This window comes from Pelodiscus sinensis, chromosome 6, assembly GCF_052426305.1.
Source record: "Pelodiscus sinensis isolate ZL-2025 chromosome 6, ASM5242630v1, whole genome shotgun sequence".
NCBI classification, from domain to species: domain Eukaryota; kingdom Metazoa; phylum Chordata; order Testudines; family Trionychidae; genus Pelodiscus; species Pelodiscus sinensis.
In genome coordinates this window covers 47,360,854-47,421,801 of record NC_143057.1, presented here as the reverse complement: position 1 = coordinate 47,421,801, position 60,948 = coordinate 47,360,854, and the positions used below count along the sequence as shown (strand labels likewise).

Sequence of the window (60,948 nt, the reverse complement as noted above, 5' to 3'; positions counted from 1 at the left end):
GTGAGGTGCGAGGGGGTGAGCATGGCGGGGGGAAGGGGGGCTGGGGCAGTCCGGGAGCGGTGGGGGGAGGGCGCCCTGCCTGGCTGGAAGCCCCGGGATCCCGGCTAGCAGCGCGCCGCCCTCCCACTGCAGCCGAGTGCCCCGGGGGGGGGGGCAGCAGCAGCAGCAGCAGCTGCTTCTTGCCGGAGCGGCGCACCGGCCTACTTTGCCCAAAGAGCGGCAAAGGCACCCGCAGCAGGTGGAATGGGTCGGTGCTAGGACCCAGCGAGTCCCCGTGCCGCCCTCCCTGGCCGCAGCCCGGAAGCGCTGCGGGGAGGGGGGGGGCGGTGACGTAGCTTCCGGTGGGTGTTCGGAGCGAGAGAGCGGCAGGGGGATCACGTGTCCGCGGCGGCCACTGTGGCTGCGGCGCGCGGCGGTGGCAGATGAAGGTGCTGCTGAGAGGGCGCCGAAGTCCCGCCCCGCCGCTCTGCAGTCCCGGCTGCCCCGGGACGATGGGAGCGAAATGAGCCCCGAGCCGGAGCCGCCGCCAGCCCCGGCCGGGGAGGCGGAGGCGGCCGCAGCAGCGGCGGGGGAAGGCGGCGAGAAGCGGGGCAGCTGCGTCATGCTGGTGAAGCGGATCGGCCTGAAAGCGGGGGGCGGCGGCAGCGCGGTGAGTGCGGGGTGGGGGCTGCCGGGGCCCTTTCGCGCTGGCGGCGGGGCGGGCTGTGCCCCTGGCGGGGGCGGGTGGGTCCCGGTGCCCGCCCGCGCTCGGGTGAGGGCCGGTGCTCGCACCCCATCTCCCGTACCAGGGGCGCCGCACTGGCCGGGCGCTGAGCGTGTGTGCGTGGGGGGGGGAGACATTCCCTAATGCCACTGACGGGTCTGCGGGACGGGGCTGTGCGCGGAGGCTCCCAGGTGTGCCTGGCGATTGCACTGTCCGCGGCCTTGGGGGACTAAAGAGCCGGCACAGTAGCCTCTTCTGCTTTCTCTTCGTGAAAACAGCAAGTTTTCAGTCGGGGCATCTTTTTCTTTGTTACTCTTAAAAGGTGACCTCGGGAGGGACGCAAAGGCGCTAACTAGAAATCATTTGAATTTAATTTGTTTCCGATGTCCAAGGTAGTAGCCTTGATCACTGGGGAGGATGTATGTGAAAAGAAACTCTTTTGAAGTAGGGCGTGTCTTAACAGGCCCTTTATAGTAGTTTCACTTCATTGTGAATGAATTACCACGTATTAAAATTAGGTTAACATGTTTGGTGTAAAAAATCCCCGCTTAACTTGAATTGCAGTGAGTTTTGCTCTTTCGTCAAGTGGGCCATGATGTTGTCAATTGTTGGTGCTGAGTGAATTAGGTTTCAGATCTAAACTATTGTACTGGCGAAGAAGTTGTACTGAAGGTTTCTGCACTTGTTCTGCTGCTCTGAGTCACACACAGTTAATGTGAGTTTCTATTTGCTGTGTTCCAGTTGAAGGAAGTGGCAATTTTGTGTGTGAGCCCTCTTTTGGTTAAGTATTTATATTCTATCCTTAAAATCCCTTTCTATGTTTGTTCTCCTATTCTTGGTATTTCTGATTTGTGAGAATGTGGTAAATTTTCTGGCTGACATCTCCAGCAAGCTGACATAGAGCTATTATTTACTTTTACATACTGCCAACTTGAAATCCAGTCTGTTCAGCTAATAGATGGCCTCCTGAATCTTCCTGCCCATCTTTGTTTCAGTACTTTCCTGTCCTATCTTTCTCTGTTTCTTTGTGATTCTAGTGCAGCCTATGGCTCTGACTAACCTAGAAACTTTGTGTAGTTGCTACAGTGGTGGAAACATTCTTCTGTTGCCATCACCTCTAAGATGTCATAGAAGAGTTCTTTCATTGATTTGTATCAGAGGGGTAGCCCTGTTAGTCTGAATCTGCAAAAGTGGTGAGGAGTCCTGTGGCACCTTATAGACTAACTGAAGTGTCTATAAGTGTCTACCACTTCAGTTAGTCTATAAGGTACCACAGGACTCCTCGCCGCTTTCATTGATCTGGTGGAGCTCAGTTTAACTACATTTACATAGCCTGTAAACTTTTTCACAGTTCTAAACAGTGTATTTAAGCCAACTTAATATTGTTATGTAGACCAGCCTAAGAAGGTTGCTGATTTAAACAGAAACTAATTTATAGCTTATCAAAGGAAGATCACTTGCAGAGCTTGTGTTGCATGATACTGAGGCAAATAATTCCCCAAAATCAAAGAATTAGATGCTCTTAAATATGAACACCTCCAGTTTAAATTGCTGTATTTGTACACACGAGCCACACTTTTAGTTTACAAACAAATCTTTTTGGTTTAGGGGCAAGAACTTGTGTGTGTGTTATATGGCATTTTAGGGAGCTTCAGGGGGTAGCTGAGTTAGTCTGTTACAGGAAAAAAACAGCAAGCAAATGGTCTGGTAGCACTTTATAGACTAACAAAACATGTAGATGGTATCATGAGCTTTTGTGGGCACAGCCCACTTCTGTGCCCACGAAAGTTCATGATACTATCTACATGTTTTGTTAGTCTATAAAGTGCTACCAGACCATTTGCTTGATGGCATTTTATGGGAGACTTCTGCCTTCATAGCATCTACCAGAGGCTACACAAAGAAAATAAGATACAGGACCACATCTTCGGTTTTTTCAAATTGGGATAATTCTGTTTAAATCATATATACACTATTTGAAGATGTGGCCATAGTTCAAGGTTCTGTGTAAGCCACTATCTACCATAGAACCTCAGAGTCAAGAACACTAGAGTTTACAAGCTGACCAGTCAACCATACAGCTCATTTAGAAATAGAAGTATGCAATCAGGCAGCAGCAGCGACAAATAAATCAAACTTATTAAATGTAAACTACTTAACTTAAATGGAATTCTTGATTTTTAAAAAAGATTTGACCAAGTAAGAAAACTGTTTTTGTGCTTGTTAAATTTAAATTAGGATGATTACTGTGCAGAAGAAAATACTACTTTTAAAGTTTGTGTTTAGTTTGCAAACTTTTTGGAAGAACAACCAAAATGTTTTGTTCATAATTACTAGAGTTTATTACAAGCATCCTCCACTCTCAAGGCATTTCAGATCTCTGAGGTTCTACTGTATTTTGTTATATCAGTTTGTCATCTTAGCTGAAACCCATGTGATGGTCATATTGCTAGACTTCTAAGTGGTGAGTTTATTGAATGGGATTATTCAAACTAAAATAATAAGAATCAAGTCTTGTCTTTATGAGTGTTTTTTAAGAAGCTCCCTTTGGAGATTATGCCAGGATTGCAGTGTTGTGATCTGAATTCAGACATTTGCCTTTTGGCAGTTGATAAAACAAGAAATGCTATTAAATAAATTTTTGGTCATCTACTTGATCTGGCTTTTTATTTGGCCTCTACAATAGATGCCATATTTAGTAAAACAGAAGAATTATGATGAGAGGTTTTAAACTGATTTGTTTTGACAGAGTATTTAGAAGTAAGCCTGTCTAGTTGTGCAAGTTTTTTCAGCTCGGCACAATAGACTTTTATTTTAATGTCAGGAATTAATTTCCCTGTTAAAGACTTGTTTTGTTAAAATTTCTTTTCATTGATCTTTTGCATTGTATAAATAAGATATAAAGAAGTTTTCAGTGAATGTGACTTCTTTATAAAATCAACTAGCAGACATACCCAGTGTTGCCTGAGACCTTCAGTGCAGAGCCTTGGGGATGTGAGGGTGGTGGGTTGGTGCAGGGGATTGGGGCCACAGGACATTTCTCTTTCTCCTGTCCCTTGGCTCAGGCTACCCCTCCTAGCCACTTGGGGCCTGTTTTCTATCCTCTCCTCTTGCACTGCAGCTGCGGGCAGGGGGCTGCTTGACTTGGCATAAGTAAACCCTTCTCTTGCTTTAAGTTAGAAGAGGAAGTTCATACCAAATGTAGTGGCCTATAAGTGTGTTATCAGTTTTTACCAACTGATTTTCCATGGTGATACATTTTTGAATGTGATTATCAAAGCATAGCCATAATGATCAGTTAAATACTTGTTTCAGATATTTCAACTGTTCTTTATCCTTGGCTTTGTTCAGGCACTCAGTTGCTTTCAACTACTGATTTTTGCTGAGGAGGGAGCTAAGACTTGAATAAAGGTATCACTTTTTTATGAAAACATTACCTTCAGCAGAGCTGGGCAAGAGGCTTTTTGCGAGGCAGATCCGGCCCACCTAGCACTTTAATCTGGCCCCCTAATGTGTTGCCTGGGAGCCTCTGCTATTTAGAGAGCTTGCACCCTCCTGGTGGCTGACTGGAAACACATGAGCACCTGCGGGGAAGGGGTGAGCCCCTTAAATAGTAGGAGCTGAGAGGGCTCATGCCTCCCTGATGGCTCCCAGGCAACACTGTTAGTGGCAGGGTTGGAAGATTTGAGCCCTTCTATTTAAAGGGCTTCCCCACAGCTGCTAAGGTGCAAGCCCTTAAATAAAAGCAGTTGAAAGAGCTCCCAGCCCTCCTGCTAATGCATTGCTTAAGAGGTGTGAGCCCTTTCACTTCTATTTAAAGGGCTTGTGCCTGCCAGGCAGTTACCTGGCAATGTGGTAGCCCTTTAAATAACAGCAATTGAAAGGGCTCCTGGTCCAGGGCAGCCCCTGCCTCTCTCCTCCCCTCAGGCTAATGGAGACCTGGGGCTGAGGAGAGTGTGCAAAGTCTCCTCCCCATGCCAGAAGGAGCTGCCAGCTGTTCAAAACAGCTGGTGGTTCTCTCTAGGGCTGTGCACTCATGGCAGGACAGAGGTGGGGTGAGGCCTAAGACTTCGCATGCTCCCCCACCCCCAGACCAGTTGGGGTCGGTGGGCAGCAGAGCCTGGCTCCACTCCTTCTGCCTCAGGACCCTTCTGGGGTGGCCTGCAACCACTTCAGCAATTCCCAGTGTGGCCCCCCTTCAAAAATTATTGCTCACCCCAACCTTCAGTGTAGTGCAAAATGGAGCAATGTTACAGAAATCCTTGGTGCAATTTGCCCTGAATTTATTCTTCCAGAGATTTACTCTTGCAGAGCCATCTGGTAGATTCATTCCTGCATGTAAACATGTAACTGCTGAAAATTTCAGTGGTTAAACATGTACATGAATAAATGGCATTTCAACATCCCTAAAATCAGCACCAACAACACTTAGGCATGAGAGGCTACCTGATAGTGATTACAAATGTACATGAAGGAAAAAATGTTTGTGTGATGTTATTGATTGTCAGAAAAGAAAATTGAAGAATATTTTGTCCAATATTCAAAGTGAAATCAGTGCCTTCTTTAGATAGAACAACTGACCATCCTCCCTGGAAGAAGGCACTACAGGTTGAACCTCTCTAATCTGGCACTCTTGGGACCTGACAGGTGCTAAACCAGAGAATTTGCTGAACCAAGCAAGGTCAATATTGTAGCGAGTAATTCTCTTTTTATTTTAACAGTGCTTGCAATGCTGCTTAATTATGTATGACTGTACTGTTACACCCTTTATAAGCCTACACCTTGCCAAGGCTTCAGCTCTCTTCATAACAAAGTGTTAGTATTACACAATTTTACTGTATTGTCAGAAGGAAATCAGCATTAAAAACATGCTTAGGCTTAGCAGCATTACCATTACCTACTCGCTGAGCTCTTAGAAGACATTTAGAGGTAAATTAGCACTAAATAACAGCACAGAACATTGAAAGCCAGGACTGGCAGCTGTGAACAAACTAAACAGGACCACAGAAAACTTGGACATACCCACAATAAGTAGACATCTGGCTAACTAAGACCATGGATATTGCCGAACCAGAGTGCTAGACTAGAGAAGTTTCTGAGTCCTGAAGAAATCAATATGCAGTACCAACAGCCTCTTCAGTTTCCTTTACTAGCAAAAATCATAGCTTGACATCCTCTGTATCAGAAGCAGTAGCATGGGGAAGGGCATATGGAAACTGGTGCTAGCAGGGGGCAGGCGGCTTCACAGGAGCTGGTTTTAAAGCAGACTTCCTGCGTGCATCAGCTGTAATGGAGCCACTTGGCCCTCATATCATGGTTATATGTTTTCAATACACTGTAACATCTGTAGTTTCCCATTGTCCTGTATAGCCACCAGTCTTGGCTCTGTGTTCTGTGCTGTTTAGCTTTAATTTACCCCTAAATGTCTCCTAAGAGTCCAGTAAACAGTGGTAATGCTGCTAGACAATTCTGCTAGACAATGCTGACCTCCCGTGATCCAGCAAATTCTCTGGTTCATCGCCAGTGAGGTCCCAAGAGTGCCAGACGAGAGAGGTTCAGCCTGTACTGGCATTTGAATTGGTCAAGAAAGCGAAAGGAGAATATGGACAACTGGTGTGATGTGTGCTCTCTGGCTGGCTCTATCTCAGACAAACTGCCACATGGTGTATAAGCTGGAGTTTTTGTGCTGGCTGACCACTCTATTGAATAGAACAAGGGCATAAAGCAGCACTGTGAGACTGTACCAGTGTGCACCAAGGTTAGTCACCCTGTGCCTTTTTCTACACCCCAACACACACTCACCCAGCAGGTACAAGAGTCCGACCCACGATAAGTCCTTTCCGTATTAGTCTTTTTTGTCCAATTGCGCTTCGTGGACCGGTCTGGCCCAAATGTGCCCAGGACTACTCACGCCACCGTGGTGAGAGGGGGGTCCGGGCCCGCCCTCACTCAGGGACCCCAGCCTAGGGCCCTAAGGATGCAAACTTGCTTCGGTCTGGTCCGGTCCGGCTAGCGGGGCTTACTGCAGTAACACACCAGCACATGGGCTTCCATGAATGCCCTACCCTGGGCTGCTTCCTCTCCCTTGACCTAGTTCCGAATTTTGTCAGCACTCAGCTGTCTGCCCACCACCATCGGTCCTCCATCTCCCTCCTGTTCCCCTTCTGGGTCTCATCCGGTGTGGTTCGGGGGTCCCCTGGCAGTGCACCCCAGTTGTGCCTACTCCCTGTCACTGTTCCTCCTCTCCCTCCGAAACAGACTCCAGCTTCTTTTAAAACCCGGCGCCGTGGCATCCCATCACGCCCAGGCACCTTCCCTCCCAGCTGTTTCACGGCCTGTGAACACGCCACACACGCTCCCTCCGTGTTCCGCTGCGCTCTGTCCATGGCTGGCCCCGGGGGGTTTAAAGTGCAGAGCTGCTGCACCCCGTCGCTGAGACCATCTTTGTTTTGCTTTGCAATTCTGTCCAAGTTTCTTATGTTGTGCATATTACCTTAGTATTCAAGTTACTTTAAATTGCTTTCTGTCCAGTGAGTATGGATTATCTATGTGCCATTTAATTTGTAGTAAAGTACCTCACTAGTGTTTGTGAAAATAAACAGAGCATTTAATATCTGAAAATTTAGACTTCACTTGCCACCTACCTGCAGTGCTTGAGGTGTACTGCCTAGGAACTATTGATGCTGAACATCAATAGCATCAGCGTCGTTTGCAACCTAACTTGCTTTGAAATATAGTATCTTCTGTTTTGTTGAATGTAAACTAATTAACAATGTTAAAATGTGATTATCTGGCTAATCGTACAGTTGATACATGTTTAGTTGATCAGCGCCTCTACGGTGCCGACTTTAGCCTGTACTGAGCAGTCCTGGCTTGTGCTGGCTCCAGAGCCACCCATGCTGTGGCATTTTAAATGTAATAAGAGCTGCTGGACTCTTGATATGTTTAAAATGTAGAGGCTCAGGGATCAGTGTGAGCTGGGACTGCTTGATCCTGGGTAATGCTGAATCCAGCAGCCCCTGCCTGTGGCCAGCTTTGCCTGCCCTGAACAGGGGTTGCTTGGCGGCAACAGCCCCTGCAGAGAGGGGCTGCTTTGCACTAGCGTTCCCTACCCCCTTTCTGCCTCTGCTAGAGGCAGCACAGGGGGGCAAGTGGCACCCCGGACACAGTGCTGGGAGGAACCAGCTATTAAGCTGGCTCCTGTCTCCCTCTCCCCGCCCCCTCTTTGCTGCCTCTCATAAAGGCAGCAAGGTGAGAGGCACTGCAGAGAGCATGGAGAGAACGGGGATTGCTTGAGTCCCTGCTCGCCCATGCTCCTTGCGGGAAGTCTACTTTTGAAATATACAAGAACCCGCAGGGCTCTTGTACATTTCAAAAGCAGAAGCACCTGCAGTGGGAACCAGAGCAAAGCAGTCGCCACTTGTACCATTTCCTGTTGTGCCTTCCTTGCCCCCTGCAGAGATGGTGCTAGGGAAACCAGCTTTCTCAGTTCCTCCTGGCACCAGCTCCTGCTCACCCCCCTCTTGCTGCCTCTCTTTGATAGCAGCAGCAGCAGCAGGGTGGGAAGGGGGGGGGGGAGCAGGGCTGCAGCTAGTTGAGTTGACTGTCTGATAAGCATTTATGTTCATTTGCTTATCAGATAGTCAATTAGTCAACTAGTCACTTACATCCCTAAAACCAATGTTGTGTGTGCTGTGAAGCAGGAAGTGTAACATGGTAGTTGGCATGAGAATTCTTGACTTACAGGATTTTGTAAATGTTGCCTTAATTCTAGTATCATTTCTGTTTAAAGCAACTGCACAGATAATTATACAGAATCTAGTGGTTGGTTCTGTACCAAAATAGGTACATGAAGTATTAATAAAGCTTAATTAACAGAATAAATTAGATAAAAGGCACATAAAATAATTTTTTTAAAATGGCAAGATTTAGTGACACAAGCACAAGCTGTGGCATGTTTATTAAAAAAAAATGACTGTGTTCTTTTGAAAGACCAAATAAACAGTGCATCAATATAACATGTCAGGGGAAATATGGAACTACTTTCGTACCAAATATCTTAGTATCTCTTCTTATTGTCTGGGAAAGAATTCTTAGCATGAGGAGAGAAAAAAATTAAGTTATTGTAAATGTCAATTAAAAATTTTGTAGACTAAATTCAGTTTGGTAAATGCCCACAATTTGGGCGGCCAGTGTGAGACAAAGTGCTTCTGGTTGAGCTAAAAGTATCAGGTCAGATGATGCTGTACATGGCAAAGGTGCACTTAACACTTTGGGGCCATGATACTGATGGAGCTCTTTGGCTCTAACATAATGCAAATGAAGTAACTTTGGAGAGGGGCATCTGGAGCTTTTAGCATGGGGACCACATGAAAGGAAGTTCTGTTTTATGGGATACGCACATTAGCTAGATAACTCAATTGAGAGAATTAAAATGGTTAACAATATTGACGCTGAAATTTGTATTGTACTGCAAAGTTAAAATGTAAAGTGTGAAAATTGGTTGGAAATGCGTAAGTGGTTGCTGTGAAGCTGTTTGAGGAACAAATACTGCCAAAAGGGGAACCTGGCATTAGGGTGTAACTTTGATCAGAGGAGTTAAGGGAAAGGAAGCAGGTTATCAAACTTATCCTGATATAACTTAAACAACGAATAGTCTAGCAGCATCTTAGAGAGTAACAAAACATGTAGATGGTATCATGAGCTTTCATGGCACAACCCATTTTCGTGGGTTTTGACCAGGAAAGCTCATGGTACCATCTACGCTTTTTGTTACTTTAAGATGCTGCTAGAGTATTGGTTGTTTTTTTAGTTTTTCCAGTTACAGTCTAATGTGACTATCCCTCTGAAGCTTTTATCCCGATATAGTGTTTATTAAGGAAACACTAAAAATTTAACTCCTTAAAAAAGCTAAGTATGGTATTTGGACAGCTAATAAAACAAACTTTACATTTTTTCCTCTTACCCCTTCTTGTATTTATAAGTTATGCTCTTCCTCTTATTTTGTAGACGTCTCTACTAGCTAGATTTAGCTAAGAAGTCATTGATGCTAGAGAACAGGTTTGTTCATGTTGAAAAGCTAAGTTTTGGTGAAGATGTTTCTGATAGCATACTTAGAATGCAGTACTCAAACCACAGGCAGCACATTGAAATGAATGTTTTGTGAATTACTGTCCTGTCTTTCACAGATAGAAATTACACTTTGGGGAGAAGAAAGGAAATAGAATGTAGAGAGGAAGAGAGTGCAATGGAATGGAACGTTGCTTTCGTTTCTGATGTTTTTAACATCCTTTAATTAGGTTAGAAATTTTAAATTTTGCCCAACACTGGCCTAATAATGTTGATCATTGATTCATTGTTAGGTATTAATGAGAGGAGAATTCTGTGTGATGTATATCAGTGGTCTCCAACCTTTTCAACAACAAGATTACATTTTTCAATATAAGTGCACCACTGTAAGATCTACTTCAAACCCAAATACTCTTGCCCCATTTCCTTCCTGCCCCTTCTTTGAAGTCCTGCCTCTGTTTCACCCCTTCTCTAAAGCCTTACTTTTCTCATTCCATTCCCCTTCCTCACCCATCTTCACTCACTTTCACCAGGCTGGGATAGGGGTGTTGGGGTGCATGCTCTGGTCTTGGGCCAAGGGGTTTTTTGTGTGTGGGAAGGGCTGTGGACTTAGCCTAGGGTGGGGTCCAGGAGAAGTTTCAGGGTCGAACTCTCGGGAAGGAGTTTGGATGCAGAGGGACTTATGTCTGGGGTAGGAGGTTGGGTGTAGGAGGAGGTTTGGGGCTGGGACAGGGGTTCAGAAAACAGGCTGGGCACCATTTAACTGAGACAGCTTCCAGGTGGTGGAGCAGTGGCGTTAAAGAAGGCTTATCCATGCCCTGGCCCTGCACCACTCCTGAAAGCAGCTGGTATGTATAGCAATGGCACCATGTGCTGCCCTGATCTACAGGCACTGAGCCCATGGCTTCTACTGGCCTTGGTTCCCCGTTATTGAGCAATGGGAGCTGCAGGAGGGGTGCCTGCAGTCAAGGTCTGCATGTGGAGACCCCCCTGCTCTTCCTTTCTTAGGGGCTGCAGGGACATGCCAGACACTTCCAGGAGCAGTAATTACTATAGGGATAATTACTCCAGCCATGATGGCTTAGTCATTTTAGAACTCACTTCCCAAATAATTAAATTGAAGCATAAGAGAGAAATGAAAATTATGAAAAGACCAGTCAAAAACCAAAAATAAAACACTTTGCAAGCAGTAGAAGTAGTAATGACCTCCACGTATGTGTTGGGTTGGGAGATGAGAGTGAAGGACAGTGTGTTTGTGAGAATGACAGACACACAGTGTGTGTGTGAGACAGAGGTTTGCATTGCCAAGCTTCCTCCAGCAATCAGGAAGCTCCCAGAGGGACAGCTCCAAGGCAGTGGGCGGGGGCTTCCCAGCCAAACCAGTCAGGATCACCTGTCAGAGGGGTCAAGATCTACCTGTAGATCCCATTGGTGACTGCTGATGTACATGCACTTGTTGACTGATATTTTTCGGCTGTGTTTTGACTAATGCACTTTGTTGAAAGATGATTTGGTTTATCTTTATCATAGCAGTTGCCCCATGCTTTTTTAGTGTATAAATTCGAGTTCCTGTAAATTATCAATCATGATCTGACAGAAAACATTTTTATCTGAAATTCTTCATGTCACTAGGATGATTAAACTTTTATCATGTTAATTGTTTTCCTTGTCTCCAATTATCAATCTGCTCTGTGGTTTGGGTGATTATCAAGCTCACTTTTGCTTCTAGTGCCCCACTTCAGTTCTCCCTATCTGTTGCTATACTACCATGTTCTGATTTTCCTTTAAGATTTGGAGTCAAGGAGCCTGTCCATCTTGTAGTTTCAAGAATCCTGAAGCTCTGATACAAACGGATATGAGCTTTAAAATGTATTGCCTTCATTTATCGCAAGTATACACAAAAGTTACAAGATACTAGAGCCATACTATTTTGAGTACTTCTAGAGTACTTCTCCTTTCAGGGTGAGTTCTCCTTTTAGAGGTCTTGTTAAACACAATGTTCAGGGGCAGTTCCTGCAAAATGTTGCAATTCTGAGTCGGGTAGAGACTTTACAAAGCACACTGCTGGGAAGAATCTTGGTTGTGGCAAGAAAGAGCCGAAAACCTTCACTTTGTGTAATGGTACTGGTTTGTGGTGTGGTATATGTATTTTATCACTTGTAAAGTACTTAATGCAGGCAATTACTGTATAAATGTCAATATAACTACTTAAAGATGCCAGAGCTCATGCCCAGCCAGAAACGGTGGGGCTGCAGACACGAGATCAGCAAGAGGAGGAGCACCCCTGTTCCAGAGGTGCCCCAGGCGTTCTCACAGTTTGCCTCTATCAAAGGCCAACTCTGCAAGGGGAGTGATCATCTGGTGTGTGGAGCAGGGGTGGTCACCTGGAGAGATGTGCTGAGAGCAAATGGGAAGAGGATTTTCAAAATTCTAATCCATGTAAAGCAGTGGTTCCCAAACTTTTTTGGCATTACACCCCCTTTTTGATTTTTGAGAAACCCTCACCCCCCCCCCAAAAGCAGCAAAACTTGGGGTGGGGTTGATGGGGTGTGTGTGTGTAGCTGGGTCGCCTCGTGCCCCCTTGGAATTTCTTCACGCCCTCCCAGTTTGGGAACCCATGATGTAAAGGGTGGGTCAGAGGGTTGGTCACTTGAGAGGGCAGTAGAGATCAAGCTGATGGGCAGAGGGACAAGAACAGACATTGCGAGACAAGTACCAGAGGCCAGCCACAACACATTACTTCACCACAGTATCCATGCTGGCACCTCAGCACTGTAGCCACTGTGCAGCAAGTTCTATGCTTTTCACTGAGGTGATTTACTTAGTGTGCACTAGATGCCTTGCCAGTGTGGCCTCCTTGGGAGTTACAGTGCTGGGAACTGATTGACTGCTCTGTAACTTGCTGTGTAGACTTGGCCTAAGTGTATACTCTAAGGCGGGGGACCTTTATAAACTAAAGACCCAAACTACATGTGGCAGTCTAAGAGCAGGGGGCTGTTGAGGCCTGATGGAAGGCAGATACATGGGGTGCTGGGTATGTGGTTTTATATTCTCTGAGTAGGCTGCCAAAGACTGGGGCCCAGCCAGCCACACCTGAAGCCCATCTGGCATCAGCCTGAAGGGAAGGCTAATTGGAACATCTGCAGCCAATTAAGGTGGATGAGCATACTATAAAACCCCTCCCTCAGGCAAGGCTATGGGGGAAGAAGAAAAGGGATGGACTAGAGGAGAGGTGAAGGAGAAGAGAGGGGCCCAGAGCAAGGGTACAGACCCAAGATAGCCATCAAGGACCTATCTGCCTTCCATCAGGGAGGAGGTACCGCAGGAAGGATTGGGGAAGTTGCCCAGAGAGGGGCTGCTGCTCAGGGGGGCAAGGGCCAAGCTACCCAACCCACTCAGGGCTGCCTCCACCCATAGGGCCCTGGACCGGAACCTGGAGCAAGTGGGAGGGACTGGGTTCCCAACCATCCCCCTGGCTGGAAGGGCCAGTAGGGAATGGAAAAAGGACACTGGGCTGGCCAGTGATGAAAAGGGCTCTGGTAAGTGGGTACCCTCACCTTCGTGGCAGTATTAGGGACACGGAGTCGCTGAGGTGCACAGAAAGACCTGCCAGGAAGCATGGGACCTATGTGGCATAGCCCAGACTTGCCACAACTGGTATCAGGAGTGGGGTAATTTCACAGGGCAATGGGGATGACCAAAAGAGACACATTTGGTGTCCTACTGAGCCATATTTGTCTTTCAAACGATAGGTTGCCTACCCCTGTTCTAGGGAATTCTTTTAAAATCCCAGCCAGGACTAGGTTCATCTGTGCAGCATGTTTAAGTGAACTGTCATGGTAATAAAAATGCCTTGTTAAAGACCCTAATGGTAAATATGCAATCAGACAGTTCCCATTGATATATCAAAGCCATAGAGCAGAGGAGGACCAGTAAGCTTATAACTATTATGTGTTTTCATTATCACTGCTTTATAAACATAAGTTGAAGTCTTCAAACACTTCCTTTGTGGTAGGCACTTGAACTGCTTAACAGATGGTGAAGTTAAGTCAGAGGAACCATAGAGAGGAGAGAGTCTGTTTGATCAGAGCCAGTAGAGCAATGAGTTCCTGGGTCTTTAATACTTAGGGACTGTTTTTCTCCAATTTTACTCATATGGTCAAAAAAAGTTGATTCTGCTTTAGAGTTTATTTAAAGAAATGAGGTATATTGCAAGTTGATAAATATAATGCAACCAAGAGTCAGGAAAAAACTCATCACATGTTTAAATCTGTAGAGATTGAGGACTTCAGTGCAATTATTCAAGATGAACTATATCAGTCTTGGAGTCTGTGGCACCTTATAGACTAACCGAAGTGTTGGAGCATAAGCTTTCATGGGCAAAGACCCATTTCATCAGATGCACAACAAATGCTCCAACACTTCAGTTAGCTTATAAGGTGCCACAGGACTCCTCGCCGCTTTTGCAGATTTGGACTAACACGGCTACCCCTCTGATATTAGTCTTGCTAATATGTAGCAAAGCACAGGTTATAATATTAATGCCTTCAATACTCTGGAGCTAAATGTACCAAAAGGAGAACAATATGAGACACATTTAAAGGTCTACAGATGCCATGTCATGTTGCTGTTTATAATGAAACTAGATGATAAAAATCCATGTTGCTCATTTCTGTGTACACATGCAGGACTAGAAAATCACCTGCTTGCTACTTGTGGATGGGCAGCTCTGGATTTAGGATGCCGAAGCTTCAACTTTTGAAATTTAAGCTTTCATTTATTTTGTCATGATTCTATCCATTAGGCATGTGATGTTCTTCAGTATTGTCTTTCGGATTCTGAAGATAGACTACTGTAGTGCCTCTGCTGCTACACTTTCCCAAGTAGTTTGCAAGAATGATTAGTTCCCCTTGAGCTGAGCAAAAACCTGTGGACAGTGGTGAAACTGAAGAGGAAAAAATAAATTTATTCTGCTGCTGCTTGGTAACGTACAAATAGCAGAAGAGTTGGGAGGTGGAGTTATTCACAGTGAAAGATCCTCCAAAAAAGGAAAAGAGGTGGGAAAGAGTAGTAGAAACTTGGCTCCTGGCACAGAGGAAGGCTAGGAGTAGGGAAGATGTTTCTTTCTCCTGATCAGTTGAAGGGTGGAGAAATGGGTGTTGAGATTTGCAAGAGCAACTCCTGAGGAAGGTTCTTGGGTACTACCTTGGACCAGTTAACACATTGCAGGCCACATATGTGGCCCACAGTGGTAAACTGGTGAAGTTGGCCACATCCAATACTACCTTTGTGGCCCTGAGGATGTCACCTGGGCTCAGCTGCTGGCTGACTGGGATGCCAGCAGCCCATGGGCCACCGGTTGAGAGTCACTGTCTTACATGAATTGAAAAAAGCCCAGAAACTTGGCTTCTTACCAGGACATTGCTCCTAACTCTCATTGTTGGATCTCCTCCACAGATCATTCCTACTTCCTAAACTTATCACGTGGGGAATGGCTGCAGGTTAGGGCTTTTGGGGTCCTTTCGAGTGAATATAAGGGAAGGTTTTTTAATGCTGACTTGATCAATTACTTTTACCCTGATCACCTTGAAAGTGTTTGGGGTTTTTTTTGTTTTTTTTTAAATTGTAGATCATTTTGAAAGCTTATTACTATTTGAAAATGTTATGTTGTTTGGGAAATGGCTTCAAAGGAATGCACTGTACTAATGAAATATTTTTCTTCTTTTTTTAGCAACAAGGTATTGGTCGGCCAAGTGTGTACCATGCAGTGGTGGTCATATTCTTGGAATTCTTTGCCTGGGGACTATTGACAACTCCCATGCTAAAAGTAAGTGTTGCCAGTCTTTTTCTCTTTCACTACAATAATGTCAGGGCTCAGTTGGTTTCCTTTGGAGATCCTGTTCATACTCTCTGGGACTCCTGGTTTTAAATGAGTTTTATTTTATTCCCTAGTGTCTTAATAAAGCAGTTTGAGTTCTCAGACTTTTTTTGTTTGTTTATATCAAGCCAACATTACATGTACACTTGGTGTTCTACTAAATAGGATCATACCTGAACTGTCAGAGGGGCTGCAAATCTGATCTGAAATACACTGGTAGATCTTAAGTGTTGTCAAAGGCTCATTTTTATTGGAATGAAAAGTACTTAAAATTAATTGCAGAGATTTCAATTTCTAATATAAAGACTAAGTACAGGCAGTCCCCGACTTACGTCGGATCCGCACTTACGAACGGGGCTTTTCTCGCCCGGAGCTCACGGGCGGTGGGTCACCCGTGTCCTCTGGGGCGAGAAAAGCTTCTCCCGGTCTTCCTGGTCTGCTGGGGGGGTCCAGCAAAGCCGCTGGACCCCCCCCCCCAGCAGACCAGAGACACCCGAGCAAAGCCGCCCAGGCGGCGGGAGTCCCACTGCCTGGGCGGCTTTGCTCGTTTGCCACGGAGCAAAGCTGCCCAGGCAGCGGGACTCCCGCCACCTGGGTGGCTTTGCTCCTGTCCCCCTGGTCTGCTGGGAGGGTCCAGCAAAGCCGCTGGACCCCCCCAGCAGACCAGGGACACCCGAGCAAAGCCGCTGCCTGGGCGGCTTTGCTCCCGGACAAACGAGCAAAGCCGCCCAGGCGGCGGCTTTGCTCTGGTGTCCCTGGTCTGCGGGGGAGGGGGGGGCCACTAGCTGCACCCCCCCCCCCCCCCCAGCAGACCAGGGGGACAGGAGCAAAGCCGCAGAGCACGCCCGCAGCAGGACAGCCCAGGCGCGCTTGGGCTGTCCCTCTGCGGACGTGCTCCGCGGCTTTGCTCCTGTCCCCCTGGTCTGCTGGGGGGGGAGGGGGTGCAGCTAGTGGCCCCCCCCCTCTCCCTGCAGACCAGGCTTTTCTTGCCTACCCCTGGGGTAGAGCAGCTGGGGGCTGCCGGGTTGGTCCCGCAGCGCCACTCCGGATCAACTCGGTGGGGCAGAGCAGCTGGGGTGCTGCCGGGTTGCTCCAGTAGCGCCGAGGAGCCGTGCTACTGGAGCAACCCAGCAGCACCCCAGCTGCTCTGCCCCAGGCGTCCCCAAGTCAGCCGCTGCTGAAACTGACCAGCGGCTGACTACAGGAAGCCGGAGGCAGAGTTGCTCTGCCCCAGGCTTCCTGGAATCAGCTCCTGATCAGTTTCAGCAGCAGCTGACTTGGGGATGCCTGGGTTTCTTAAGTTGAATCTGTATGTAAGTCAGAACTGGCATCCAGATTCAGCCACGGTTGAAACTGATCAGATTACATACAGATTCAACTTAAGAACAAACCTACAGTCCCTATCTTGTACATAACCCGGGGACTGCCTGTATATGCTTTATTTGCAAGTAATAGCAATTATAGGCAGTGACTATTATAATTTGTAATGCAATGTTGTTTGTTGGTTATATCTGCGTAACATTTGTAGTATAATTTAAAGATCTTAATGTTAAAAACAGATTGTATGGCTGCTTAAACCCTTATAGAAGGCAGCTTGCTCTCCAAATGACTAGATCATTTAAAGGATTGGTAGTAGGATGTGGCCTTTATCTTCAGGTTAATGATGTAAAGGCTTTTCAAATGGACACTGCCCAAGCGCTGGTCTACACTGAGGATTTTTATTGGTATAACTGTGTCTGAGGGGTCTGAAAAATACATGTGCTAAGATAGGGCTTAAGGATGTTAAAATGGGCATAATCTGCTACTTAAGTAGTCGAATTTCCATAGACTACTTGATCAGTCGATGGGGGAAGGGGCGTATCCCCGCTGCAGCTCTGCAGTTTAATTGTAGTAGGAGCCAGATTGCTGCCTGGCTCCTACTACATTTAAACTGAAGAGCCACAGCAGGGGTTAGCTCCCTGGGGGCGGTGCAAACCAGGACTAAGCAGTCTCAGCTCACTCCACCCCAGGAGGGAACCCCTGCTGTGGCTCTTCAGTTTAAATGTAGTAGGAGCCAGGCAGCAATCTGGCTCCTACTACAATTAAACTGCAGAGCTGCAGCGGGGATACGCTCCTTCCCCCATCGACTGATCAAGTAGTCTATGGAAATTCGACTACTTAAGTAGCGGATTATGCCCATTTTAACATCCTTAAGCCCTATCTTAGCGCACATATTTTTCAGACCCCTCAGACACAGTTATACCAATAAAAATCCTCAGTGTAGTCCTTTTAAATGCAGATCTAAGTATTTACAAGCTGGGAACCAGCTGATTAAACCTAGTGTTTAACTGATTAACAGATTAAAGGGGAGGCATGGTGAGGGAGAGGGAAGTAGCCTGGGCCAGGCCTGCTGTGGACAGTTGCTGCTCCAGCCGACTGGAGTGCCCCTGCCCATAGCAAGCCTCCGGGGCTGATGCAGCCCCCTGCCTGCAGCAGGCGGGAGCTTCTTCAGCACTCACTGGTTAAGAGGGAAGTGGTCAGTTATTATCTATATGTACAGAAAGTAGGACAAAAAGTAAAAGGATTATCCACCTCCCAGAGAGGGAGAAACTAGGTCACCAGAAAGTAAATTCTATTGACCTACCTCTGCCTACAGCAGATGTTGAATCACGAGCCATACTAGGGATGTAAGTGACTAGTTAACTACCCAATAAGCCTAGGCATATCAGACAGCTGAATCAATACTTGACTAGTTGCTTCCCTCCTCTCCTTCTTCCTCTCCCACCACCCCGGTCTCCTGCTGTGTCTCTGCCTTTTAAATGTGGTCTCTTACTACATTTAAACATCGGAGGCTCAGCCTTTGGGACCCAGTGTGAGCTGACAGTCAGTTGATTCCCAATGTCTAAATCAGCTCGTGCTAGGTCTCCTGCAGCTTCTCTGCCTCCCCTGCCCCCCTTGCTCCTCCCACGAGATGGTGATAGGGAAGGAACCGGCTTTTAAGATGGCTCCCTTCTGCAATGGCTCCTGCTTCTCTCTCCCCTCCCTTGCTGACTGATTCCTGACAGTAATCAATAAAACTTTTATATGGACTTTTATTCTTCTAAAAGGCCTAAGTTAAAGTTCTCAAATTAGACTAAAAATGGTGTTTATCTAATATGGCAGTGTTGGGGCCATTTATTTGGGTGTAGTTGTTCTTGAGTATTTTGATTTAACTATATTAGTATGAGCACATTGTTTTTTCCAGAATAAGTGAGACATTTTTTTCTAGTTCAGTTTAAACCCCCTTCCCATACAGTATAAGCTAAATAGAAGAAAAACATTTATCCTGGAATAGGTGTCCACTGAAGGATTATCTCAGTATAGATACACTAGCTCAAACTGATATCTTATTTTACATGAGTATAATTTACTTCTGTAGACCAAGCCCAAAATTCTACTGAGTCTGATAGATACACTTTCAATAAGGTTTAGTGAAGTTGTATTTGTGCCTCCTGATTAGCAAGAGTGGGTTACATTTTTGTCAAGATTTCTCTTTTCACTTCTTTTGTTTAATTCACATGCAACCTAAATTTTAACATTTTCCTTCTCCTTAGGTCTTACATGAAACATTTCCTCAGCATACATTTCTAATGAATGGTCTTATTCAGGGTGTTAAGGTAAGACTCCCATAGACATTTGAACATAATATTTTGTGTGTGTTTGAGTTACAGTGATCTCAAACACAAATGTTTATCACTGTTATCCCTTCATTTGTTATAGTAATGTCTTGAATACTTGGATTTGAAATGTCAAAATCAGTTTTTTCCTCATCCCTAAGCTTATTCATCAGTTTGAAGGTGTTGGGGGTTTGTTTTCAATTAACGTTTGAAGCATTTTCTGGAAATATAAAACACCTTTTTTTTGCAAGCAAGTCTTATTTTGAGCAGCCTTGACAGTCCCTTAGCTCTGTTATTCAGCACTTAATTAACTGGCATTTCTGATATCTCCCAAAACAATCTTTAATCTAGTAACTGGGACTAGTGCACTGCCCAGCATGTTATACAGTTGCACATTTTGGACTTAACTTTTATGCACAAGAGGCAGAAGACAAGCTGCTATCTGGGATTTTTTTTAAAAAGCAGCTTTCAGAGTGTGTCATAGGGTCTTTACAGATTCATCTCGATCTCCTACACTGTCTGTATTTACCATAATAATTGATGTTAATAATAATGACCCCGAGGCACTGTAAGATTCTGAATAATCACAAAAGATTAAATGATGTTGATTATAGTTTTAGTGTTAAGTGCATTTTTAGAGATCCGGTGTATGCCCTTCTCTGTCCATAGTGTTATGTAGTGTCATAAGATGACCTATAATATAGAAAACTCTATTTACACATAAGTGCTTCAACAAATCAATCACTCTGCTGTGCAGTATTGTTACAGGATTGGTAAGTAACTGTACACTTATACTTTATTCATTTTATTATATCAATGGGATACCAATTTTCAAAGAATGTGAATAAAGTATAATGCTGTTAACCAGAGTATTCAATTAACTCTGTTTTTCTCTATTTACGATTTTAGTATCTATGGCCTTATTTTTCAAATATTGACTTAATAAACAGTGCTAATACATGACAGACATTGACTCCCCATACTTCTCCCTTTTCTCAAGTAAGCTAGTGTCTATTATTTTCAAGAAATGAACATAAGTCTGCCGTTCTCAAGCAGACCAATGATCCATCTAGCCCTATATCCTATTTTCCGACAATAGCAAGTGCCAGATGATTCAGAGGGAATGAACTGCTATATATATTACTTTGTATAGTCCCAGCTTCTGGTAGTCGAAGTCTTGGGATACCTGAAACATGGGGTTGAGTCCCTGGTCATCTTGACTAATAGGTATGGCCCTACCGATTTCACAGTTCATTTTTGGTCAATTTCACAGTCATGGGGCCTTAAAAATGCAAATTAAATTTTATCAGATGTTTAAATCTGAAATATTAGTGTTGTAGCTACAGGGGCCCTGACCTAAAAAGAAGAAAATGAACCATTTTAAGTATTGTAAATTTTTTTTTTTTTTGTATACTGCATCAAAGGTTTATTGATAACTGCAGAGCTGCTGGTCATGTGAATGTAAATGTCAGCTTTTTTATACAAGCTGTTCTATGACTTGTGTAATTTCTTTTATGTACTAAAAATAAAAAGGATGATTGTACATAAACATGTGAGGAAAAAGGGATTACAGGCAACCTCTGACTTATGACCCCCTGCGTTTATGATGCAGACTCCATGTGTTAGTGCCAGTATTGGCCAGCAGTGTTTGAACTGGTGCCTTGCCAGCCTGGGGCCTTGCCCTGGGCCCTGATCAGCATCGCTGTGGCTATCCCTAGCGACTGCCCTGCTCTGGCCCAGCGTGGCCTCTCAAGTTCCGCACACTGGGGACTACAACTCCCAGGAGGCAAAGCGGGTGGCTGTTTCTCCTGCCATGTGGGCTCATGGGAATCACAGCGGGCGGGACTGGGAGCTGTAGCTGGCTCTGTTACAGTAGTGCCCTGCCTGGTTGTATTTTTAGGGTATAAAATGGGTTTCCAGGAATGGAACTGCCATTTGTAACATTGCACCTATGGGAAATAAGGGTTTGACTTATAATGGCTTAACTTATGGCAGTTCTCCAGGAACCAATTATGTCATAAGTGTAGGGGTTGCCTGTACTACTTTCAAAATTTAAGTTTTCTATACCACATTGTAGAGCTATGAAGTAGAGTTGATGTGAGCTCATGGTGTAAATATACTTCAGTATACGTAATGGATATTAGGAAAGATTGACACATCAATCCTTTCATGTATCTGATTTAATAAGTTTGTAGAGAAAAATATCCCTGAGACTATAGGTGTTTTGATTTGTACATAAGATGTGGCCCGCAAAGCACTTTAGTGAATTTTGGCTGTAGTGGATAATAATAGCCTGCAAACGAGTAACTTACCTACATCGCAGTGAAGTGAAGGCAGACAACGTTACTTCTTTCTTTTTTTTAACTGTTCAATTTTAGTTGTACCAGATTATACTAACTAAATGTCAGTGCCTGAAACTGACTTGTTTATTTTAAAGACTTCATTTGGTATTGCAACAGCACAGAACAGAATGGATATTCAGGTTTTAGAGAGTATCGGACGGGCAGTGTTCAGTGTAAGCTAAGCGCTTCTGTTGCCACTCAGGAGAGATTCAAATGCCACCCGCCTGATTAGCACAGTGCCCAAAGCTAGGTTTTTGTTTTTGCTGGTGATGCACATTCACATATGCCTCGGTGTACATAAACATTTATTTCACATGTGGAAAAGATTAGCGGGAACATCGCTAACAAGTACCATTTCATTAGTACAGTAAGGCTCTAGGTATATCTAGGTAAATTACTATTTGGCCTGCAGGGAGAGGATGGGTGACTACAACCTGCTCCTTGGGTGTTTGCTTCTTGCTGATTTAGCCTGTCAGTAATGTTGTCTGTTTTGAAAAGAGATGCTCACCCTCCCTTTTGAACTAAAGATATTGAAACTGTTTTCTGCTAGGCAGAGTTGAAGAAAATAGACTGAAATGGGATGTTTTACCCAATTGTAGGTAGTAATGGCATCTTAGTTAGAATACCAGTCTGAAATAGCTAAGGGGTTTAAGCACATAGCAAATACTAAATGTTGGTGAAAAACAAGGGGAAAGATTGTCGCATTGTCTAACCAGTTCTATGCTACAGAAAAGGAAACCTATACCACACTTGTTATAGTGGTGCAAAGAATGTAATAGTTGGGTAGAACATTAGTGAAATAATATAGTTTTATAAGTGTCATGTAGCTGCAATAAGCTTTATTTTCATGTAGGTTTTTGGTTATAGGTTTATAGTCTGTTTTGTAATTTAAATAAAATCTAAAACATTCCATCATTAGCTCTGAAGTTTCCTTATCCTATAACAGCAACTAAACAAAGCATGTGAAATCTGCTCCATTTTGAAATCTAGCTTCAAAATGCATTTTAAAATAACCTTTTTTTCTTTTACAGGGTTTTTTATCCTTTCTGAGTGCTCCATTAATTGGTGCTCTATCTGATGTGTGGGGAAGAAAGTCTTTTCTTCTTGTTACAGTTTTCTTCACTTGTGTCCCAATTCCATTAATGAGGATTAGTCCATGGTAAGTGGTACAGCAGGGAAGTATGAGGAACTCAATTAAAGGTGGATTGGTGTTTGGAAAATAAGGATAACTAGGCAAGAAGAAAATGATTTACTTTCAAAATGTAATTAAATCATCCTTGCACTTCTTTGTTCATGTTCTAAACATTGATTTTGTGCATAGGATTTTTAAAGAAGTAAATGCTTCCTGTAAACTGAGTTAATGACTGTTTACACACACATAATCCTAACAGTAATTGCTAAAAATGCTTAGAATTCATTACATAAGTACACTGCAGTTGTAAATGCTAAGATCTACTACATTTTCTCTTTGAGACCTATACAGAGCTGCACTAATAACCAATATATTTTACGAGACAAATGAATGTTTAATAGTAGCTATTCTAAATGGGTGAATAACACTGTGAAGTATAAAATACAGAAAATCTTTGACATTGTATTATAGAGCTCTGAAATTTGAGCTGTATTGCTTCCTGTTCCCTTTTATTTGCTGTTTTTTGGGGAAGCAAAAATATTAAGAGAACTTCCTATACCTGCTGACTGCCTCAAAGCCTCTAATCATGCTCTGAATTTGAAAGTTTGTAAAACCTTAATGCATAGGGATTAACTATTGTTCATTCACTGAAAGGTGATTCGAGTACATTTTTTGCAGAAAAATATTTCACTGTATTACAACTTTGGATAGTTAAGTTTTTAGACAGTTCTACTTCACAACTGAAATTCATCATAGTTTTTTTTGAGAGTATGATAATTTCGTGGGAATTATTATCCTTTGTGAGAGGCCAGTCAGAAATTGGGAGTTTTTCCTCATAATTCTCTAAAAAAAGAAAATGCTGCTACTTTCATTAGAACAATATATTTGGATGTTTGATAGCTTTGCTGGCACTGATTTTACAATATTAATTAATCTACAGATCAATCAACATTGTGGATATATGTATTTTAAATATGTATTAGGTTCTAGACTAAATATTAACAAATTTGCATGGTATTAAACAGTGGTTTTTTGTAGTAGAAGATAAATTGGAGTATCTTTTAAATTCTCCTTTTGATTTTTAGGTGGTATTTTGCTATGATTTCAGTATCTGGAGTCTTTTCTGTTACTTTCTCTGTAATATTTGCTTATGTAGCTGATATAACACAAGAACATGAGAGAAGTACTGCCTACGGACTGGTAAGATGTATATAAAAATTTAAATTCTTGCATACATAAAGCATTATCAGTAAAGCTGTTTTGGGTCAGGATTTCTAACCTGTGGCCCTTGAGGGAGATGGTATTAAGAAAACAATTTGCGTTTAATAGTACATAGAAAATGTGTTGCTTGATCCGTTCCTTCTGGAGTTGAAAATTTCAGATATTTAAATCATGTCTGTCACTGCAGGAAGAAGAAAATGTTACAGTGGTTAGACTAGCCTACAGTTGGAAGATCTTGGTTCAAGTCTCTGTGATTTTGGGCAAATCAATTAGCCTTCTTACTCTTTGTATAAAAAGACAATAATCAGTGTAGTGGGCAGGTAGAAGGCAGTCTCTGAGCACTAGAGAAGAGACCACAAATGATAATAGATACTCCTAAGGCTGAAGGAGAAGCTGTGCTCGGATCTAGTTACACCAACAGTACCTACTATAGTAAACTTCCCATTATCCAGCACATTTAGGGCCCAGGGGGTGCCGGATTATCAGATATGCCAGACTATCAGAAGGGGGGACTCTGAGACGGGTGGGGTGGGGGGGATGCCACACCAGACCCCTCATAGCCCGCCTTTCCCATAGTCTGGCTCTGCCCCAGGTGTTCCCGATTCAGCTGCTGCTGGTCAGTTTCAGCAGCGGCTGAATCGGGGATGCCTGCAGCAGAGCAGCTGGGGTGCTGCCGGGTTGGTCCAGTAGCGCTGCCCCTCAGTTCTGCGAGACCAACCCTGCAGCACCCCAGCTGCTCTTGGGGACGCCTGGGGCAGAGCAGCTGGGATGCTGCCGGGTTGGTCCTGTAGCACTGCTCCTTGGCGCTGCGGGACCAACCCGGCAGCACCCCAGCTGCTCTGTCCCAGGTGTCCCCCAGTCAGCCGCTGCTGAAACTGATCAGCAGCTGACCGATCCAGGAAGCTCGGGGCAGAGCAGCTCTGCCCCGGGCTTCCCGGATCGGTCAGCCGCTGGTCAGTTTCAGCAGCAGCTGAATAGGGGCGCCTAGGGCAGAGCAGCTGGGGTGCTGCCGGGTTGGTCCCGCAGCGCCAAGGAGCAGTGCTACAGGACCAACCCGGCAGCATCCCAGCTGCTCTGCCCCAAGCGTCCCCAAGAGCAGCTGGGGTGCTGCAGGGTTGGTCTCGCAGAACTGAGGGGCAGCTCTGCCCCGGGCTTCCTGGATCGGTCAGCTGCTGATCAGTTTCAGCAGCGGCTGACTGGGGGACGCCTGGGACAGAGCAGCTGGGGTGCTGCCGGGTTGGTCCCACAGTGCCAAGGAGCGGCGCTACGGGACCAACCCGGCATCACCCCAGCTGCTCTGCCCCTGGCTTCCCCGATTTAGCTGCTGGTCAGTTTCAGCAGCGGCTGAATTGGGGAAGCCAGGCGCAGAGCAGCTCCATTTGTCCGGCTGCTCCAGCACTTCTAGGTTCCTGATGGTGCCTGGCCATCAGGAGTGCTGGAGCATTGGATGCCTGTCTAATGGAGTTTTACTGTATTTTGCAGTAATTTGTCCTAGACCAGGTTAGAGCATCTTTCTCCAATCTTAGTGCAGTTTAAGGTTCACTGTTCTGTAAAATACTGAGGGCTTGATTGGCCACTTGTGATATCAAGTGTATTTAAACATACACACCACATAGCTACAGCTCATGAAATCAGAACACCTGAATGGAAAAAACTTTAAAATCTTGCACAAAGCTAACACTAGAAATGTTAACATTGACTTTGAGTTTCTTAGCAATTGTTTTTACTAAGTACAACATTCTTAGAGGGATTTTTACCCTTTAATTACTGACTCAGATTGCTCAAACTTAACTTAGCTTTAATGAAGCTTTTTTCTGGGAAGTGTATAAAGGGAATTTAATGTATTAACTTAATATGCAAAAATTACCTAAGCCCCATGCCTTCAGTGAACTTTTGCAGGCTAACATGACCATGAGTATCTGTGTTAAATCAAGGGTTGTTTTTTTTTTTACAGAATTTTCTTTGTTTCTGTAAACTTAATTCTTATTGTTTTGCATCATGTAATGACAGTTGTCTTTTCTATTTTTAACCTGGACCAATCATGTTTATCATCTTCCCTGATGTAAAGGGATTTGGCACCCAAGTTTAGGCTTCCTCTTATGCATTTAGGTGTAACCCCCTTTTTTCGCCCCAGATTACTTAGGAGCAGGTCACACTCACATGTGTGCCTTGGCCCCTGATCTTTTTAACATAAAAGGAAATCCTGAGTACCCCAGTGGTGATACTGTTTAGTTGGGGATTCCCTATCCATCCCTTGCACCTAAAGAATATATAGCTGGTACCCGAGTTACGAATGTGTTGACTTACGACCAACCTCCCATGAACCCCATTACAGCCGGTCCCCGACTTATGAACGCACCAGCCGCACTTACAAACAGTGCGGCCGTATTTAAAATCATGTATTCCCGACTTATAAACAAATCGAGTTATGACCCGGTGTTTGGTACGTAACCTGTTAGTTATTCGGGGACCGGCTGTACAATGGCGATGCCTCTACCTGGCTGGCCCTGTACACACTTAATGGTGTGCCTTGGGAGCCTCCAAGGAATACAATTATTTCAGCAATAATCTGGGTCTAACTCCAAGACAACAATTATAAATAATGTACATCTAATGGATTAAATTAGAATTAACACACCTTTACTTAACCACTTAAAGAAATAGATTAGAAGTGAATAAAATCAATTAACAATGTACACAGAAAGGAAGGAAACGTATCCATCTGGCATTTATACTGCCACCATTTATCCCACCCCAGATTGTGCATGCCTCTGGATTCAGAGTCCAAGATGCTTGCTTCTGTGGGCGCGCTAGAGGGTCTGCAGTTGGAGAGGAAACAGCACTGTGCAGGTTCTGTGTGTCAGTCCTGGCAGGCAGCCAGCTGCAAAATCCCCCTGCCACTGGAGAAGGCCCCACCAAATGGCAGCAGCTCTGGTTAACTGGACAGATCACACCTGCTGTCTTTGGACCCATCGTCAGTCTATTTTCTGTGCTCTGTTCCAGGCAGCACTTTTCCGAACAGCCCCAGTCACTCAGTTACCTCCTGTGCAGTGTTATGTAGGCTTTTCCCAGCCAGAGGCACAGTCAGGACCTCTCCCCTCCAGGGAAATCCCCAGCAGTCCCCAAAGCATCATGCTAGATCCAAGCTCCAGCAGGATCTCACTAACAGGCTCTAGCTGCAGTCCAACAGCTCCTGGCCTGAAAGGCTCCACGCCAGCAGCCTGGCTCTTCTCTCCAAACTGGAGCCTAGCCTAACTCTCTCTCTTTCTCTTTCTCTCTATACCTCGAAGAGCCTGCTTTTCCCCAAGGGCTCATGGGAGTTGTCTCTAAGGTTAGATTGCAGCACAAAGGATCCTCTGTAAAATGTAGCATTTTGGCTTCTCAGATTTAACCTTGGGATCCCAGACTTGCCTGCTTAACGCCTGCACAGAGCAAGGAAGCATTTGCAAAGAAATAAAAATGACTTTGTCCATGAGCTTATGCTACAGGTTGCTGCTGAAAAGAAAATTAAATGAGTGAAGGGACAATGAGAGGAGGGAGTGGAAGGAGAACACTGAGCACCAGAATGAAGCCATGGAAGTGGCTCTTAAACATTATGGAGTGACAAGTTCCACACTCCAGGTACTGCAGACTGAGCAGTAACAATACCTTCCTCCATCCTTTTTTAGCTGGTGTCCTAAAATTTTTCCATGCACCCCCTCTCCCTGTCAACACAATTTGGCCACCATCCTGTCCCCGGTTTTCACTCGCTGCACTACACATCTGCCCCTTCACTGTGCAGCTCTGCGGACTCCCATTGCCCTGCACACTCCCACCCCATTTAGTTTAGCCCTGCTGAACTACAGCACATCAGATGGCATGGTTGCAGATGACACCTGGACATACATCTGTAAACCTGTCTCGGCCTCACCTCCTTTCCCCACCCCACCTCTCTATTACCTGCAGATGTGTCATTCTGCTTTTGTGTTCTACATTAGTTATTTTTAATAAATGAAATTCTTGGGTTTATTAAAATGCATGAAAATAAGCAAGGCTAGCCCAGCAAAGCAACAGGTGATATGGTACTAAGTGCATTGTAGGGACCAATCAGAGTCCCCACTGTATTGTCCTGCTTGGCAACAAATATTACAGGCTTTCTGCATCAAATTCCTACTTCAAGGCTTCCCAGAACCTTATGGCCCTGTGCTGTGTTCCTCTAATAACCCTGGTATCAAACTGTTCAAATTCAGCCCCCAGGTGCTGAGCTTCAGTGGTCCAATTCTGAGTGAAGCTTTCATCCACGAATAGTATGGAGAGTACAGTATGCAGCTGTTACTCTTGGGATGTTATCTGCCTGGTGCAGCTTCCCATACAAGTATTGCCAGCGGGCTTTTAAATGACCAAAAGCACACTCCATTGTCATTCTGCACCTGCTCAGCCAGTTATTGAACCACTCCTTGCTGCTGTGAAGACTCTGGGTGTATGGTATCAGGAGCCGTGATATGAAGGAGTAGATGGCATTTCACAGATTCACATTAGGTATTTCCACTTCCTCTTCAGTGATCTTCTGGTGCAGGAAGAAAGTTCCTGCTTGCAGCTTTTTCAATAAGCCACTGTTATGAAAATGGGTTCATCATACACTTTTCTGGGCCAGCCTGTGTTAATATCAGTGAATCACCCACAGTGATCCACAGGTACCTGGAGAATCACTGAAGATTACCTTTTCCTGTTAATGTACTGAGAGGCTAGGTGATCTGGTGCCAGAATTGGAATGTGTGCCATCTATCTCCCCATCTCAGTTAGGGAAGCCCCTCTGTAGAAAGCCATCCACAGTTTTCACACACGTTGTCCGGAGTTGGGGTCTTTTTGGACCAGATGCAATCAATGGCCCTGCATGCTTCTCTCAAAGTGAGTCCAACGGTCGACCTTCCCTCTGTTTGGTGATAATGAGAAGTAGTGGAGTGAAGCGGTGGCAGTGCAATGGCCAAGAGCTTGTCCACTGACAGGGCAGCTCTCATTCTCGTGTCCTTGCACCATAGATTGAGGTTGAGCACCTGACACAATTCTATGAAAGTGGCTTTCCTTATCCGAATGGTGTGCAGCTGCCACTTGTCATCCCACACGTCAATGACGATGTTATCCTGTCTTTCAGTGCTTGTTTCCCAGGTGTTGCGCTGTGGTCAGCACAGCCGTGAATGCTACAGGGAATGTTGTGTTGTATGTATGATTAGTGTCCTATCCCTCATCGTCACTTTTTGCAGCTTAAGGAATAACTTGACTGCCATTGTGACATGTTAGTGAGACCTATCAGCATTTTCTTCAACAGTTCAGAATCCTTTCCTGCAGACCAAGGAGGCAGAGCATGCAGCACAGAAGCTCTTGAAAGATGGTGCCAAATTTGGGCAGAAGCACAGGGTTTTCTGGGATGATGAAAAGCAATGCACCATGGGGATACACAGTGTGGATACACAACCCTAGTTTCGCTACTGTGCTCTGGGAGCAGTGCTGTAACTGACAGTGCTTTGTCTGCCAGTGTAAATAAAGCTTTAATCTTACTAAACAAATGATTTTTCTATTCTTTCTTTTTATGGGGAACTTCTTCCGAGGGCAGTTCATCAAACAATCCCTCTCTTGTCTGACTGACAGTGTGTAACTTTCAAAATTGAAAGTGAACATCAGCTGCTGCTTACTTCTTTAGCAATAGTAACTAATTGGAGCAGAGATTTACAGGTGTTGGGCACCTATTTCCTGTGTTAACTGAGTAATGCATTAGCATCGTGAAACCCTTTAAACAATAATATACTGAGGTTTCTTCTTAGTTCTTTGACACAAATTTCAAAGTACATAGGATCATAGCAGAATTTCTGCTACTATTCAGTAGGTTAGACATTGAGTCAGAGTCAATGGCTTGAAGAGGAAAGTCAACTGTATAGATGAATTGGGTTATAGTTTACTGAAATGAATGCAAACAGTGTGGAGCTTGATATATTTGTCATTAGAGATACCTCTTTTCTATTATTTGCATCTCTATATAATATGTGCTCTTAAAGATGAATTTAGGTGTCATAGTTGTTGGCCACAGCTGTTGTCATCATCTTCCTCAAATAACAGAGAGTCTCCTAGTACTTCATTTGCAATAGCCTTTTCTGGTCAACTAGGAATTTGAAGTATTTTAGCTACTTGGAAGCAGCTGAGTCTCAGTATAGAAAATTTGTCTAATTTCCTTCAGTGTCTTCCAATTTAGGTAGATACTTGCATAACTCAAGATAAGAGGTGCATAGTAACACGCCTTCAAATTTAATCATTTCTTCCTTCATCCTTACACTGAAAAAAGTGTTTCAAGGGTAATATTAGTTCACGATTCTGTTCCTGGGATGTTGTACCACATTCTCTTTTCAACTTATGAAACACAAAATGAGAAGTCCAAAGAATGAATAATGCTCATGTCCACCTGGCTATGAGGGGAAGATGAGACTTAGATGTAAAGTTAGCATAAGTGTAGAAAGACTAGTCAATGGACTAGAGAGTAGATGGTCTTTCCAGGCTCATTTTACTAGTCATTGAAAAGGATTACCCTTAGTATGTGCAAATGATATTTTATACCTGTAAGTCAGGAATTATTTCTTTTTAAGGTCTTCAATAAAATAAAACTCTTAGAATTTCTCAGTGCAAATTTCTAGAAAGGAGTAGGAACTAAGATGAGATTAATCGTTCCAGTAAGCATCATGCCTTTTTCTAATAAATTTTATTACAGTACCCAGTGTGGTAATGTCTGTGTTATGGTTCTGTGGCCTCATAATATGTAAAACTAAATTTCTAGTCTTTATGGTTATAACTGTGCATTGTCTTTCAGTGTCCAGCTCTCAAAACTTCCAGCTCTTCATCTTCCCTATCCACCATAGCTTCTATAGTTATGTTAAATTCAGTTGTACAATACTTCATGTTCAGTATGTTCTTCATTCTATATTATTATACAAGATATTAGTTGTATGTATTTTCGTATATTAATGAAGGAAAATTTCATTTTAAATATTCTTGTTCCTGCCAAAACATGTATCAGTTTGCCACAGAAATAAAGGGGTTTTGCTGTGGGTTCAGCTCATGCCACAGAGCATGATGTTTGAATACCACAACTTGTAACTTCTAATCAGAAGAAATCCCTTAATTGGCATAAGAAAAACACAACTTTTATTGTAAACATAAGCCTAAAATCACAAATTTAGTTAATTTAGGATTTGAATCAATATACACGCTAATGTGTTTATAAGTTATGGTGTACCTGCATTAGAGAAATTATTACCCATCTTCTAGTGCTGGTGCATTGTACCAGCAAGTATTGTCAGCCATGAACAGATTCTCATAAAATGATATAAATACCCGAGCCTTGTTTGTACTAGGGATGTCATAGTGTTGTTGACTACACCATTAACTGATAAGCCTGGGCCTCTGATAGAGAAGCAGCAGGTGGGAGCTGGTGTTTGTGGGGAGCCGGCTCCCCATGAGCGCCAGCTCCATGGAGCTGCTTCCTCTTGCATGGCTGCTTCTATCAGAAGCAGCAGCGGGGGAAGGAGGGGTAAGACTGCCATGGAGAAGCCCTCTGTCTGTGGCAGGCCTAGGCTTGCTGCAGACAGACTGCTCTGTGGGACGCCGGCACAGCTCTTGTCCATGGGGCAGCAGATGGGAGTTTGTCAGTGTGGGGAACCGCTTCTTAAACTTGCTCCCCTCTGGGACTAGCTCTGTCTGCCACCTGGTGCTGCTGCCTCTGATACAGAGGCAGCAGTGTGGGGTAACAGGGGCTCCCTGGGTGTGGGACTGGGAGCACCCTAGCTGCCAGCCCTGCCCCTGGGAACTATAAAATAATTGTGTAACTTATAAAATGTGATGCGATTACAAGATTGTTCAATTACACGGTGATGCACTAACACTCTTTGTGCAGCAGGACTACAAGTTTTGTGTGTAGACAAGGCCTTATGTAACACATTCTTGTATCGCAATTATCCCAAAATGTGGATGTTTAAAGCAGAGTGTTTCAGCTGGGAACTTTCTAGCATTTGGCTGCAGAAAATTGAAATTTTTTTTTATTTTTCTTCTGCTTATTTTCTAAGCAGTTATAATTTTAAAAAAATTACTTGTATTTTCAAAACCATTTAAAATTATGCTTTCTTGTTAATTGTATGTTCTAGTAGTGAAACTATTGTAACTTACAATATTGGTTTTTTACTTAGGTTTCAGCCACCTTTGCAGCAAGTTTGGTAACGAGTCCTGCCATTGGAGCGTACCTGTCTGCTAGCAAAGGAGATAACCTTGTAGTACTAGTGGCCACAGTGGTAGCTGTGCTGGATATCTGTTTCATCCTATTAGCTGTTCCAGAATCTCTGCCTGAAAAAATAAGACCTGCTTCGTGGGGAGCCCCTATATCATGGCAACAAGCAGATCCGTTTGCAGTAAGATGCATATTTTTATAAATATTTAAAGTTATTAAATCTTTTTTAACATCAGGAATGAACTAATGTATTGGTAAATTAGTCATTAAACTAAGACATATTACTCTTTACACCTCTTTTGCAAATGAGTTCTAACTCTAATGAAAACAACGGTGTTGAATATTCTGTGCATTTGGAAGTTGTTACCTGTACTTCTAGCATGATGGTAGTCTAGAAGTGGGAAATCTTGAGGAAATACTCCACCCTCTAGACTTATTTAACACATTGTTATCAAAAGAAAATTTTGAATTCTTAAGTTACTTACTGTGTACGCAAATAAAAGTAAACTGAAATTTAAAGCTTTTTATACTATACCATAGAATATGGTGATTTCTATGGGTATGAATTCACATGCTGATGTTCTAAAAAGTGAATTATTCTTAATAAAATCACCCTGCTGGGGAGTTGCTCTAAAGAAATTGCATTATAAATGTTGGGAGATGAGTGATATGCTTAGAAAAGCTGTAACAAGGGGACTTGATTTCTACAATTAAGTTTTTCAAAATATGATACAGTATTATAAGAAATGTGCAAGTATAAGAAATGCGCAAGAACTAAAAGAATGTTTTTGTGATATGGCAGAATGAACCTGCAGAATAGGAAGTAGAATCTGTGCTGATCAGTAATAGAAGTCCTTTGAATGGGATTCAAATGTCAAATGCTTAAACTTAAAGTAATTCATAGAGGCAGTAATAATGTGTTTATCTAGCTTTAAGGTTTACAGTAACTCTCAACATCAAAGTGTAATGGGCAGCAAGGATGGATAGGACCTACCATTTGTTTGGCTAAATGAAAAGCTAATAATGAAAGTATCTCCATAACATTTCAAATTTATATTTACTATTTCCCTACCAGTCTTAAACCCTTCCCTTCAGTTGCAATATTGCAGTAGTGCAGGAGGACAAAGTAAGCCTAACTAGTGCTGTACCCGTTGTCCTTTTGAATAAATTGAAATGAAAGGAAACAAATAGTGAGAATATAGTTAAAATTCCTGTGACAGATATTAAACTAGTAAGGAAATCTGCATTTTAAATTACTCTTACTGTAATAGTGACCCTTTAACTGTTGCATAGAATTTCCTTCACTGGGCATTAATAATGGAACATTGAATGGAACTACCATTCTTAGTCCTTTATACAAGGAGTTTTCAGTATAGTCCTGTTTGGCTCATGTTTGCTTCTCTTTGTAATAGTCCTTGAAGAAAGTTGGGAAAGATTCTACAGTCCTCCTGATTTGTATCACCGTATTTTTGTCCTACCTTCCTGAGGCTGGCCAGTACTCTAGCTTTTTTCTCTATTTGCGACAGGTGAGTAAGTGTTGGTCACTTAAAAAATGCATATCATGTTCTCAGAGTCTTGTAAAGCTACACTTCAGATCAGGATTGCCAGAGTTCTATTTCTAAATTTGTTGCATTTTGGGGATCTATGCCTTGAAAGCACCATATGTATATAAATATGAAATTATACTTTATATACAGACATTGAAAGCTTTCCTTGAGGAAAAGTGTTCTTGCTGCCATTTTAAAACTATTATTAAAACTTCTTTGTAGGTTTTAATGATCTAAACACTTTGTTTTCTAAACGCCTCGAGTACACGGCTTGATTCTGACATAGTGCTGGTGAGGTTTTTAGTCAAGTCTAATGTTATTTTAATACTGAACCAGCTCTTACAATCCATTATATTTAACACCATTATATATGTTTGCTTCTAGAATAGCATTGTTTTTAATGAAAACATGTTGAATTTGTGTTAGAATTGCTCCTTCTTTGTTGCTTTTCCCCTCATACTGAGTAATAAAAATTCCTGTTCTCAAAGTGCATTTATGTTCCTGGTGTTTTGCATAGCTGCTTGGAGATAGCTGAATAGTCTAGACTTCCTCTCATTGGAAGCTCTCTCTTCAGTAGAGAAATAGTAAGAACCGCAAGTTTCATTTAAAAGCGGAAAGCACTGAAAATATGAGAAAATAGACTAGGTGAGTTAGAGAATTGATTATTAATAACCTTTACATAACACAATAACTTATAGGGCATTACAGAGAAGAGTTCACAACTTAGTTATACTCTTAAGAATTATTAGTTGCTTTCTTCTGAGTGTGCTTTCTTCCACAAATCTGGAATCTTAAACATGCAACATCACTTTCATGAGTTTTCCTAATTCAGTTCATGAATATGAATGCCAAGCACCCTTTCTGTAAAGTGAATGTAGTTGTGTTCGTTTCTCTGCAATTTGTTAAATGTTTTTGCATTTGATATACAACAGGGCAGAAAAATTATGAGATACAATATCACTGCTTTGTTTTTATGTTCTGATACTTCTATGCTGTGTAGAGGAGTGATGGAACGTGAGGTAAAATGAAATATTAAGGCAGAGATGAGAGAGTATTCTCTTGTAGAATTTTAGATTTGCCATGGTGGGAAGGATAAAGACAAGAGTTGGAGGAGAAATTGGTAAGGAATTGGGACTAGTGTGCTCATGAGTTTGCATATAAAAAGAAGCGAAAGGGAGAGGAGGGAAAAGTGGAGTGATGTTATTTTTTTTAGGTAACAGGAAGTAGTAGGACTAAGAGGCAGAGAGGAAATAGACTGAGGATAGTGAATAAGAATCAAAGCAGTAGGAGTTTTAGGAGGGCGGAAGGATGGAGTTGAATTGGTAATAGGTTTTTATCATAGGTTTAAAATTCTGCCCATTATTGTGTTGGCCAGATTCTAAATGTGAAATTATTTTGATCTGTGTGAGATGAGTTAGAGGTCTCAGTAGATTTGATAGTAAACAAGTGCCCATGCCACAAAAATAACCATCACAATTGGCACTAATTGTCCGTCTAATTAAAGGATGAATAATTATTGTCTCAGTCCATAAGGGGATATCTCTTGTTGTGAGGAGTTTAAGCTGTGACATGTTGCTAGAGCTTCATTTCCAGGGCTATCACTACCTCTTGAGAGAGTAATTTCACACAAAAACAAATGATAACATTTTACTGTCCTTTGTTTTCTCGATTTACATGGAACACTCTTTCGTAAAACTAGGAGAAATGTTTCAAGTGATGCATCTTCTTAAATATCTGTGAATAATTCATACTATAGGAGCTGTTTCAGTGTTTATAAATGCTATCTTTGAAACTGCTTTAACTAATAATTTGTAACCAGCATTACTTCACAAATTTTCTATTGTCTTCCTTCAGATTATAGGTTTTAGTCCTGTTAGCATAGCAGCATTCATAGCTGTGGTAGGAATTCTGTCTATAATAGCTCAGGTAAGTATTATCCTAATAACTTTTTAGAAATTCTGTTGACTCTTTGGATTTATAAAGAAGAAAAATTTAAGTTGTGCATAAATAATCAAATCTATGGGAATTGTGATAATGAAACTCCTCTTCAAAAGGTATTAAATGAGTCCATCATAATACAGTAAATTTCTTGAATATATTTCCCCAAAGTTGTATGAGTGTAGCCAGTCAGATAAATGCTACAGATGTGTCATTTTTTACATGTTGCAATGATGTATAGATAAGCTTCTTTCCACTCTTTAAAGCCTCAGTAGATTTTGTTCAGTAAAGAAACATCTGTTCATTCAGATTTCTCCTGAGACTCACTCTCTCCCCATGACCTCCAGTAACCAACTGTGTTCTGCAGAAGCATTGGAATTAAGTTTCAGGAGGTTGAGATGTCCAAACTCACTACACTGAATTATTTTCAAGAGCTGGACCAATGTTTTAAACCTATTTTGGCAAGAGATTAAAATGGCAACTAAGCTAACTGCTTTCAAAACACAGTACAAAACTTCTTTCTTGACTGCTTTCCTGTGATTTAACAAGAACAAAAATCAAATGAGGGGGATATAAAATGGATTCCTTTAAACTTTTTATATTTTTAAAATGCACATCAGCTCAATATAAATGGGTAAATTTGGCCTTTTAAAATGCTGCCGCCTCTGAAAGGACTCTGGACAAAGAACTCACATGACATAGGATTTAATTCCAACATGGCTACTGAAATATTTTTATATCTACCAATACAGTTAACTATGGGGACGATGAATGAAAATAGAGAGCAATAAGAGAATGATATAGTAAGTGAGGAAATGTGGTGTATAGCAGAAGTATAGATATGATTTGCTTCCATGTTACTGTGATGAGGGTGTTGATTGTAAGATGGGTCTCCTGCTGTGTTTTGGATATTTTCTGCTGTGAGGCACAATGCACTGTGGACAGTGCCTGCCTTTCAGAGAATGCCATCAAGAAGTACCTGCCTCTTGGGTTGGACTAGTGGGTTCCCCTTGCCCAGGGGCCACCACTGAAGATTGACTGACTGTGGCCTCAGAGGCTCCTGTGCCTCAAGGCTGAATCCTCCGTAGGGTGCACCTCACAGTGGAAGCGAGGAAGAGTGTGAGGAACTGAGGGCTTGTCTTCACTACATGTTGGGTTGAAGGTGCAGTGGTCAATCCACTGGCCATCGATTTATCTCATCCAAGCTCCGTGCAGATAGAGGCTACTGCCAGAGCAGCCTCTGTCCACGGTGAGCTCTGGCTCGCTGCAGACAGAGGCTACTCGGTGGGAGCCAGAGCAGCCTCTGTCTGTGGGGAGGTTGAACCCTGCCTACACAGACAAGGGCTGCTGCCACCCTGCGCTTCTGCCTCTATCAGCTGGTCTGGGTGGGGAGCTGGTTTTTAAACTGCCTCCCCTTATGGACCAACTTCCACCTGGAACCTCATATTGCTGCCTCTGATGCAGAGGCAGCAGCATGGAGTGGCAGGGGGCTTTCTGGAGGTGGAGCCAGAGCGCACTGGCTGCTTAACATGTTAATTTTTTTTTATAAACTCAGTAACAAGTAGGGAAATCTCTACCTTTTTGAAAAGGAAAACTGGATGTGCTTTTAGTAATATTAATACATCAAATTGTGTATCAAATCTGTGTTAGGGCATTTTTGTGTTAATAATCCAAAGTCAGAGTTCAGTTAATGGAATTTAAACAGCAACAAGTGGAGCTTCTCTTGAATTGTTTCCCATAGAAGTAGAAGCTATGTTATAGATCTCAAGTTTAGATACTTCAGTGGAGTATATTCCTTATTTTTACAGACTGTGTTCCTCAGTATCCTGATGAGGTCAATAGGAAACAAGAATACTGTCCTCTTAGGCCTTGGCTTTCAGATGCTCCAGCTGACCTGGTATGGTTTTGGATCCCAGCCTTGGTAAGCACATGTTTTCTGAGCTACACACAGGTCATGGGGCTTTGAAATATTTTTTTCCTCTTGTAGTGAATGCTCATGTCCGTTCCAGTATTTGCGTTTGCACGCACCAAGTCCACAATCATCAGAAGATTTGTTTTTCCTTACTGGTACTTGTCGGGTTACTGGTGACACCTCCCGGCATTATAGATATACCCCTGCTGGCCTGACTCTCGCTTCACTTCCTCCTTTCTGCCAGTGACAGTTGTTGGAGTTTGACTTCTTGCTTTGCAAGCATTTAGTTCCTAGCATTAGACTTCTGTGTTCTTTCTAGGGTAGATTAGTTTTTGTTTGAGTTATCTTAGTAGCAGTTAGTTTTTTGGGGGAGGGGTCCTCCTATTGTTTGTACTCTTTGGCCCCAGGGTTTCAAACCAGTGTATGAAGTGTGGCAATTGCATGCCCAGAGGGATAGTTGGGATTGGTCCTGCCTTGGGCAGGGGGCTGGGCTTAATGACCTGCTGAGGTCTCTTCTAGCTCTATGATTCTATGGTTCCTCACACTGCCTGCTTGAAGTGTCTTGGAGAGGGTCACTTGCCAGATAAGTGCAGTATCAATATGCCCTCATTTGGGAGAGGAGAGGAGCCAGTGGCTTAAACTGATCTTCATGGAGTTGGCACTTAGGCCTCAGCCAGCCACTCTAATGCCATCGGTGCGCAGCATGCCGACGTTAGTGCAGGAGGCTTCAGTGCTGAGCCCAGAAGATCACCATCAGCACCAATCTCGAGTGCAGAAAATTGGCTCATCCTCCCAGTACTGGTCCCCTTCCCTGGTTCTGTGTAAGAAGAGGAGGACTGACCAGGGTTGATACCTATCCAGGAGGTCTAGTAAAGCCCTGGAGTCAGCTCGCACTGCACCCAACCTGTGAGGGCCGAGAGCTTCAACCCTGGCACAGTCGACTCTGAGCCCCCTGGCAGTTTTCTTGAGTCCTTTGTCGATGGACTGTCTGGTGTAGATGCTGGTGGAAGATGATTTCAACTTTCCATCCACACCACACCATCTGTTTGAGGCTGTGTGGGACTCATTGAACTCATGGCACTGGCTCCATTCAGCACTGGCTCCACGTCAGCACTTCCCTTTGGTAGCACTGGTGACACCACCTACCATAGCGTGAATGGCACTGCCCTGTGCAACTTCATTTTTGGCACTGGCAGCTTTGACTCAGGGGACTCTCCTGGCATCAGATCCGATACCTGTGGCACTGCCTATGTCTCCCCCTTCTTGCCGTCACCAGGGATGTCTTTTGTAGCATGGAAAGCCCACTGTCTTTAACCTGTTAACATTTTAAACAATAATTTAACGTCCCTGGTACCTATCCATGCTGTAGATTCACTGAAATGGCTCCTTGGTATGAACTTTTCTAATGGTGGATAAGACAGCATCATATTTTGCTCACCTCTCATCTTAATTTGGGTTGAATTCAATCAGTTAATTTCGATGAGCTCACTGTAACTCAGAATAACATAAATAGGAGAGATTCTGAGGTTTTGACATTGCTAGAGGAGAAAATAACTAAATTGTAAATGCATTGCAGTTACAAAAATTACATCTTTGGGTACTTAGCGGTGAATGGCTTAGAAATTGTTTAAAAAACAATTTTGACTGAGGAACCTGAAAATGTTTGTTGTATTCTTGCTTGTTTGGAAGAAGTCCTTTTGTACTAAAGTGTATACTGCTTTATATTTTGTTTAAACTACGTATTTAAACAACCAGGATGATGTGGGCAGCAGGAGCTGTTGCAGCCATGTCAAGTATTACATTTCCAGCAATCAGTGCTCTTGTTTCAAGAAATGCAGAGCCAGATCAACAGGGTAAGTTCAGTAAATTCATGTTTGTGCTCCTGAAAAATTCTCTTTCTTGAACCAGTTTTCTTAAAAGCTTAATGACTATCTAGCTGTGCTCTTTAAATAAAATGATAAAGGAAGTAATTGGTTTTTGTCAGTAGGAATGAAAATTTGTCTCTTGGTATTGTCGAGAGATGGATTCATATCAGGCATACTTGCCTTTCATTGTTCTGGTTAGTGTAGTCATCTCTTTACATAATTGCCTTTAAAGATGCTAGAAAATAAAAAGTAAGTTGCTACAGTAATTTTCATGCTTTTTTCGCTGCTTTTTTTAAAAAAAGCATTCTGTGATTGAACAGCTAGCACTAGTGTAGCAGTACCATCTTTTTCTTAGATAGTCCCCATTTTCCTGCTGTCTGATTTGTTACCATACATACATGTGAAACTTATTGCTTTTGCTCCATGCCAAAGAAAGAGTGTGCTCCAATATACTTTTTCATTCAAAAACATAAATTTCATAGTATATCTCTCTGGAGAAGCAGAAATGGTGAAGTACTGACACAGAGGATGAGATGTGAGCATTCATGTTTATTTCAAATGGTAATTTGGAGAAAGAGAACCTGTGAGTGCTTTAAAGTAGAAATGTCAGCAGTTAATACTGATGAAACAGTTAGCTATATTCTGTAGTGCCGATGTATTTTAAAGACAAATGTAACTATCCAAGTCCCTGACCGAATGAGTTTACAGTCTAAAGTTAGAAATGAGGACATAGAGATGAAATGGGAAAGACAAAAATTAAAGTAAGGATACAGTCTAAGGAGGCAGTCTTTTGTTGGGAAAGGTGGTATTTGAATACATTTGGCAGTTTTCTGTAGGCTAACGGTTTACAATGTTTACATTCTAAGAGTGGACTAGGTTTCAAATGAGGTATTGTGCTTGTTGGTTTCCTGTATTGTGGAAGGAAAAAAATTTCAAACAAAAACGATTAAGTAGCAGTGAAGAGTTTTGTGGTAGGGACACATACAGCTGTGTACTGTTCATTCAAAACTACTAAAAAGCTGTATATGAAAGTATTATTGGAATTCCAGAGTGAAGTTGTGCCACCTAGTGGAAAGGAAACCACGGTTGTAATTACACACCTCTTCCCCAAAACAGAACAGAAATGAAACAAAACGGTGTGACTTGCACTCATGAATCCAAAAGGATTCTTCCCTACTGTTTTTTTTTTGGGGGGGGGAGGGGGAGAGGGGTTTCAGTGGCTCATGGAATCACATTTTCCCTGATTTTTGTTATTACTTACGTCAATTAAAAATGGTCTCTACATAATTTAAAAATAGTAACTTCATACCAACTTGAAGATCTGTTTTGTTCATGTCTGTTTCTTTAGATTGCTTGTGCATGAGATGATGCTATGTGAGACAAAGAAAAGCAGTGATTAATAATGGCACTTGTTAAAGTGATAATACCTAAGCTAGTATCCATCAACCTGCTACAAATGTGGGGAAAACCTTTATTAATTTAGTACTTAAAATTTCCTGAGCTACCCCTCAACAGGAATAAGATTTATCTGAAGAGGATCAGACAACAGCAGGATGTTATTGATGAAGAACAAAATCTGAGTCTATAGGTTGCTTTAAGCTAGATAATTTCATGGAGGTTAGGTCCATAAAAGGCTATTAGCCAGGGGATAAAATGGTGTCCTTGGCCTCTGTTTGTCAGAGGCTGGAGAGGGATGGCAGGAGACAAATCACTTGATCATTGTCTTCAGTCCACCCTCTCTGGGGCACCTGGTGTTGGCCACTGTTGGTAGACAGGATACTGGGCTAGATTGACCTCTGGTCTGACCCAGTACGGCCGTTCTTATGTTCGTAAGGTAGTTTTGAAAGTAGAAATGTACTTGTATAACCAAGGCTAACTATATTTTAGATGAGGCAAATACCACCGTAAGCTGATTTCGTTCAGTGTAAGTTTCGAAAGAGGTTGAGTTGGGGAAAGCAAGGAGGCTGAATTTACCTGTCATAGCTGGAATATGTAGATAAAATCTAATTCAGACCCCCTCTAGTTGAAAATTGAAAATGTTGCTAGAAGCACGTTAATATATGAACAAACTGTGCCCATGTGGAAGCTAATTAAAATCTAGTTAGTCGTCTTTTAAAAGCAATTCTTAAAATTAAGTGGAAGGTAAGCTTAGTCTGTTAAACAGTTATTAAGAGAAGTTTTGCATTATCCTATTAATAAAAATAAAGGAGGGCCAATGAAATATTAGGTATATTCTATAGTGCTATGGTACTTTAAAGGCAAATGTAACTATCAGATTCCTGCCCTGATGAGCTTGCAGTCTAAAGTTAGAACAAATAAATGAGGACAGTTAGAAGGTTGCCTTCTTCACTACTGTTGTGTTTTCCTTCCACAGGTGTTGTCCAGGGAATAATAACTGGAATCAGAGGTCTCTGTAATGGTCTTGGACCAGCTCTCTATGGTTTTATATTCTTTCTCTTCCATGTGGAGCTCAATGAATTGGCACCTGTCCAGAGTTCTGATACCACCATGCAGGATCCTAGTGATGAGGTAAATTCATGACTGCCTTCATTTATTTTTCAGTCAGAAGTATCAAATTAGCATGACTAAAATATCTTAATCTTGAACTCCTGGTATTTGTTCCTGTGTTTTCGTGTTATTCTTAATTACATAAGAGATGCTTTTAAAGCTAGCAACAAAGCAAATAACAGATTTTAGAGTCAAAGAAATAGCTTTGGTTTGTAGTTATTATAATGTTGCTAATAGCTGCACTGAAAAATTTTTGATACAAGAATAAACTATGATTTTTTATGTCTGATGTGGTGGTGATGGTGGTAAAAAGATTCTTATCTAATTATAGCCAGTTTATTCAAACTGAGGAAACATATGAAAAGACTCTGGCATATAGTTATAGATATCATAACAATCATATTTTTAAATGAAGACACTTAGAAAAGTATAATTCAGTAAACTTGTATGTTCTTTGACATTTTGCCCTAATGCCTTTTGGCCCCTTTATTATTTCTTCCAGTAATACTAAATAGATGCTTTTGAAATGCTTTTGCTGTCTTCCTCTTGATCATCATGTAAAGTTTAAACTACTACTGCTTCTTGTCTATGTGCCTACTTACATCAATTTTTTGTTCCTTCACTAATATCAAAACTGTTTAGCTGTTTCTTCTTGTCTTTTACCTCACTCTCTCTGCTCTTTTTACCCTGGCCCATTCAGCCCTCACACTTCGTTTAGTGTTGCCTGAAAGCTCTGTTTTTTTCAAGAGGCCTAATTATCTCTCTGTATGTGGACATTTTTGTGTATGAATAAAAGGATTTTTGTGGCATCTGATTCCTGTAAAAAGTTGCTTTTTCAATAAAAATCAGAAAGATTTTAGGTTGCTTCTGCTGATGTGATCCAAACACATTCATAATCTGTGACAGAATTTGTTTTTCCAATATTCTTTGTTTTTCCATCTAATACAGAGTTTCTTCTGTTAGGCTTCTGTGTTAAAATACTGTACTTTATCTTCAGGGGGTAGCAGAGTTAGGCTGCAACAGGAAAAACTTAAAAAGCAACAGATAGTCTGGTAGCACTTTCAAGAGTAACAAAACATGTAGATGGTATCACGAGCTTTCGTGGGCACTACCAATTCTTCAGATGACCAGAGTTTTGGATGTCCAGAGTCAAGAATAATTGGGAAAAGCAGGGGGAAGAGGGAGTAAGAGGCAGTGGGTAGATAAGTTTCAAAGGGAAATCCAAGCTAGTCTGTAACAGGAAAAAGTGAAAAATACAACAGATAGTCTAATAGCATCTTAAAGGCTAGATAATTAAGAGGCAGATAAAAACCATTAGTTTGCACTTGAGGTATGTCTAGACTACAGTTTTTTTTTCCTGAAAAGTGGCCTTTTTTCGAAAAAACTTCCCCTGCGTCTAGACTGCTGCCATGTTCTTTCAAAAGTAAATTGAAAGAACACGGCAGTTTTTTCAACCACAGAAACCCTCATTTTACGAGGAAGAGGAGTGCTCTTTCGAAAAAAGGCACTATTGAATGCAAACTGTGCTTTTTTGAAAGAGCGCATCCAGACTGCCTGGGTGCTCTCTTTCGAACAAGCGGCTTGCTTTTTCAAAAGTACTGATTGAAGTCTAGATGCTTTTTTTCAAAAGAGGCTTGCAGTCTAGATGTAGCCCAGGAGAGGAAGACTACTAATAACAGATTCTATGCAGACATCAAGAACCATTTGGCAGCACCTTCATTGTCTGAAGGTTGATAATGTCCCAGCCATCCAATATCACGAATTAAACCATCTGCATGATAATTAAACTTGTGAATGAAGTGACATTCCAATCCTTCTCTGTGTATTTGGCTTGTGGAATTGGTCTGTAACAAAACAGCACCTTGGAGATCCCTTAATGAGCGTCAAGGGAGATTAAAGTGCTCTCCAACAGGTTTTTTTGTGTTCCCTTTTCAGATATCTGATTTGTGTCCATTAATTCTTTCCCATAGGGACTGTCCAGTTTGTCCAATATATATTGCAGTGGGGCATTGCTGGTATTTGATGGCATAGATCACATTACTGGATGTGCAGTTAAATGAGCCTCTGACTTGGTGGCTGATGTGGTTGGGTCCAGTGATGAAATCACTTGTATAGATATGTGGGCAATGACAAGTGGAATTCTGTTGTTTTCTCTTTTGGGTGTGACTTGAAGCAGTTCATGTCTGGGTACATTTTTGACTCTGTCAATCTGTTTTTTCACTTCTCCAGATGGTATTTCAGTTTTAAGAATGCTCCATGTAGATCCTGTAGGTGTTTGTCTCTGTCTGTGGGATCAGAGCAAATCCGGTTGTATCTTGGGGCTTGGCTGTATACAACAGATTAAGAAATGTGTCTGGGGTGTAGCTGGAAGCATGAAGGTAAGTATAGTGGTCAGTAGGTTTCTGATACAAGGTGGTGGAAATTTGTCTGTCACATGACTGTACTGTGGTGTCAAGGAAGTGGATTTCTCATGTGGACTGATCCAGGCTGAGGTTGATGGTGGGGTGGAAGTTGTTGAAGTCCGTGAAATGGTTCAAGTGTCTCTTTCTCACGGGTCCATATGATGAAGATGTCATTGATGTGTAGTGTAAATAGAGTAAAGGTCCTAGGGAGCAAGACCTGAGGAAATGTTGTTCAAGGTCAGCCATAAAGATGTTGGCATATAGTGGTGCCATGCGGTGCCCCTGGCTGTGCTGCTGACTTGAGGATACAAATTGTCTCCAAATTGGAAGTAATTGTGGGTGAGGACAAAGTCGCAGAGCTCTCTAATCAGGTGTGCAGTGCTGTCATCGGGGGTGGTGTTCCTGATGGCCTGTGATCTGTCTTCAGGTGGAATGTTGGTATAAAGGGCTTCTATGTTCATAGTGGCTAGGATGGTATTTTCCGGTAGATTATTGAAATTTTGAAGTTTCCTCAGGAAGTCAGTGGTGTCACGGAGGTAGCTAGGAGTGCTGGTAGCATAGGGTCTGGGGAGGGAGTCCATATAGCCAGATAATCCTGTTGTAAGGGTGCTAATACTTGAGATGATGGGTCATCTGGGATTTCCAGGTTTGTGTATCTTGGGCAGCAGATACAAAACTCCTGGTCAGAGTATTGGGGGGGAGGGGGGAAGGAAGGTGTTAGTGTAAATTTGGTCTTGAGTAGCATCAGGGAGCTTCTTGGTCTTGAGTAGCATCAGGGAGCTTCTTGAACAGGCTTCAGGGTTTTTTGGTATTCTTTAGTGGGATCACAGGAGAGAGGCTTGTAGAATCTGGTATTGGTGAGTTGTCTGTTTGCTTCCTGTTCATAATCTGTTCTGTTCACGAGGACTGCAGCACCTCCTTTGTCAGCCTCTTTGATTATGATGTTAGGATTGTTTTTGAGGCTGTGTATAGATAGCATTGCGTTCTGAATGACTCGGTTATATGTCATATACTGTTGTTTGTGTAGAACCTGTTCTACTCTTCCTCTCCAAGTGCAAACTAATGGTTCTTATCTGCCTCTTTTAACTATCTGCTGTTGTTCAGTTTTTCCTGTTACTGACTGGCTCTGCTTTCCCTTTGAAACTTATCTACCCACTGCCTCTTTTTCTCCGCGCGCGCCCTCCCTCCCCCCCTCCAATTTTTTCCTTCTCTCCCTCCTTCCCATTTCTTCTCCCATTTATTCTAGGTTCTGGACATCCAACTCTCTGGTCATCTGAAGAAGTGTGCTGTGCCCACAAAAGCTCATGATACCGTCTACATGTTTTGTTAGTCTTTAAAGTGCTACCAGACTATTTGTTGGGTTTTTTAAAGTTTTTTCCTGTATTTTATCTGTAACTCTTCGGAGGCTTTGGAAACTTGCAAATATGACATCATGGGAGAACCCACTGAAACTTAATTGACAGCAGTGGTTCTTAGCATCCCACTTAGCAGATAAAAATAGAAATAAGATCATTTGAATCAACATATTCCCACAGCAGTGAACTCTATTCAGTTTCCACTCTTGATAGTTACTCATAGTAAAAATGTGTTTGCTATTCAAATTCTTGAAACTGATTTACCATGTGAAATTTGGTACTTGCTAGACCTTACCCTCCCATAAAATTGTTGCACTGATATAGATTTGGAACCCTAAAGAGGCCTTTCCCAGAAGGGGAGATGCAGACTGGTCAACATGGCTAGGCCTTGAACCATCTGTGTACATGGACTGGTGGATCAAAGATTTAACTTGATCACATAGGACTATTGAAATTACACAAATACATGTGAATGCAGTACAGTGCAGACCATGCAGCACATGCTGACTTCTGGGTCAACAGGACAGAGTAGTTTGAAGATTTCTCTCTCCTTTGCAGTTTTTTTAATGATAAAACTAAGAGCAACAAAAATATGACCTCTTGCAACCATATGCAATACTTTTTTCCTTCTTGATGGGAGCTTAAAATCACATCCTTATTTTCTGTCTTTGTTGGAAGATTTTTGGAGGGCTCCCTTTGTTAAGAGTGGGACAGCCAAAGCTCTGGTGACATCTTAATGTGATACTGAGGTTGAGAGAAAGATATACTTCTGTTCAGTACAAAAATAAAAAGCAGTGAGCTGAATCCAGTTTTTTTATTATGGCATTGGCATCTTTATGTGTCATAAAGAAACAAAATCAAAAACATGTTTAATCTTGTTTTTAGTTCGCTTCTGAATAACTGCTTCAGGGGAAGGCTTTTGGTCAGCTGTTCAGTGAACTTGACATGAATTTACAAATAGGTTTCAGCAGTGTGTGGTGTGGTTTTTTTTGTTTGTTTGGTTTTTTTGTTTTTTGAGAAAAAAGGTACCGGTACTGCAGGGGCTGTGACTGGAGCTCTGACTGGAGGTGCCGGTACTGCGTACCGGGCTGTACCATCACAAAAAAAGCACTGGGTTTCAGCTGAATGAAGCTTTTTTTTCCAGAGGGTGAAGAGTTCACCTAATTTCAGCCAACTCTAGTTGTAATGCACATACAGAGCATGCAATGAGACACACATCTAGTAAAGAGAATTTTTAAAATTGTCCCTATTGCTTCCTGATTTATTGGTGTAGTATTTTAATAAGATATCAGTTTCATGCTCTTCTGACATGTCTGTTTTGTTGTTTCAGAGTGCTATCATCCCTGGCCCACCTTTCCTCTTTGGAGCATGTGCAGTTCTTTTAGCTTTTCTGGTTGCCTTATTCATTCCTGAGCACAGTAAAGCCAGCTGTACCAGGAAGCAGAGCAACAGCATCAGCAGTGCCCAGAGCAACAACCCAGATCGTGGCAGTGATGAGGACATTGAACCTTTGCTGCAAGACAGCAGTGTATGAGGGCTAGCTTTGAAAAAGGAGGATCTAAATCAAAATCCATGCACTGAACTGTGAACCCACAAGACAGGACAGAGTGCTGTGGAGTTTCTGGCTTCTTAAGGAAGGATAGAACCATGTGCAAGTGAAGGCCATGCATCATGTTGTGTGGATATTGGTGTCTGCTTTGGGTTCACACTATCAAATGTTTACTGTGGCATTTGTTTTGTGTATGAGGGCAAGGTAAGGTTTAAGTTCTTTTCCCCTGTACCTAATGTGTAAGTGAAAATGCCATCTCAAGCCCTATGTTGGATTGAAAACCTCAATACACAGACCTTGGAGAGAACAAACATTAATAAAATTTGAACATTCAGGTCTCTCAAGTTACTATACATAAAATAAACAGGTTTGAGGCAGACTACAGTTCCTGTCAAAATAGCTAAAATTAAATTTTACATTCCTTAAGCCTTTTCTTTGGATGTATGTCCCTGTGTAGCCCTCATAGGTTTGGGAGAAACCAATCTATAGTTTTAGTATCTGAAATATTGATATATAAAGGTCATATTAAAATTTTTGAACCTATATTATCAAATATTTGTATCTCGTACTAATACAATATCCTACAGACTTCTTAGGGCTTTGATAAAACTAAACAATTACTTTTTACAGATGAGGGATCACACATGACCAACTATGAGAGAAGGACATACTGAAGTCTTAAACCCACATTCCCAGACAGTGTGAGACCTAAAGTGGCTAAAAAGAAAATCCAGTTGACACTTGTGAGCATTGATGGCATCAGTTCTTGGCTAGTAGAAAATTATTTGGGAGGATACACAATCATGAAAATACAGACTTTTTTTAGTTTGTGTGAGGGGCTAGTTAACTGGCTGCTGAAGCAGCTTACATCAAGACTTGGGTGTATTTATTTTTTTGTCACTCTGGTCTGCCGTATGAAATGGCTCTTCCCACTAATTTCACCCCTGCCTTAACTGCTACTTAGTGTGCATTTATTCTTATTTAGCCTTCATATCAATGTGTCTCACCTGCTGAATCTCAAGGAAATACTCATATTAAGTTCTTTTTCAAAAGATGCTTTAAAGAAGTTCAGAGTCTACAAAGTATTGTGCTAATTTTTAGACATTTTATGAAAAAATATACAGATTTATATGTATTTTGTTGCAATGTAAATGAACCATTAAACAAAACCTGAGTTTAACAAAGTACTCCTATCAATGTTTTGTATGTATGAAATATATGTAGATATTTGTAAGGAGTTTTAATCTTTTTCCAGATGGGGATGCTGTGTAAATCTTGTATTTATAAATGCAATGAGGGTACTGACAGATATACAGTTTTTATAAAGGATTGTGTATTGACTGAACAAATTTAAAAACAAATTATATATTTTGAAACTTGTTCCACCTTGAGCAGAGATTAACAGACCTTTTGTACTATGCAGTTTGGTTTTTAAGTTAAGCTTCCTAACGCATAATAAACCTGCAACTTATACTTTTTCGGTTTCATGTGTTAAATGTGTTCTTGCAGTCCTATATTAATTCCATTTCATTTTTGCTACTTGGGATTGAAGATGATTTATCATTCAATTTTTATTACATTAGTGGCTCAATGCCTCAGTCAAATTATGCCTCAGTCAAGTTTCAGATTCCCCCTCACCCCCATGTTTTGTTTTTACATAAAATAAGAAGACACTTTGTATATCAGAAAGCTCATAAGGTTTGACCAGGTGTGACTGCAGGGTTGCAGCACAGAAACGGGAAGAGTCAATAGGTAACAGTGAAATACTAATCTTATGGATTTGAGATGTCAAATCTAGTACTCAGGACTTGATTTCTTTTTATGGTTGGATCCTAAATTCTTCCATTCCTTAAGTCCTCTAATTTTTGATGGGGATAACTGTTCCTTTTCATTTGGTATGTCCTCAATTTACTTGACACCTTATCTTGATTTAATTTCCACTCCAAATATCTTTGAATTTCAGGCTTTGTTTTTTTGAGACAAAGCTTGATTTCAGTGTTTGGATGAAATATGGCTACATGTCACACAGGTAGATGTAACATATGTAGATCTGATGAGCACAATCCTTTTGTTTTGTCAGAATCTTCTGAGAGTTTGGAAGCCCTATTTTAGTAAGCTGGATTTAGGAAAGGTCATGGATTTTAAGTCTTTCAGGTGAGGTACTCAATTACAGTAAGTGAGCACCAAACCATTATATAGGATGAAGGAACAGACTGCATTTGGATAATTTTACTAATGGCATTTGGACTAAGGATGTTAAGGACTAGTTGACTATCCAATAAGCAAATGCTTATCGGATAGTCGAATTGACTAGTTAATTTCTCCTCCCCCCCCTTGCTGCTTCTATCAGATAGAGGCAGCAAGGGGCAGGGAAAGGGGGTACTTCAAAACAACAGCACCTCATGGAGCCCATACCCAGGCTCCATGCAGTGTTGCCCGTTTGAAACACTACAAGGAGCTGACACCAGGCTCCATGCAGCACTGCTCAGCTTGGGCTCTGTGCGGTGCTGCCCCTCTTAAATGCTGCTGTGGCGTTTTAAAGGGGCAGCACCACACAGAACCCGGGGTCAGCTCCATGCAGCACTGCTTTCAAACTACTACTCGACTAGTAAATTACTCGTTTGTGAACATTCTTAATTTGGACCAAGAAATAGCAATTAGATCTGAAATGCAAGAACCTGTAGGTTAACTCCTGCAAGTTCTTAGCTTAGCCATATGAGGCACTGAAGACAAAAAATGACAACGAAGTGACCAGAAAATAACCCAATGCTCTAAGACTATGGGAAAAGAGGTGAAGTGATAATATTGCTCACAATTTCCCAGAAAGTAAATAAAAATATTGTAAAGGGGCATCTGTTTCAGATGTCTCAATTACGGATGCAGGTTGTGCATCAGTGTTCATGAGAATAAAAGGAATTTATCCAACCCACAGAAAATTGGGTTCCTTTAAGTTTCTTGGGGATGTAAACCAATAAGAGAAAAGAGGGTAGACAATTAGGGCATGTCTACACTAGGGAGTTAATTTGAAATAACTCCCCTTGTTTCGAAATAAGGCAAGAATCCACACTACCAAGTCTGTTGTGTTGAAATAACAGGCTGCTTGTTTTGAAATTCCTCCTGCCTTTGAAGAGGAATAGTGTTATTTTGAAATCGTATTTTACGGGGGTTTTCAAAATAAATAATTCCCTACTGTAGACATGTCCATATGGATACACAGAGGAGGTAGGTATAGACAGAATCTCAGTATAAAAAAGGGGTGGCCAGATTGTGAAAATTGAGCTCCCTATGGGTGACTCCAGCAGGAATCTCTCATATCTTGACAACCAATCCATCAGAAGGCCAGCAGATTCTAATATGGTGTGTTAGGAGGATGTGAGTGTGTCTATAGTTACAGATGGTGCAGATTCTTTTTTGGAATTGTATATGCTGCTATATTTATGATTTTACTGGTAGTTTTAATAAAACAATCGAAAGATGGAAGCTCTTGTATGTGGTGTTGGCCTACAATTTCTTGTTTTCCTAGGTTCTCCAGATGTAGAACTAACAGACAGTTCTGTTTAACTTAAGAGGGTCACTGTCAGAGCAGAACCCAGGAAAGTATACCCTTACAAAATAAAGTATAAGACTATACCTTAAAGAGGAATTTTTCTTTTCCTAGGTTAAGATGCTTCCCTATGAATGTTACACTTTGGTTCTGTGATGTGATGGGAGCCTCAAGGGTTAAAGCTGACTACCCAGTGAAAATGACTGGATGATGGTGAAACAAATTATTTTTATTAAGTGGAATGATTTTTTTTAAATTTAAAACTAACAATTAGCAAATGGGTTTTTTTTTAAACTAGCAATTGCCCAATGCTTTTACAGGGTAGAAAACCTTAAACTTAGCTGTACTTAACTACTTACAAACTTCTTTGGTTACAATTAACTATACCAAATCACTGTCTCTGATTTGCTTAACAAAAAATACAAAAACACAGACAATATAATGATAATAAAAACTTTGTCCAAAGCCAGCCCCTCTATGGTTATTTTAGGGCAGCTGGTGGAGTTAGTCATAAATCTACTTTTACAACTTAACAACTCCTGGGCTTCTATTTCTAACACTTATACTTAGTCTAAATACAACACTACTATACAACACAAGATTATACAATTTATACAATGTGGTTGACAGAACTTAGATACATTTTACAGAATTACACAGTGAAATTAACACAATTTAACTATTAAACCAATAACTAATACATTTAAGCAATACTTACAAATTCAGAAACAATAACAACAGAAAGACACACTAGAACTTGGAGCATGCTCAGGACTCGTGCACCCCTATATTTGATTCGAAGGGTGGGGAGGCAGCCTCAGGGTGATCAATTCTTTAGCCGGGCAAAAAAAAGACACGTGCCCTCAATACACGGAACCTCCGTCGAACAAAGGGGTAGAGGGTCTTTTATACAAAAATTCGGTGTCTGATGCCATGCTAGGGTCTGCATTTGGCAGGGCCTGATAGGCTAGTGATGAGGTAGTATGACAATACTGCCCTATAGGAATTTTCGTGATGTATGTGTGATCCCCTCGTGGACAGGACCAGATGGGGCATAGTTAGCGTGAGACAACTGTGTTTTATTACCCTATGTTTACTTTTTCCCCTTGCCCCTAAGACCGGTCAAGCTACGGTCAAATGAGGCTTATCTGTAAATTCAGCTAGGCGTTATCTAGTTATGCTTACCTCCCTATTTTCTTGGTGCCTTTGAGTTCCAGGATGCCTATAAGGTCTAATTCCATTCACAAAAACTGCATTGTGCTTCCCATGCTCCGAGTATCTGGGTTTTGTGTGAGGGGCCTTGTGTGGCAGGATGGGCTATACGCGAAGGCCGTGGACAGAAAAAGCCTGCTTTACAACAATGAAAAAGTCTGTTAAGGATATGTTCAAAAATCATTTTTAAAAAAGGCCTGTTTACACAGTTTGTATGTTACGTTTGTCTTGCACGTTTACATTTTTTATTCATAGACCTGAAGACTTAGAGAAAACATTGGCATTTTCAAACTTAATTTCAAAGCATTGTACATAGCTTGTGTTGTAATAACACATGCAGACTTGTGAAATTGCCTTCTGCTTCTGAACAGAATATTGGAGTTTAATGAAGTCTGACAACCTAGAAAAGGAAATTGACAACAAGGCAAGATTTCCTTCTTGTGATCCTTGGATACCTCACAAGGTTCAAGGCTAAAACTACGTAGCATAAGGACAGTGATCTCTGTATTGAGCAAGGCGGTGGGGGGAGGCCATGTCGGTGGAGATCCTCTGTCTTCTGCTGTTGGTGCCCTGAATTGAGGTTGCTCCTCAGTTCCCTGCCCGCTTTGGCTGCTCAGGCACCTGTCAGAATTGCCTGGGCAGGGGGACCCAGCTCCTAGGTAGCAGAGACCACAGGATGAGAGGCCCTCCTGGTGCACAGGGCCTAGTCACCCTTCTCTCTGCACCTTGAGTTACCCCCTGCCTCTGACTACCCCATCCTTGACCTCTGAGCCACAGGCTCTCCTTTCCCAGCAGTGCTTCTCTCCCCCCCTCCCCCCACGTTCAGCTCCAGGTCCCATTCCACCTCTTTATCCCATGGCCCCATTCCCGCATCACTTCTTCCTGTCCTCATTCTTCACCCCCGCCTCTTCCAGCCTAGTTCTGCTTCCCCCCTCTCCCCCACCCCATGTAGCTCATTCCTGTACCTCCTCCTGCATGCCGAGGAACAGCTGAGTGGGATGTGTGGGAGGTAGGGAAGAGTAGGATTGGTGTGGCTGCCTGTGGGCAGGAAGCACCAGGGGGAGGTGGTGGGAGGTAAGCACCCTCTTTTTTTTCCTGTGGGTGCTCCAACCCTGGAGTACCCCTGAAGTTGGAGCAATGCTGTGAACTACCTCCCTGTCTGCACGCAGCTTATAGGTTACTCCCTGCCCACACTTTAAGTTGTTAATCGTTACACATTTTTGTTGAATCCTTTCCCACAACCGAGACAGACTCTGGGGCCTTCTATGGTGAGTCAAGGGATGGAGGCAGCTCAAGCTCTACCACTCCCTGCCCCCAGTGATTAGAAGTAAAATTTTACCTATGTCTGAGGTCCACCTCTCAGCCTATAGGCTGAAGCCCCAAGGCTCTCCCTGGCTCCAGCAAGGCCCTCAAGTAGCATATTGGGTAGGTCTCAGACAAAAAAAAAGTTGTGAATCTTTGGCGCACTCTTAAGGTACAAAACCATTTTTCATATCAGGCAGAGGAACTGTAATGAGGTGGATAAAGCCAGACATCCTGGCTGGAGGCCTTTCAGCACCCTGGCCAGCAACAGGCACAGTAGAGAGGTCCTCTGAGCAGAACAGTGTGTCTGCCTCTGCTGCAGCCAATCAGGGTACAGCAGGCTGATATAAAAGGAGCTGCTAGGCCAGGGCCTGTCAGTTCCTTCCTGGAGCTCAACCCAAGCAGACAGCAGGGCTGACTGGGGAACATCAGCTCTCTGGACAGTTCTGAGTGGGAGCTGAGTATGGTACCTGATGGGAGCCAGTCCTGCAGCTGAAGGTTAGCCAAGAAGCCAAAGACAACCCTGCAGAACCCCCGGACAAGGGGAATTCAACCACAAGGTCCTAGAGAAGGGCTGGATGGAACAGCATCCCCGGCGGAAGTGGCCCAGGGACATGACAGCAATTAAGTACTTGAAACTCAGCAGGTAACTGTTTACTTGTAGGGTCCCTGGGCTGGGACACCTCCCTCTCTCCCCCCCCCCCCCCGCAGTCTCCCTGCAAACTGCACGTGGGAAGGTAAAAGAAGAGGCCTGATCTCCAGCCACTTTCTGGACAGGTGAGTAGAGACTGTAAGATTCCCCTCAGCCACCAAGGGGTGCTCGCATGAAAGGTGGACCCCATTACAGGGAAGAATCAAAATGGGGCTTCCCGCATCCTGGACTAACAGTTATAGGGGAGGCTGCTGCTTCTTGCTTCCTTCCCCCCAATGGAATTAAGTATGTGCTGTTGCTGTTACAAGTCCCTTCTTGCAAGGCTGCTACTGACCAGGACAGAGCTTCTGGCTATGGATCCCAAGTAGGAGTTAGCAATTTATTTTAGTCTGGAATTAAGCTCCTAATTCCCGGAGGAGGTCAGGGCTTAGTTCATCCCACTTCAGCAGTGTCTGCTATGTCATAGCTTAAGTGACTCCCTATCTAGTATGCTAGCTTTTAAAGATCTCATCCTAAAGTACGTAACTCTCCCAATGCATTGAATGGAGAACCTAATGCAGGACTGGGATTCTGGTAATTTTCCAAAGCACCTGAAAGGTATCGCAACATCTAAATTCTTTTGTGAATCTAGGCTTTAAGTACTTCAGAATGTGACTAAGGACAAATCAGGAACCTAATGTTTGTTCAAATTGGGATAAAAGTTTTGGAAACAGCCTCTGATAACTTGCAGCAAACTGCAGTTGCACCTAATTTGTAGGGATAACATTGAAGTATTAAAAATGATTCCCCCAAGTGGAAGTGACTCCCCATAATTTGTTTCCCACAACTTAAAGTCTAAGTAGCATAAGTTTAAGTAGAAGAAGCATATAAGTGTTTAGATTTATTCTTGTTAAAGTGTTTAGATTTAGTGTTATCAAGCTTGATAAGTGTTTAGATTTATTATTTGTTAAGATTGTTAAATGTTTAGATGTATTATTGCCCCTTTAGAATATAATTTGTTAGGAATGTAATATTAGGTCATGTAACTTAGAACTGTTAAAAATATACTATGTAGCCAGAAACAGCTCCCCTCTCTGTGTCCCAGAGCAGGCTCAAGCTTTTGCAAGGGGCTGCTTGAAATTGACATTGCAGGGATACATTGTAACAATGCATTGTCAAGCCACTAACTCTGCTCTGGGAGCCAAGCCCTGTAATTGATTAAGGGCATTGTTACACAATTGATGCCCTCTCTTCAAAGCATTGTGAAGCAATTAACCATAATTGCAAAGTGAAACATTTTCAGACCGAGTATATCTACACAGCTGTTATTTTGGAATAATTGATGTTATTCCAAAATAACATAGTCCATGTCTACACTAAAAGTTATTTTGACAATGTCAAACTAATATCAAGCTGGAGGACTTCTTACTCTGACTCCTGTAACCTTCTGTCAAAACTGTTTCCCACTCTTGCACGATGAATGCAGAAGTTAGGGGCCCACAAGAGCACTCCAAAACCTTGCCTCTACAATGTCTGGTACAAAACCTTCCCCCCTTCAATATCCTAATACACAGATTTTGGGACCCGCTGCCACCACCAAGTGCTTTTGAACCCCAAAATAAAAACAAATGGGTGGACACTTGAAACCAACCTCAGGTTACCCCAAGCTCTTTTTTTCCCCATAAGAGCTTGCAAAAGAAAAGAGAAAAACAAGTTGCAGTCTTTGGTAGAGGCATACAGACACAGAGACAGACCTTCCAAGACATGAGAATCAACCAATACAAGTTAATAAAAAAAAAACCCCAGTCTTTATTTATCAAAACAAAACTACAGTTGCAAGCATAGTAAATTGGCTAGATGGAAAGAGCCACCATTTGATATAGATACTCAAGGAAAGCCCCTGGGCTATAATGCTTAGTTACAAAAGAGGGAAAAAACAATTAGCCAGCTCAGGCATGATTTCCAAACCCCCAAACAAAGAAAACAACAAACCCCAATGGACTATCTAAACTTTTCTCTACTTACACATAATAAGAAGTCCATTCTTGGAGAGAGAGGCATCTCCCTTAATCCCTGGGAGAAACTGCTCTGATCTCAAACAAAGAAAAGAGAGAGAGAAACCCCTCTTTTCCAGTTTGAAATTCCTGCCTGAATTCTTATTGGCTGACCACCCAACACTTTTGCTAGGTACCCGAGTTAACCCCTTAATCCCCAGGTGCTAGTCAGCATGCCTGATTATGATACCCTCATTTTATGAGGAGTAAGGGAAGTCGGAGGAAGAGTGCTCTTTTTCTTTCTTTGTAGGCAGTACCAAAAAGCCGAAATAAGCTATTTTGAGTTAAGCTCAAGTTACGTAGCTTATTTCAGCTTTAGCCCTGCTGTGTAGATGTACTGTTAGGGTGTGTCTACACAGAAGGGGTTACCTTGAAATAAGCCACACAAATTGAACTATGTCAGTTGTGTTGCTTATTTCAATACAGGGAGCATCTACGCAGCACTTACCTTGAAATAGAGCACTCTTCGTTCAACTTCCCTTACTTCTCATAAAATGAGGATTACAGGAGTTGGAGTAAGAAGTCTTCCAGCTTGACCGTATTTTGACATGATTTCAAAATAACTGCCTGCTGTGTAGATGAGGACTAAGTTATTTTAAAATAATGCTAGCTATTTTGAAATAATGTTGCTGTGTAGATGTATCCCTAGTGATTGGTATTCTGAAAACCTGGCATCTAATTTTGTCTTAGCCATCTAGATCAAGATTTAAAAAAGCAACTAGTGAGTGGCCAACCTAAGTACCTGATTACACTTGTAAGCAGAAAGTGGACAGATCTTTAAAACATCTCAGAACTCCTATAGTTCTTAAAAAAGACAGGATCCCTGCCCTGAAAAGCTTGTAAACAAATTTATACATAATGCAATAAAATTATTATGGGGAAGGCAGTTACAATGTTAGCTACATCTGTATCAGACTCTTCTTACGTATACATAAGAACTAACCTATGGGCATTTTCTGTGTTCTTAAATATTGATATTTGCATCTTGGTTCTGAAAACTGGATTTTGTAATAATCTGTTAGCAACCATTTTTTCCTCAAAATTTGGGCTTTAAGTTATGGCCACCAAAAAAGCAAAGCTTTGGTCTGGAAATAGGTGTACCTGCAGTAAATATTAAATCCTTTTCTATGTGAAAGAGAATCTAATTGGAAAGAATTTTTCATGTAGATTAAGTATGGATAGCACTTTGATTACAATTTTCCTGGGTCTATCAACACCACTGCTGAGAAAAAATTAGCTAGTATCTAGATTCAGATCTGCTGACTGGTAGGGAGGGGAGATGCAAAGGGGGCATTTGCCCCAGGGTAGTGGCAGCCAGAGCCCTGGGGTCTTTAAAACACTGCCCAGAGTACTGTGAAACCTGAGCAACTCTTAGGCCTGTCTGGAGAATGGCGGGGGGAGAGGAGGGGAGGGGTTGGTGCACTACATCACTATGGTGTGGGTGGCTCTGAGGCGGGGCAGTGGGGGGGGGGCACCATGCTCTGGGCAGTGCTGAGGGCTGGCTGCCTTTGGCCCTGTTCCTTCTTGAAGTGCGGAGTCATCCCTGCCCCCCCTCCCCCCTCCCCCACACACATTGCCTAGGGACCCATGGAGGCTGTCAGCACTCCTGCCTGGATTGGATCTCTCAGGAGTAAACTTTTACCTAAGTATAAAATGTGAGAAGTGACAGATTTGCAATACAGCAATTTCATGAAACAAACCAGCCTATGAATCTCTATGTATGTTACTTGTAGTCAAAGAAAAGTGGTTTTTTTCTTCTTAACCATATGCATTTGTTTTACATAAATTCATTGTTCATTTTAACCAAGTCTTAATTGACAGAAATGAGTTTGTAATAATCACACACATCTTTAAATCAGGTGTGGGGAACCTTTTTTAGGTTGGGGGCTGCTGACTCACAGAAAACATCAGTTGGGGGCTGCACACAAGTGAGAAACAAAAAAATCTTCACTGACGTGGCCCTGAAGTGAGGAGAAAGACACTCCCCACAGTCTCCTTGCCTGCCAGAGCCTAAAGGGGCCCAGGCTAGTAGATTTTTGTGTGCTCCAGCCCTGTAATGAGGTAGCGGGGGGGGGGGGGGGGAGAGAGGCTGGAGCATCAGTGCAGGCTCCCCTATGCTGGGGGAGCCTCTGAGCTTGGGGGCCACATTCAGCCCCCAGGGGCTGAGGTTCTCTGCCCCTGCTATTAATTAATATGTAATTAAAAAAAATCTGTATTTTTAACATAATGAAGCTTATTGTTAATGCTAAATTTAGCCCCTACTCTTCCAGCACACTTACATATGTACATGATTAATGATACTACTCTGGCTTCAGTGGGGCTCCTCATGGTAATACAGTTAAGGATGCAGGTAAGGTCTAAAATAGGTCACCTCATTTGTAGCTACAATTGTGTGGTAGTCAGCAAAAAATGTCAAATAAACAAATTCTGTGGTTGATGGATGGAAAGTATTTTCTATGGTGAACAGTCCAATTGCATCTGCGCTATGAGGATTCTTATTGAATGAATTTTTTTAACCTCTTTGAAACAAATGGTCTTAGTGGGGGCCACAACTGGTGCTTATTTGCAGTCTTGGTAGAGTGGCCAACAATGTAATTAACACTGAGCTTGAATTTCCCTTTTGCCACCAGGGGTGATCTTTCCCAATGAATGTGTTGCATCATGAGGAAACATGCATTGATCCAATGTCAAGTTTGTACATAAATAGAAGACTTCAGTTAGTGCTGATAGTAAGCATTAACTGAGTGGCTATGCATGTCTAAGGCAGGGCTTGGCAACCTTTTCAAACCAAGAGCCAAACAAGTGGTCAGCAAAGAGCCAGTATAAGAATGCCCATTTGCATGACTGAAAATATACAACTTCATATTATTGATAATTGACATGATGATTAATAATAGCATACATGAAACACTGTACTCACAGACTTTATTTAATGGGACTGCTGCTGCTTCTGGGGGTGCAATTTTTAGATGTGAGGGTGCAGGAGTCAGGGTTGGGGTATTTGAGGGGCTCAGGGCAGGGGGTTGAGGTGTGTGGGAGGTGCAGAAGTAGAGTATGTGGAGGTGGGGTAGGGCGGGACCGGATTATCTGGCTGAGGCTGGGTTGCTGCACCTGGACAGCGGTGGCTGGATGAGGGGCCAGGCCAGGATTGCTGCAGCTGTATTGTGGCCTCCCCACCCACTCATGCTGCAGTGGGGAGGGGAGGGGAGGGGAGGGATCCATCCACCCAGCCACCCTTTCTGCAGGCAGGATTGGGGCCGTGGACAGGATGCTATGGCCAAAGGGGCCGGGGCCCCAGTTGGACCTTGTTGACCAGGCTGCCGTGGCTTGAGCCCAAGCTTGGCCACCACCTTTGGGCTGTTGCAGCAGTTGCAGGGTCAGTGGGGCTGGTCTGCGGGGTCTGCTCCAGGAGCATGGCAGCTGGAGACAGACTGCAGCAGTCAGATGGGGGCTGGAGACAGGCCGCGATGGCCAGATGGAGGCATCTGCCACTTGCCAGCCCCTCTCATAATCCAAGCTGGGAGTGCGCAGGCGTCCTTTCCAGCGCTTCCTCAGTCGGCCTTTTAAATGAGCAGAATGCTTGAGCCAGCTCTTGCCAGATCACAGCCAATTCTTACTAGGGCACACTCCCTTACTTTCACCTCTGGTGAAAGGCAGAAAGAGACCAAAACAAAAAAACAAAAACCCCTCCACCAAAAATAGACAAAGACCATCTTTATGTGAGTAATCATGTGTTTTTAATATTTAATTTTTCATTTTAATTTTAAAAGTTGCATGTATTTTGGGGAATGACAAAAGACATATTTGGTTCCATACTGATCACATTTGGACAAAAAGGCGTAGACTGCTGACCCCTGGTCTAAGGTAATGGATCCAGTCAAGCCTTGAAGAAACTGTCGGTAAGCACATCAATGTAAAGATTTTTACAGGCAGGATAAAGGGCTCATTGAAGAATAAACAAATTTGTGCCACCTGACAATGAGTGACAGTTGTAGAAATAACCCCCTTTGCCTTGTTTGTCCCACTGCTAGTGGAAATAAGTTAAATGCCCATGAAATGATGTTATCAAAAAGTTCTGTAGGTGTTCTCACTTCATTTAAGTAAGACATTCACAAAGGTAAAACCACAATTTCTGAACTATGTGGAAAGCATTGCAAAGGTCAAAGAATATTCAAGTCAAGGAGCTCTACATTTCTTTGCATTTATTTAAATATAGACCGTAGTTTTGCTTTGAAAGGAGATGGTAGAAATGGTGCTAGGTTTGTCTTTCTGGCTGGAGTCTACATCAAACATTCTAAATTTTAAAGCAAAAAGATGTTTTTTCCTTAACTTCTGCAGCAACCCTGGGTGGCTTCCAGGCAACACGATAGCAGTGGTGCCGGGAGCTGTGTGTCCCTTAAATAGCAGCAATTTAAAGGGCTCCCAGCTCTCAGCCCCACTTCTACCACATTTCTTGGCAACCACCTCGGGTTACTGTGGCTATTTAAAGAGTTTGCGGCTCTGGCTCTGCCCCTGCTTGAATAGCACTGCAACAGGGATCTTCGAGCCATTTCAATAGGATTCTGCCCTCTGTGCCACTGCCTGGAAATTCAGTGGCATGAGCAGCAGCATATAAGTAGAAAGTGACCAGATGCTGTCCATGGGCTCCATGCTAGAATCAGGTAAACTTCCTTTGTCTTAGTGATCATGTTGTGCACATACACACTCACATGCTTGAAAGGTAGCCTTCAAAAAAGGGAACTTTAGGAAGTCATAATGGTTCATTTGTATTTAATTCTTTGATGGCTCTAGTTGCAAATTCTGAAATGAATTAGTTTCATTATATCATCCATCTACTCACAAGAAACTATTAACTCACTAGAGTGCATACATTCTATATCATAGAGGTGAGTGAATCCTTTCCCACA

At 42.5% G+C, this 60,948-nt stretch overlaps 1 protein-coding gene across 1 annotated transcript; it reads left to right on the top strand.

Moving 5' to 3' along the window:
• The first annotated feature begins 343 nt into the window (after positions 1 to 343).
• SLC71A2 (solute carrier family 71 member 2) lies at positions 344 to 48,771 on the top strand. Its single transcript, XM_075931857.2, has 12 exons — positions 344 to 649; positions 15,504 to 15,599; positions 19,223 to 19,285; positions 22,659 to 22,786; positions 23,845 to 23,959; positions 32,185 to 32,403; positions 33,635 to 33,748; positions 35,624 to 35,695; positions 37,516 to 37,628; positions 39,375 to 39,472; positions 41,859 to 42,013; positions 47,080 to 48,771. The coding sequence occupies exons 1-12, from the start codon at positions 503 to 505 to the stop codon at positions 47,281 to 47,283; spliced, it is 1,524 nt and encodes a 507-aa protein (XP_075787972.1). The 5' UTR covers positions 344 to 502; the 3' UTR covers positions 47,284 to 48,771.
• Positions 48,772 to 60,948: the final 12,177 nt, after the last annotated feature.

Excerpts from the sequence above, each read along its gene's own strand:
- SLC71A2 (XM_075931857.2), top strand. The coding sequence starts at position 503 with ATGAGCCCCGAGCCGGAGCCGCCGCCAGCCCCGGCCGGGGAGGCGGAG. Across the intron at positions 23,960-32,184 it reads GAAGTACTGCCTACGGACTG|GTTTCAGCCACCTTTGCAGC; the intron begins GTAAGATGTATA and ends TTTTTTACTTAG. Across the intron at positions 35,696-37,515 it reads TTCTGTCTATAATAGCTCAG|ACTGTGTTCCTCAGTATCCT; the intron begins GTAAGTATTATC and ends TTATTTTTACAG.